The sequence below is a fragment of the Oncorhynchus masou genome, chromosome 11 (genome assembly GCF_036934945.1).
Source record: "Oncorhynchus masou masou isolate Uvic2021 chromosome 11, UVic_Omas_1.1, whole genome shotgun sequence".
NCBI lineage: Eukaryota > Metazoa > Chordata > Actinopteri > Salmoniformes > Salmonidae > Oncorhynchus > Oncorhynchus masou.
Window position 1 is genome coordinate 49,371,341 of NC_088222.1, and position 72,089 is coordinate 49,443,429.

The following is a 72,089-nucleotide window of genomic DNA, read 5'->3' on the forward strand; positions in this document are numbered from 1 at the left end:
TTGAGAGCATCCTGTCGGGCTGTATCACCACCTGGTATGGCAAATGCACCACCTGCATCCGCAGGACTCTCCAGAGGGTGGTGCAGTCTGCCCAAAGCATTACCGTTGGCACACTACCTTTCCTCTAGGACACCTACAGCTCCCGATGTCACAGGAAGGCCAAAAAGATCATCAAGGAAATCAACCACCTGAGCCAAGGGCCGTTCATCCCGCTATCATCCAGAAGGCGAGGTCAGTACAGGTCATGGTACTGGGACCGAGAGACTGAAAAACAGCTTTTATCTCAAGGCCATCAGACTCTTAATTAGCCATCACTATCCAGCCTCCACCCAGTACCCTGCCCTGAATTTAGTCACTGTCACTAGCCGGCTACCACCTGGTTACTCATCCATGCACCTTAGAGGCTGCTGCCCTATGTACATAGACATGGAATCACTGGTCACTTTAATAATGTTTACATACTGTTTAACTAATTGCACATGAATATACTGTATTCTACTGTATTATAGTCAATGCCACTCCGACATTGCTCGTCCTAATATTGATGCATTTCTTCATTTTATTATTTTACCTTGATTTGTGTGTATTGTTGTGACTTGTTAGATACTACTGCATTGTTGTAGCTAGAAACACAATCATTTCGCTAGACCTGCATTAACATCAGCTTAATATGTGTACGTGACTAATACAATTTGATTTGAAGTAGGTGTAGATATTGACATAGGCTACTTTGGGCCATTTGGTAGGGTTGTCTGCACAGCTGGTCTCAGGCAAGTTGAAAGGACATATAGGCAAGTGAACAAGAATCAACTTTTCTAAATACCTCGACCGTTCAAGCTTAGGCAAAGACTGGAAGTAGTTATGCGGCATATCTAAAACTAGCGAATTAGATCGAGATTAATTTATCTCGCTAGCCAGCAAGCTAACTAGAAAAAAACCTTAGGGTTAACAAACAGCGACATAAGTATGATGTCGCAGCTTTCCTAGCTTTATGGCACATTCATAACTACTCGGAACTGGGAAATCTCCGACTTCCTTTCTTTCAAAACTGGGAACTCGGGAATAAAACAAGCTCCAAATGGAAAAAATAGTTTTGAACGGTCATCCAACTCGGAATTCAAACTGAGGACTCTTTCTAGAGCTCCGACTGGAAGATCACTTACAGTACCAGTCAAAAGTTTGGACACACCTACTCAAGCAAGGGTTTTTCTTTATTTTGACTATTTTCTACATTGTAGAATAATAGTGAAGACATCAAAACTATGAAATAACACATATGGAATCATGTACAGTAGTAACAGAAAAGTAACTAAACAAATCAGAATATACTTTTATATTTGAGTTTATTAAAAGTAGCCACCCTTTTCCTTGACAGCTTTGCACACTCTTGGCATTCTCTCAACCAGCTTCATGAGGTAGTCACCTGGAATGCATTTCAAATTTGAGATTTTTGGTTCCAACCGCCATGTCTTTGTGAGATGCAGAGTAGGTGAACGGATCATCTCCACATCTTGAAGTGAACTCCTTCAAGACTATTGGAAAAGCCTTCCAGGTGAAGCTGGTTGAGAGAATGCCAAGAGTGTACAAAACAGTCATCAGGGCAAAGGGTGGCTACTTTTAATAATCTCAAATATAAAAATATATTCTGATTTGTTTAATTACTTTTCTGTTACTACATGATTCCATATGTGTTATTTCATAGTGTTGATGTCGTCACTATTATTCTACAATCTCGAAAATAGTAAAAATAAAGAAAAACTCGAATGAGTAGGTGTGTCCAAATTTTTGACTGGTACTGTACGTCATGATCTTGATCTATTTTCTGAATTCCCAGTTGTTTTGAACACAGCATTACTGTCAGTGTTAGCAGGTCGGGTAAATATGTATCATGTAAATAATTTGTTGTTGTGAGAGCCAAGTATGTTAATAAAGACACGCGAGGCTGCTGAAAACGTTTGTTGAAACGACAGTGTCAGTAGTTGGCTTAGGATGACGCCAAAGATAGGCTAATTACATGGGAGTACCCTACCTAAAACACTGGCCAAAAGAACAATTTTAATAGGATATCTGTGTCTAGTTGACTAACGTTATGTGTGATCACTCAAATAAGCACCTTTTCATATATAGGCTATGCACTATATTATGCTATATGTATGCTATATATTAATTATTAGATGTGTCCATTAGTTATTTTGTCTGATTCATAGTGAATGAACACGGTCAACGTTTTCTAAAACAACGCGCTTCAAGTATTGCGCGCTTTTTGGATTAGTGGTTTTGCCGTACAACAACAACAGAAATGGCGTCTTCCCAGGATGTCCACGTCCGTATTTGTGGACAAGAAATAATCAAATATGATCTCGAAATTAAAGCTCTCATTCAGGTACATCCATCTTAACAACTTTTAACTTATTTTATTTATTAGGTTTACCTTGTGTCATTTCAATATGCGGTTGTGAGCCAAGATAGTGTACATTTGCCCAGCTGTCTAATCTAGCCGAGTTAATTTTGGCTGGCTAGTTTACTAGCTAATTGCGGAGAGCAAGCGATGCAATATAGCCAGTTTCACGAATGTGTATTATATTGAATGGGCAGTTACATAAAATTATATTCTCTTGATTAGGACATTAGAGAATGTCCGGGACCACAAAGTGTGCTGATGGATTTCAACTCCAAAGTAAAAGAGAAATTAAATCAACTGCGACTGAGAATCCAGGTAGTTATGTAAATCAATGCTAATTTATTTTAGATCGCATTTATGTGATTAGAGAGCTAGGAAAAACTCATCTGAACTATACATTACATTCACAGAATATGGAACAAATGGCTAAGGAACAAGACAGAGAGACAGACAAACAAGCCATCCTGAGTGAGACAGAGAGTCATCGCAGACAGAATCTGAGGTGAGAGATTGGGATCCAGATTCCTATTTAACATGCCATTGACCTCACACCTTTTGGAATTCCCTGACTGAATATTTTAATATTATTTCCATCTACAGTAACCAGACAGCTTGGAGGAAGGCAAACTTGGCATGTAAACTGTCCATTGACAACCTTGAGAAAGATCAACTTCTGAATGGTGGAGACTCTACTGTGAGACAGCGGTGAGTAGTGCTCTTCTCATCGGGCACAGCTGTTAGCTATTTTATTAATGCTCTATGTCCAGTTTCTTATTCCTACAATCATTATTCTTCACAGCCTGAAAAATCCTATTTTCAACACACCCTAATGTACAGGCTAAAAGATACCCCCTCTAACAGGGTGACAGGGACAGAAAGTTGAGATTGCATTGAATTTAGTTCTAGTGTGTCATCCCCTCTCTGTGTGCGTGTGTGTTCTCAGGAAAGCAACTAAGGAGAGTCTGGTCCAGACGTCTGGTGACATCACAGAGAGCCTGATGAGCATCAGTCGTATGATGGCCCAGTCGGTGTCTCAGAGTGAGGAGACCATCGGCACTCTGGGTAAGAGACTACTCATTCAGGAAGGGAGAACAGTCACAAAATGGGTGCCAGTGGTTAGTGCTTGAAGACAAATATAAGATACGATAACTTTGTCCATTCACATTTAAAAAAAAGTTAGCATACAAAATACACAATCAATACACTATAATACAAATAATGCAATACAAAAATGGCTGGAAAGTGAGAACATATTCACATAGCCTAGTCCCTTTGGCATACTGTCCTCAGTGTCCCTGGGTGGTTACAGACTTCGTCCATTAGGCTAGAACACTTTGCATTTCCAGCACCTATTCTAATTCATGCAAGCCACTCCCTTATTAAGCTATGATAAATTACTGTAAAACTTTAATTAAATGCTGAGTCTCAAATAGTCGCCTGTGCCTTTTAATTAACCAGGCAACGGCACACATTTCAGCTAATAAATGCCGGTTTCAAATAAATGAATTCTAAATTACATGTTTACGAGGTACTTATGAATTAACAATAATTGTTTCCGAGGTGTAATCTTTGATTTTTTTACATTGCCATAATTTGAGTCACTACTGAATGATTTAATCTGTTTTTATCGACAGTAAGAAACTGCTAGCTCTGGCAAGCACAAAAACAGAACTTCAGGGGAATAGACCCCCAGAAATCGTCAGATCGCCCGCTAGCGGCGGAAGTAAGAATTGCCGAAAATGCAGTTGAGGAGAATAATTATGTCCAGGAAAATATATTTTTTCCATAGAGGCCTTTTTGCCTTCATAGAGATTACAACTTTTCATTTCCGACTAATTGAAAATTAAACTTTGTTTAAAGTATCACCCTTTCTTAAACAAGCCGTACAAAGCTGGTTACAATTTCATCCTCCAGAAAAGATAGAACAAATATTATGGTTAAACTTTTTAAATTATATGAACAAAAAATATTCAATTTTATTTGTAATGGCAAGCCAGACAAAATTAAAAGGGCCAATTTATATCACAAATATGAATTTTTGGGGCAGAAATTATTAAAGCATTAGACCACTCACTAAAAGGTATCAGTCATACAAAAGTAATATTTAAATCCGTAATGGTTCTCTAGTAAATTGGTGGGAATGTCTCACCCCATGTTCAAGAATTGCCCTTTTCCCTTTATTCAGATTACAACTGCTCACTTTCGGTTGTTTGAAAATGGAATCATCTCCAAAATATAGTTCTTTTTTAAACAAGCCTTAAAGGTTGGTTGCAATTTTTGTTTAATCCACCTGAAAAAAACTGAACAAATATTACAACAAATATTGTGGTTAAACTCAAACATACTAATTGATAAAAAATAACTTATTTTGATAAATTAAATAAATATTTTGTTGTAAATTATATCATAAATAGGACTGGTGGAGTTAGGTCACATGCAGCTAACACAGACATATGGAAATGTCTGCTCTACCCAAAAAGTAAGGAACTTGTCTGTCGGCCCTGCATTAAAGACCATAAATGGTTAAAAAAATTGTGATAAATAAAAACCATATACCAATTTCATTTAAGGACCAAAAACATTGACAGCTGTGCCATATAAATTGCAAAATAGTTGGGAAGAGTTTTTCGATGTACCTATTTCATGGCACATGGTTTATGAATTGACACGCAAAACAACGGCAGATTCAAAACTTCACATTTTTCAATTTAAATGATTATACAACATTTTTAAAATTAATAGAATGTTATATCATTTATTATTCATTTATCATTTAAATATATCATTTATTTATTTTATTTATTTTGGTACCGTCCAATGTTAGCTTGTTTTTGGTCACAGGTCTAAGAATGGCTGAAGAATTGCAACATTTGCCTAGAACTAATGCTGCAGATAGCAATACTGTGTGATTTGAAAAGTCAGTCAGTCAATAATATAATTATTATTTCAGCAAAAAATGAGAAGCTATGAGAATAGAAAGGTTTAGTACTTCTGTGAAGCATCATAGCACAGTTGAAACATACAGTGGGTTAAAAAAGTATTTAGTCAGCCACCAATTGTGCAGGTTCTCCCACTTAAAAAGATGAGAGGCCTGTAATTTATCATAGGTACACTTCAACTATGACAGACAAAATGAGAAAAAAAATCCAGAAAATCACATTGTAGGATTTTTAATGAATTTATTTGCAAATTATGGTGGAAAATAAGTATTTGGTCACCTACAAACAAGCAAAATTTCTGTCTCTCACAGACCTGTTCCTTAAGAGGCTCCTCTGTCCTCCACTCGTTACCTGTATTAATGGCACCTGTTTGAACTTATCAGTATAAAAGACACCTGTCCACAACCTCAAACAGTCACACTACAAACTCCACTATGGCCAAGACCAAAGAGCTGTCAAAGGACACCAGAAACAAAATTGTAGACCTGCACCAGGCTGGGAAGACTGAATCTGCAATAGGTAAGCAGCTTGGTTTGAAGAAATCAACGGTGGGAGCAATTATTAGGAAATGGAAGACATACAAGACCACTGATAATCTCCCTCGATCTGGGGCTCCACGCAAGATCTCACCCCGTGGGGTCAAAATGATCACAAGAACGGTGAGCAAAAATCCCAGAACCACACGGGGGGACCTGCAGAGAGCCTGGGACCAAAGTAACAAAGCCTACCATCAGTAACACACTACGCCGCCAGGGACTCAAATCCTGCAGTGCCAGACGTGTCCTCCTGCTTAAGCCAGTACATGTCCAGGCCCGTCTGAAGTTTGCTAGAGAGCATTTGGATGATCCAGAAGAAGATTGGGAGAATGTTAGATGAAACCAAAATATAACTATTTGGTAAAAACTCAACTCGTCGTGTTTGGAGGACAAAGAATGCTGAGTAGCATCCAAAGAACATCATACCTACTGTGAAGCATGGGGGGTGGAAACATCATGCTTTGGGGCTGTTTTTCTGCAAAGGGACCAGGACGACTGATCCGTGTAAAGGAAAGAATGAATAGGGCCATGTATCGAGATTTTGAGTGAAAACCTCCTTCCATCAGCAAGGGCATTGAATATGAAATGTGGCTGGGCCTTTCAGCATGACAATGATCCCAAACACACCGCCCGGGCAACGAAAGAGTGGCTCCGTAAGAAGCATTTCAAGGTTCTGGAGTGGCCTAGCCAGTCTCCAGATCTCAACCCCATAGAAAATCTTTGGAGGGAGTTGAAAGTCCGTGTTGCCCAGCAACAGCCCCAAAACATCACTGCTCTAGAGGAGCCAAAATACCAGCAAACAGTGTGTGAAGACTTACAGAAAATGTTTGACCTCTGTCATTGCCAACAAAGGGTAAATAACAAAGTATTGAGATAAACTTTTGTTATTGACCAAATACTTATTTTCCACCATAATTTGCAAATAAATTCATTTAAAAATCCTACAATGTGATATTCTGGATTTTTCTCATTTTGTCTGTCATAGTTGAAGTGTACCTATGATGAAAATTACAGGCCTCATCTTTTTAAGTGGGAGAACTTTCACAATTGTTGGCTGACTAAATACTTTTTTGCTCCACTGTATATGGCAAATATAAATTCAAAATGGATGGTGTTGAATGGAGCTGAAGGGTGGGACTAATAACAAGATAACCAATGTAAAACATACGGGGTCTTCAAAATGTATATAGGTTCAGAAATGTTGTTAAGTAGCACAGTTACGAATAGAACTGGATGGACATCAGAAATAGGGGAAGGACTAAAAACAAACAAAATATAACTATTGTAAAATGTGTGTAAACTGAAGGTAGAAGCCTAAGTGTTATTGTTTATTAGTTTACTCCAATTGGGGGAGGGGTGGTAGGGTTTGCAAGGAATAATGAAGGTATATTCTTAAAAAAAGTATATGTATGTATGAATGTTTACGTATGTACAGTTGAAGTCAGAAGTTTACATACACTTACTTAGGTTGGAGTCATTAAAACTAGTTTTTCAACCACTACACAAATTTCTTGTTAACAAACTGTAGTTCTGGCAAATTGGTGAGGACATCTACTTTGTGCATGATACAATACATTTTTCCAACAATTGTTTACAGATTAATTCACTTATAATTCACTGTATCAGTGGGTCAGAAGTTTACATACACTAAGTTGACTATGCCTTTAAACAGCTTGGGGGGGGGGGGTCATGGCTTTAGAAGCTTCTGATAGGCGAATTGACATAATTTGATTCAATTGGAGGTGTACTTGTGGATGTATTTCAAGGCCTACCTTCAAACTCAGTGCCTCTTTGCTTGACATCGTGGGAAAATAAAAAACCAGGCTAGACCCCAGAAAAAAAATTGTAGACCTCCACAAGTCTGGTTCATCCTTGGGAGCAATTTCCAAACGCCTGAAGGTACCACGTTCATCTGTACAAACAATAGTACGCAAGTCTAAACACCATGGGACCACGCAGCCGTCATACCGTTCAGGAAGGAGACGTGTTGTGTCTCCTAGAGATGAACGTACTTTGGTACGAAAAGTGCAAATCAATCCCAAAACAACAGCAAATGATGTTGTGAAGATGCTGGAGGAAACAGCTACAAAAGTATCTATATCCACAGTATAACGAGTCCTATATCGACATAACCTGAAAGGCCGCTCTGCAAGGAAGAAGCCACTGTTCCCGAACCGCCATAAAAAAAAGCCAGACTACGGTTTGCAACTGCGCATGGGGACAAAGATTGTACTTTTTGGAGAAATGTCCTCTGGTCTGATGAAACAAAAATAGAACTGTTTGGAGGAAAAAGGGGGAGGCTTGCAAGCCGAAGATCAGCATCCCAACCGTGAAGCATGGGGGTGACAGCATCATGTTTTGGGGGTGCTTTGCTGCAGGAGGGACTGGTGCACTTCACATTACATTTACATTTACATTTAAGTCATTTAGCAGACGCTCTTATCCAGAGCGACTTACAAATTGGTGAATTCACCTTCTGACATCCAGTGGAACAGCCACTTTACAATAGTGCATCTAAATCATTAAGGGGGGGGTGGTGAGAAGGATTACTTATCCTATCTTAGGTATTCCTTGAAGAGGTGGGGTTTCAGGTGTCTCCGGAAGGTGGTGATTGACATGTCCTGGCGTCGTGAGGGAGTTTGTTCCACCATTGGGGGGCCAAGCAGCGAACAGTTTTGACTGGGCTGAAACTGTACTTCCTCAATGGTAGGGAGGCGAGCAGGCCAGAGGTGGATGAACGCAGTGCCCTTGCTTGGGTGTAGGGCCTGATCAGAGCCTGGAGGTACTGCGGTGCCGTTCCCCTCACAGCTCCGTAGGCAAGCACCATGGTCTTGTAGCGGATGCGAGCTTCAACTGGAAGCCAGTGGAGAGAGCGGAGGAGCGGGGTGACGTGAGAGAACTTGGGAAGGTTGAACACCAGACGGGCTGCGGCGTTCTGGATGAGTTGTAGGGGTTTAATGGCACAGGCAAGCCCAGCCAACAGCGAGTTGCAGTAATCCAGACGGGAGATGACAAGTGCCTGGATTAGGACCTGCGCCGCTTCCTGTGTGAGGCAGGGTCGTACTCTGCGGATGTTGTAAGCATGAACCTACAGGAACCCACCGCCATGATGTTGGTTGAGAACACAGGGTGTTGTCCAGGATCACGCCAAGGTTCTTAGCGCTCTGGGAGGACACAATGGAGTTGTCAACCGTGATGGCGAGATCATGGAACGGGCAGTCCTTCCCCGGGAGGAAGAGCAGCTCCGTCTTGCCGAGGTTCAGCTTGAGGTGGTGATCCGTCATCCACACTGATATGTCTGCCAGACATGCAGAGATGCGATTCGCCACCTGCATAGCAATGATAGGAGAGACCATGTGAGGTTATGAGAGAGCCAAGTGACTTGGTGTATAGCGAGAATAGGAGAGGGCCTAGAACAGAGCCCTGGGGGACACCAGTGGTGAGAGCGCGTGGCAGGAGACAGATTCTCGCCAACCTGGTAGGAGCGACCTGTCAGGTGGGACGCAATCAAGCGTGGGCCGCGCCGGAGATGCCCAACAGAGGGTGGAGAGGAGGATCTGATGGTTCACAGTATCGAAGGCAGCCGATAGGTCTAGAAGGATGAGAGCAGAGGAGAGAGAGTTAGCTTTAGCAGTGCGGAGCGCCTCCGTGATGCAGAGAAGAGCAGTCTCAGTTGAATGACTAGTCTTGTAACCTGACTGATTTGGATCAAGAAGGTCATTCTGAGAGAGATAGCGGGAGAGCTGGCCAAGGACGGCACGTTCAAGAGTTTTGGAGAGAAAAGAAAGAAGGGATACTGGTCTGTAGTTGTTGACATCGGAGGGATCAAAGAAGGGGTGCAACTCTCGCTCTCTTGAAGACGGAAGGGACGTGGCGGTCAATGAGCGAGAAGAAGAGAGGAGGGGATAGGGTCATTGTTGGGCGGCCGGCCGTCACAAGACGAGATTTCATCTGGAGAGAGGGGGAGAAAGAGGTCAGAGCACAGGGTAGGGCAGTGTGAGCAGAACCAGCGGTGTCGTTTGACTTAAACCTTCTTTTCAAAATGGTTGACAAAAGTCATCTGCAGAGAGGGGGAGGGGGAGGAGGATTCAGGAGGGAGGAGAAGGTGGCAAAGAGCTTCCAGGGTTAGAGGCAGATGCTTGGAATTTAGAGTGGTAGAAAGTGGCTTTAGCAGCAGAGACAGAGGAGGAATTGTAGAGAGGAGGGAGTGAAAGGATGCCAGGTCCGCAGGGACCTCCATTTCCGCTCGGCTGCCCGGAGCTCTGTTCTGTGAGCTCGCAATGAGTCATCGAGCCACGGAGCGGGAATAGGGGACATAGAGAGTCAAAGGATGCAGAAAGGGAAGAGAGGAGGGTTGAGGAGGCAGAATCAGGAGAAAGGTTGGAGAAGGTATGAGCAGAGGGAAGAGATGATAGGATGGAAGAGGAGAGAGTAGCGGGGGAGAGAGAGCGAAGGTTGGGACGGCGCGATACCATCCGAGTAAGGGCAGTGTGGGAAGTGTTGGATGAGAGCAAAAAAGGATACAAGGTAGTGGTCGGAGACTTGGAGGGGAGTTGCAATGAGGTTAAAGAACAGCATCTAGTAAAGATGAGGTCGAGCGTATTGCCTGCCTTGTGAGTAGGGGGAAGGTGAGATGAGGTCAAAAGAGGAGAGGAGTGGAAAGAAGGAGGCAGAGAGGAATGAGTCAAAGGTAGACGTCCCAGGACTGTGAAGGTGAGCCGTCCTCAGGAAAGGAGCTTATCAAAATCAAGCTCATTGATGAACTCTCCGAAACCTGGAGGGCGATAAATGATAAGGATGTTAAGCTTGAAAGGGCTGGTAACTGTGACAGCATGGAATTCAAAGGAGGCGATAGATAGATAGGGAAATTCCCTGCCACCACCCCGCTGGAGAAGCTCTCGGGGTGTGCGAGAACACGTGGGCGGAAGGAGTAGCAGTGTTATCTGTGGTGATCCATGTTTCAGTGCCAGGAAGTCGAACTGGAGGGAGGCATGGCTGAGATGAACTCTGCCTTGTTGGCCGCAGATCAGTTCCAGAGGCTGTGGACCGGAGACCAGGAACTCCACGTGGGTCGTGCGCGCTGGGACCACCAGATTAGGGTGGCCGCGGCCACGCGGTGTGGAGCGTTTGTATGGTCTGTGCAGAGAGGAGAGAACAGGGATAGATAGACACATAGTTGACAGGGTACAGAAGAGGCTACGCTAATGCAAAGGAGATTGGAATGACAAGTGGACTACACGTCTCGAATGTTCAGAAAGTTAAGCTTACGTAGCAAGAATCTTATTGACTAAAATGATTGAAATGATACAGTACTGCTGGAGTAGGCTAGCTGGTAGTGGCTGCGATGTTGACACTACACTAATCAAGTCGTTCCGTCGAGTGTAATAGTTTCTACAGTGCTGCTATTCGGGGCTAGCTGGCTAGCTAGCAGGTTGATTGCGTTAAACCTAGAAAATCGCTCTAGGCTACACAATTGTCTTAGATACAAAGAGAAGCTGCATGAAAACAAAACAAACCGGTACTGTAATAGTTACTACAATTGTGCTGGCTATACGTTAAAAGAAGACAATAGCAAAAAAAGAGAATGCATGAAGGAGGAAAATTGTGGCTATATTGAAAAACATCAGTCAAGAAGTTAAAGCTTGGTCGCAAATGGGTCTTCCAAATGGACAAGACCCCAAGCATACTTCCAAAGTTGTGGCAAAATGGCTTAAGGACAACAATTTCAAGGTATTGGAGTGTCCATCACAAAGCCCTGACCTCAATCCTATAGAACATTTGTGGACAGAACTGAGAATGCGTGTGCGAGCAAGGAGGCCAACAAACTAGGCTCAGTTACTCCAGCTCTGTCAGGAGGAATGGGCCAAAATTCACCCAACTTATTGTGGGAAGTAGAAAGGTTCAAAATTCATGTAGAACATTACAGCACAATTTGAAAATATATGGCACAGGGAAACCAAACGAGGGTGGTCTATGTTGATGGGCGGAGACTGCCTAAGCGGTGGGATTAAAGAGTTTATGTATTATGTGATTGCTTTATATAAAAGTACAATGTATATAAAATGTATGTCGCAGAAAAGCTGTAAAAATAAAGATGTCCTCAGAAGAGGTGGATGAATGAATAAAAAATAAATAAACAACACATTACTGCAGGAAATGTATTGATATGCTGGAATTAACTATGCAAATTAGCAAAAGCTGTGTCCGTTAAGGAAATAGACGCCTGGCTCAGAAGCGTCAGTGATTTTAGCAAATAAACGCCCAAGCTATTTTTGAAATTTTACAGTAGTCATGTTTTGTAGAAATGCACATTCACTCATACAGTACTTGTCCTCTATATAGCTACATCTTCAAGAACAGTCCTGGAAACGGATGAAGAGTTCAAATCCATGACAGGAACCATACATTTGGGAAGGAAACTGATCTCGAAGTATAATCGACGAGAATTGACTGACAAACTACTAATCTTTCTAGCAGTAGCTTTGTTTTTAGCCACTGTCTTGTACATTTTGAAAAAAAGGCTGTTCCCATTCATTTAGAGGAAATTGTAAGCAATGGCCAGTTTTGTCCTTTGATATTACTCCCCAAAGCTACATCTGTAATGTCACTGCAGCCGTGCTGCGTTTCTAACCTTTCAATGTCTTTCTTGCCCTACTACAGCCTTGTGTGCATGGCCATTTTGCATCTTCGAAACTGTCTGACATGCATTATCTATACCACAGAGGAATGACCTTTAATGGTAAACTCACCGCAGATGTTGAGATGAGCGTGATGAAAGGACTGCTCACAGAGTATCTTGAGCATGTGCAGAGGTGCGCTTCACGCTGCTATGGAAGCTACAGGACCAAAACAGAGAAGTTTAGCCTTGCGGAAATGGATCCACTTTGTGTTTACTTCGTGCATGCAACATCTCGTTGAGTATCTTTACTGGCAGGAATGATTTTTTATTCCATTACCTTATTCTTACTGTATAGTATACCTCAAATATACACCCTGGTGTTAGTACATGAGGAAATGAATGGTTACTGTACATCTGAAACAGTATAATAAAGTTTGGACGTAATGTCTGCCAATGGTTTTTGGATAGAGAACATTACATATGGCCTAAACGCACCAAAGGAGACTGTGCGTGTGTGTAATTTGAGAATACATTTTTGAATTATGACTCAATTGAAGCCGAGCGTGCGGGTTTTCCACTTTGACTCCTCGCTCAATTAAGTCTATTGTAAAGTTTTAATCGCTGGTGCTGTTAGTCACAAAATGTGGTCAATTATTTCACTTTTGTTGGAAGAGGTAGCTAAGGGTTGAGGCTTTTACCATACATGGTAAATTAGACCAATTCATCCACTTATGGAAACAATCCTGCTCTGCCTGTCCCGTCATTTCCACCCGTCTCGCTCTGCTTGCTCCACCTTGTTCTGGTAAGTTCTTTGCATTAGTGTAGGAAATTGAGTGTGAAGTTGAAAAAACAAATATTTCGTGTCTTTTATTGCTAGGTAGCGGAAAGATCTCTCCAATACGACTTCGAGTCTGTCCATTTTGGATTCCTCCAATACATGTTCTACATTACCAGTAGATGGCAGTAAGCAACCAATGTATTATGGCCAGTTCATTGTCTTAAGTTTTTGCATCCGAAATTACATCCTTGCTACAGACAGTAAGATTAGAGTATGCATTTTCTTGGTATCATTTGAAAACACTCAAGTTTGAGGAAATGTGAGGAACGTAGGAGAATAACATTTTACCAAAACAATGTAAGACAGTTTTGTACCATCTTTGAAATGCAAGGTAAATGCCATAATGTATTATTCCAGCCCTGGTGGCCACTAGATGGCAGTGTACGTGAAGTTTTAGGCAATGAACCATTGCGTTTGTTCATAATTTTGTACGAAGACTGCCCAAATGTGCCCAATTTGTTCAAAACTGCACATAATAGCATGGTATTCTTTCACTGTAATAGACGGTACAGTTAGATTAAATTCTTAAGCTTTCTGACAAGTTCAGATGTCTGTCCTGGGAAATTCTCGTTACCTCATTTGTACCTCAGGGTATCCACCGATCCTGAAGACGTTCCAGTTGAAGTGGATTTAAATAAAATCAATTGTATGGAGGTCAATGGGAGTATGTCAAAAATAAATCTCTATAATTCGCTGTGAGGCTTAATGACTAAATTTTGCAATGTTTTAGGTTGGCTAGAATGTCCCGCCTTTGTGGTAATATATTTATTGTTAAGGCATTGATTGAATCCTGTCGTTATTATCGAGATCTTTGGAAATGGATTGTCTAATTTCACAATCGCATTAACGCTTTATTTTCACGCTGACATTTGAGCGGAGTCTGCCTTCCTCTGGGATTACGATGTAATTGACACTACAATTTTTGCGCTGTCGTAAATTGACTTCGCCACTTCAAATTGTACACTTGAGTTATTTAAAGCAACGAGTCTCAATTAGACAATTTACACTCATACGCAGAATACAATGCTACTAGTTCAACATTTCAATAAATGGTCAAAATAGCAAAAGTATGTGAAAATGTTTAATGTCCAAAAGTACAGAACAAAAGAGATGTATAAAATGCTTTGCTTGCATCAAGGCCTAATGGTATGCATAGCTTAAGAAAAAAAATACATTGAATCAGAGTACAAACAAACTTCATAAGAAAAGAGTTGTCTTTAAGTACAGACCTTCATTTTCTATAGGTAAAAGTGAATAAAGTAATTCATTTGATTACAATTAGGTGATACCGACACAGAAGTTGTCAGTACTATCATATAAACCAACCTGTACAAAATGCATGTAAAAATGTGTGAGATAGCGGAGTTGTATTCATACCAGTTCAATGTCCTCAATGTGTCCATTATGAAACATCTCTAGAGCTGGCATGGTGTGAGGTAGGTTCATTGGAGTACTAATGATGAAGTTAGAACAAGCATTTGATGTACAGTAGCTAGCCATTTGCATCAAAAGCTAGTAAAATGTTGAACCGTCAGTGGCAAAATGTTCTGATAAGTCACTGTAGTCATCCTGTGACAAACACTTTGTAGTTGAAAAATACATTGCAGTAGACCCTGTTTGATACATACGTATTATCAAAGACCTGTGAGAATAGTCCAAGGCCCATAATATTTTAACCAGGAAATTATGAGTTTCGTTTTGTTACGAGACCTGAGGTTTGTCTTTGAGTGAATATACATAACCATGTTGCAGAGTTGTTACGAACTTTCCTTATTGTGGTAGGACACTTGTTCCTTGTAATTAGTGATCATATACCAGAGAGACTTCCCGTGGAGTTGATGTGCAATTACTGAGTTGAAAGGGAACGTAAACCTGTCTTAGACATACAAATGAAAATAATCCTTGTGCGGTTCACCTTTGTGCTGCAAATAAAAAGTAGAAAAATGTTCACAAAAACATTGAACTTGCAAAAGCACTAATCTCTACAAATGTTTTTCAGTAGTGACAGTATAAATGGGGTCGAGCTAACGCAGTATTACCTATTTTATAGAATGTAGAGCGTAGTATCAAAGGGACAGATTACTTAAATTATATTTACCTCATCTTCTGGATACCTTGAAATCTATGACCTTGAGTCAGACATCCAAAATGTGAGTGTTTAAGTATATTAGGAAATGTACTTTTAAGAGACATAGTATCTCAAAAGCAATAGCTCATGGTCTCAATACATTGTGTGTACCAAGTTAGTGTCCAGCTAAAACTACATTACAGCCACAATTAAGAAATGGAAAACATCAAACCTTCTGCAAGAGTCCTTGCTATGGACAAGCACTTGTACATCTTCACTGAACCTATATAAAATGTTCATACTGTAAATTGTATATACAGTGGGGCAAAAAAGTATTTAGTCAGCCACCAATTGTGCAAATTCTCCCACTTAAAGATGAGGCCTGTAATTATCATAAGTACACTTCAACTATGACAGACAAAATGAGAAATCCAGAAAATCATATAGTAGGATTTTTAATGAATTTATTTGCAAATTATGGTGGAAAATAAGTATTTGGTCACCTACAAACAAGCAAGATTTCTGGCTCTCAGACCTGTTCTTTAAGAGGCTCCTCTGTCCTCCACTCGTTACCTGTATTAATGGCACCTGTTTGAACTTGTTATCAGTATAAAAGACACCTGTCCACAACCTCAAACAGTCACACTCCAAACTCCACTATGGCCAAGACCAAAGAGCTGTCAAAGGACACCAGAAACAAAATCGTAGACCTGCACCAGGCTGGGAAGACTGAATCTGCAATAGGTAAGCAGCTTGGTTTGAAGAAATCAACGGTGGGAGCAATTATTAGGAAATGTAAGACATACAAGAACACTGATAATCTCTCGATCTGGGGGTCCACACAAGATCTCAACCCTGTGGGGTCAAAATGATCACAAGAACAGTGAGCAAACATCCCAGAACCACACGGGGGGACCTGCAGAGAGCCTGGGACCAAAGTAACAAAGCCTACCATCAGTAACACACTACGCCGCCAGGGACTCAAAGCCTGCAGTGCCAGACGTGTCCTCCTGCTTAAGCCAGTACATGTCCAGGCCCGTCTGAAGTTTGCTAGAGAGCATTTGGATGATCCAGAAGAAGATTGGGAGAATGTCATATGAATATAACTTTTTGGTAAAAACTCAACTCATCGTGTTTGGAGGACAAAGAATGCCGAGTTGCATCCAAAGAACACCATACCTACTGTGAAGCATGGGGGTGGAAACATCATGCTTTGGGGCTGTTTTTCTGCAAAGGGACCAGGACGACTGATCCGTGTAAAGGAAAGAATTGGGCCATGTATCGTGAGATTGAGTGAAAACCTCCTTCCGTCAGCAAGGGCATTGAAGATGAAACGTGGCTTGGTCTTTCAGCATGACAATGATCCCAAACACACCGTCCGGGCAACGAAGGAGTGGCTTCCTAAGAAGCATTAAGGTCCTGGAGTGGCCTAGCCAGTCTCCAGATCTCAACCCCATAGAAAATCTTTGGGAGTTGAAAGTGTGTTGCCCAGCAACAGCCCCAAAACATCACTGCTCTAAAGGAGATCTGCATGGAGGAATGGGCCAAAATACCAGCAACAGTGTGTGAAAACCTTGTGAAGACCAACAGAAAACATTTGACCTCGGTCATTGCCAACAAAGGGTATATAAAAGTATTGAGAAACTTTTGTTATTGACCAAATACTTATTTTCCACCATAATTTGCAAATAAATTAATTAAAAATCCTACAATGTGATTTTCTGGATTCTTTTTCTCATTTTGTCTGTCAATAGTTGAAGTGTACGTACCCATGATGAAAATTACATCTTTTTGCCTCATCTTTTTAAGTGGGAGAACTTGCAGAATTGGTGGCTGACAATACTTTTTTGCCCCACTGTACCCATTTACTTCTAAAAGGAATCAAATGAAAGCTATTTTACAATACAATGTTTTACATTGCACCTGTAATTAAAACAAAAGGAACTACTACCACTGAAAAACAAGTGCATGGCCTCAAATCTACATTTGACCAAACATACCCTGTCACCTTTACAATTTAGGAGAGTATGAATGGAGGAGCATGGTACAGGACCATTACCTGTCCTTTGTCATTGTTTGTAACCACTGAGGTTATCAGTAGTAGGGCTGTTTGAGGGGGAAAAGGACTTAGGGGCAGCTATGTTGTGTGTCAACAAGCTGAAGACATTGCACTCAGCGTTTCACCCCTGGATGGCGGTATTGGGTGGTTGACTGGCCACAGCGAGCCCAAGGTCTGTGGCGTTGTCCAGGGGCTCCTGACTGAGACTCACAGAGGGGTGGAGGTAGCCCCTGTCTAGCTGGCCCGTCTTAGGTTTCTCCTGTTCAATGTCTGGGAGGAAGAGCTGTCCAGCAGGATGCAGAGAGGCGGGAGGGACGGTGATGTGTTGGGGGTCATCTGAACGACCGAGGGAACACGGGCTCAGGCTGTCACACAGGGCCCCCCAGTTCTGCTCACACTGCATCCTCACTCTCTGTGCTATGGCTGTCCTCACCTCCTCACCACAACCCAGCAGGATGTTCACCAGCTCCACATGAGTCCTGAGGTAGGAGGAAAAATTATATTTCTGAATGCAGACTACTACAGTATTTGAATATCAGATCATGTGGAGTCTGGAAACACCCTACACAGAGTTTAGTATGAAGTGGAAAAAGGCCTAATGCTCACCCTTTGGGGAAGAGGTCCTGGAAGTGGATCATCTCCACCATGACATTGATGTTCTCCTGGATGGCGGAACAAAGGTTGTGTTTGACGTAGCACTCTCTCTGCAGGTGGATCATCATCTCCTTCACTGCCAGGCACTTCCTGCTCACACAGCTGAAGCGGTGCCTCAGGCTGTGGGCCATGCACTTCAGGGCATCCTTGATGAAGGACTTCCCCTACAGAGTTCAACATAACAGCTGACACGTCATCTCAGGGCTGGCACAATAATTGTATCATGTAACCTACAATTATGGACAAAAAAAGTCACTACATTTTAGGAGGGAGGTGTTCAACTTTATTTTCAAGTAGATATAGTTTACCCAATAGCAGTTTAAGTTTTACATGAAGATCGTAAAGTTGGTAATCATTTTACCATCAGAACGGTAGGGAGGAGAATCTTAATTTACGAAAGTTCCAAGCAGTCAAAACTGAGAGAACAGAACTTTGGCAACACCCCTACTAATTAGATAGTTTAAGTCGAAAGTTCACACACTTATGTTGGCGTCATTAAAACATTTTTTCAACCACTCCACAAATTTGTTAACAAAACTATAGTTTTGACAAGTCAGGACATCTACTTTGTGCATAAGTCATTTTTCCAACAAATTGTTTAGACAGGTTATTTCACTGTATCACAATTCCAGTGGGTCAGAAGTTTACATACACCAAGTTGACTGTGCCTTTAAACAGCTTGGAAAAACCAGAAAAATGTCATGGCTTCAGAACCGTCTGATAGGATAATTGACATCATTTGAGTCAATAGGAGGTGTACCTGTGGATGCATTTCAAGGCCAACCTTCAAACTCTGTGCCTCTTTGGAAGAAATCAGCCAAGACCTCAAAAAATAAAATTGTAGACCTCCACAAGTCTGGTTCATCCTTGGGAGCAATTTCCAAACGCCTGAAGGTACCACATTCATCAGTACTAACAATAGTACAGAAGTATAAACACCATGGGACCACGCAACAGTCATACCTCTCTCTCGTAGAGATGGTGCGAAAAGTGCAAAATCAATCCCAGAACAGCAAAGGCCCTTGGGAAGATGCTGGAGGAAACGGGTACAAAAGTATCTGCATCCACAGTAAAACAAGTCCTATATTGAAATAACCTGAAAGGCCGCTCAGCAAGGAAGAAGCCACTGCTCCAAAACCACCATAAAAAAAGCCAGACTACAGTTTGCAATTGCACATGGGGACAAAGATTGTACTATTTGAAGAAATGTCCTCTGGTCTGATGAAACCAAAATAAAACTATTTAGCCATAATGACCATCGTTATGTTTGGAGGAGAAAGGGGGATGCTTGCAAGCCGAACACCATCCCAACCGTGAAGCACAGGGCTTTGCTGCAGGAGGGACTGGTGCACAAAAGAGATGGGATAATGAAGGAAAATGTGGCTATGTTGAAGCAACATCTCAAGACATCAGTCAGGAAGTTAACGCTTGGTCGCAAATGGGTCTTCCAAATGGACAATGACCCCAAGCATACTTCCAAAGTTGTAGCAAAATGGCTTAAGGACAACAAAGTCACGGTATTGGAGTGGCGTCACAAAGCCCCGACCTCAATCCCATGGAACATTTGTGGGCAGAACTGAAAAAGTGTGTGCGAGCAAGGAGGCCTACAAACCTGACTCAGTTACACCAGCTCTGTCAGGAGGAATGGGCCACATTTCACCCAACTTATTATGGGAAGCTTGTGGAAGGCTACCCAAAACATTTGACGCAAGTTAAACAATTTAAAGGCAATGCTACCAAATACTAATTGAGTGTATGTAAAATTCTGACCCACTGGAAATGTGATGAAAGAAATAAAAGCCAAAATAGATCATTCTCTCCACTATTATTTTGACACATTCTTAAAATCAAGTGGCGATCCAATTTTTTTGTACTAGGATTAAATGTCAAGAATTGTGAAAATGACTTCAACTGCATGTTGTAGCTAATTTGCAAAGATGCATTATGATAAGCTAAAAATATATTTTTTACAAAGATGTCAATTGTTACACCAAATTCCAGAATAGTCACATCATAGGTATCATTTTCCAAGTTGTTCTATAACATACTAAACATGTTCATAGTTACATAAAGGATGTACTGGCTGTAGTACACTTAGCACCTTTTTTCTATCTAGAACCAAGAGGTTCTTCAGCTGTCCCCATAAGAGAAACCTTTTTATAGCGGGTTCAACAAGGACCCCTAATTTTATTTATTTTTTCCTACGGGGACAGATGAAAAAAACCTTTTGGACCCCTTTTTCTAAGAGTGGAGAGCATTTGTGGAAAACCCTCTATGACAGCAGCACAGAGGTTTAGGAGAAGTGGAATACCTTGGAGTCAAACTTGCCGGCATTGTGCAGAAATGTCACGCAGATCTCATGTAGGCCTCGTATTTCACAGGAGTTGTTGTTGAAGCATTCGAACATGCCACAGCCCACATCCCCAGCATTCACCAGACAGTGCTGGATCTCCGCTGATGGAGGAACATGTTACTAAACAGGAGGGTGGCAAGCATGTTTGTGGTCTCTTCAGAAGAGAACAGTAGCTTGTTAATAATAATGCAACAGTCAATCTTGTGTCAATGTGCTGGTTCCTAGGGAATCATTGAAAAGTCCTCCAAATATGACTGCTGCTTTTTCAGTAAAGAATAATCCTCTTACAAATTATACAACCAACTGTGGAGATGTAATATTGTAAAAGTATTTAAAATGTTTCAGGGTTAGACTAGTGCTGTCAGGGCTCGTCCTGGTCGTTCTGCCGCCCTAGAGACAAAGAAAAATGGGTCCCTCCTATACAGTGGCGATCCGTCATTCAGGGCAGGCACATTTTTTGCAAAATAAAAAAAATAAAGGGTTGCTTGCCTGTTTTGCATGTAATTTTGGCATTAATACATTTATTTAACCAGGTTGGCCAGAACAATCTCATTTACAACTGTGACCTGGCCAAGATAGCGCAACAAGCAAGAGTTACACATGGGATAACCAAATGTACAGTCAATAACAAAAGAAAAATCTATATAGACTGTGCAAGTGTAGTAAGATCAGGGAGGTAAGGCAATAAATAGGCCAGTGGTGAAATAATTACAATTTAGCAATTAAACACTGGAGTGATAGATGTGCAAGTAGAGATACTGGGGTGCAAAACACCAAGATAAATAATATGGGGATGAGGTAGTTGGGTGTACTATTTACAGATGGGCTGTGTACAGGTACAGTGATCGGCAAGCTGTTCTGACAGCTGATGCTTAAAGTTAGACTCCAGCAACTTTTGCAATTCATTCCAGTCATTGGCAGAAGAAAACTAAGGAAAGGCAGCCAAAGGAGGAGATGGCTTTGGGGGTGACCAGTGAAATATACCTGCTGGAGCATGTGTTACAGGTGGGTGTTGCTATGGTGACCAGTGAGCTGAGATAAGGTGGAGCTTCACCTAGCAAAAGACTTAAATGACCTGGTGCCAGTGTGTTTGACGACGATTATGTAGCGAGGGCCAGCCAGCGAGAGCCAGCCAACGAGAGCATACAGGCTGAAGTGGTGGGTAGTATATGGGGCTTTGGTGACAAAGCAGATGGCACCGTGATAGACTAACATCCAATTTGCAGAGTAGTGTTGGAGGCTATTTTGTAAATGACGTAGCCAAAGATCAGTAGGATAGTCAGTTTTACAAGGGTATGTTTGACAGCATGAGTGAAGGATGCTTTGTTTTGCGAAATAGGAAGCCAATTCTAGATTTAATTTGGGATTGGTGATGCTTAATGCGAGTCTGGAAGGAGAGTTTAGTCTAACCAGACACAGGTATTTGTCCACATAATCAAAGTCAGAACCGTCCACAGTAGTGATGCTAGTCGGGCAGGCAGCAATTGGTTGAAGAGCATACATTTAGTTTTACTAGCATTTAAAAGCAGTTGGAGGCCATGGAAGGAGTGTTTGGCATTGAAGCGCTTTGGAGGTTGGTAAACAGTGTCCAAAAGGCCAGATGTATACAGAATGGTGTCGTCTGCATAGAGGTGGATCAGAGAAACCCCAGCAGCAAGAGCGACATCACTGATGTATACAGAGAAGAGAGTCGGCCCGAGAATTGAACCCTGTGGCACCCCCATAGAGACTGCCAGAGGTCCAGACAACAGGCCCTCTGATTGGACACCCTGAACTCTATCAGAGAAGTAGTTGGTGAACCAGGCGGGGCAGTCATTTGAGAAACCAATGCTATTGAGTCTGCCGATAAGAATGAGGTGATTGACAGTGTCGAAAGGATTGGCCAGGTCGATGAAGACTGCTGCACAGTACTCTTATCGATGGCGGTTTTGATATCCTTTAGGATCTTGAGCGTGGCTGAGGTGCACCCATGACCAGATTGCATAGTGGAGAAGGTACGGTGGGATTTGAAATGGTCGGTGATCTGTTAATTTGGCTTTCGAAGATTTTAGAAAGGTAGGGCAGATATAGGTCTAACAGAGCCTAGAGTGTCTTCCCCTTTGAAGAGGGGGATGACCGTGGCAGCTTTCTAATCTATGGGATCTCAGACGATATGAAAGAGGTCAAGTTGCTGCATATCGTAGAGTTATCGGTGGTGACAGTGCCTCAGTGCAGTGGGCAGCTGGGAGGAGGTGCTCTTATTCTCCATGGACTTTAGTGTCCCAAAACTTTTTGGAATTAGTGCTACAGGATGCAAATTTGTTTGAAAAACACTAGCCTTAGCTTTCATAACTGACATTGTATATTGGTCCCTGACTTGCCTGAAAAGTTACATATCACGGGGGCTATTCGATGCTAATGCAGAACGCCACAGGATGTTTTTGTGCTGGTCAAGGGCAGTCAAGTCTTGAGGTGAACCAAGGGCCATATCTCTTAGTGCTACATTTTTTGAAAGCACGTCACATCAGTTTGTAAACAATGTAAAAATATATAGTTGAGTTAATAAAGCTGCTTACAAAACAGTCAGCTCCAAAATGCAGGTGTTTCAGCCTAGCTCAAACTGCGCCTATACCCTGCAAAAACTAAATAAACACTGCTGAAGACTAGGCACGTGGAAACATGATTCGCGAGTTTTGCACGTTCCCGCGTCATTACATTGATGGATTACATAAACCCAGGGTATTAAAAAAAGTCGTCGTCAACATATTCACGGTGGTGTGTGGCTGCGCCGGGGGTAAGAACAGCTTGCTGTCAGAGCTTGTGTTGGCATTTCAACGGGAATGTGCTTGGATAAGAGTTGGTCACTCGGCGCATTGAATTACAGTGAAGTGACAGAACTAGAGATCACTGCGTACCTGCGTAGGACGACACTATAAAACCAAATTCTACTACAGGTCATTTCGGGGGACATCATTTTGTAAAAACTTTCATTCACAGTGAAATAGTTTCATGTGGCCTAAAAAGAATACGACCGGAGTCACAAGGGCATTGTGCACACCATTTTATGAAAACGTGTGAAACTTTAGACTATCCGGTGAATGTATAATCCGCATTTCACACATACAAGTACGAGGCAGTAGCTATAGCCTACAAGCAACATTTAGCCAACATACCGGTGTTTTGCAGTGAGAGTCGTCTTTTCTGATGGTTCAATTGTTTCTCTTGAGGGGTTTCGTGAAGTTCGTTTGGGTCGGTCGCCTTTACTTGCTGAAAGGCTATACAAAGAAAGACCGCCAAAGAAAATTTAAGTAGCATCTCCATTCGCACTAATACACTCCAAAAAGAAAATAGCATTGTGAATATATATATATTTTTTTAAATGTATTAAATTCAACTAAATTGATAACTTTCCAGTAGAGACGTGAATCAAAACGAGCATTGCGGGGGAATGGATGCTGCCTATATTTCCCTCAACTCTTATGTCAGTTTTAATGAAGGCGCTAAACAGGTGCTGTCGTTTGTGGCTGCCGACCAATCACATGTCAGGCATCCACGGCCAAAGTTTAAATGGCCTGCGTTCAATAACATTTCGCCATACTGTACTAAAGAATTGGAGGACGTATTGAAGTCAAAGGCTGTAATATATTTCATATTACAACGCAGTGATGCATTTATGGTTTTGAATTATGTGATGTGAAACTACAAAGTAAGGGTGGAGTTGGGTTTTTCAGATGCTGAATTGTTTGTTATAACAATGGAGGCTAGTAGTTACTGCTGTTGAGGTTTGCACTTGAAAAAGACCGAATAAAATGTTGAAATGTAGTTTCTTGAAGAGTGTGCATGCACATAGACATGGATAACAAAGGCTTGTGGACTACTAGGACACATGATATTGCCATTGCCTGAATGTATACAGTGGCACAGGAAAGCAATGTCCCTTACCCCCAAAGAACCTAAGCACATTGTAAATCAGTTACACTGATGGGATTATCACTTCTAGCCTCAATTAATCTGGCAGCTAACGGGGGTGAGAGAATGTCAGCGTGCCGTGACAGCCAGTGTGGCGGTAGGCAACTGCAAAGTAGTAGCCTTCATGAGGGACATGCTCGAGGGATCAGTTTTGCAATACTCCAGGAAAATGTCACTTAGTTTTGAGTCTTTAACGGAGAGATAGTCAATGGGGGGGGGGGGGGTACTATTCAAAATAGTTGAGTGGAAGTCAGGAGCCTTAGTTCCCATAGGCTGGGCAGTGATTTGTGGGAAATATCTTGCTGTCTTGCCTAAAGGTTACAACTGCATGAGAGGCATAGTACATACCATGGAAAACAGAATGTGACAAAGTGGCCTATAGTGCCAAAGGAACATAAGGTGAGAGAGAATCCGATGCCATTACCAGGGCTCAGTGCCAAGCCAAACATATCCCCTGTCATCCTTATATTGGCACTGTGTGTCAGAGGCACACTTCAGGAGGCCATCAGAAAGTATTCACACACCTTTGTTGCGTTACAAAGTGGGATTAAAATGGGTTTACAACCCCAAAAAATACTCTGTCAGTGGCAGACAAATTCTAACACTTGTAGTTATTGTCCTGCTGAAAGGTGAATTCATCTCCCATTATCTGGTGGAAAGCAGACTGAACCAGGTTTTCGCTCTAGGATTTGACCTGTGCTTAGCTGCATTCTGTTTCTTTTTATCCTGATAAATGCCCCAGTCATTAACAATTACAAACATACCCATAACATGATGCAGCCACCACTATGCTTGAAAATATGGAGAGTGGTTCTCGGTAATGTGTTGTATTGGATTTGTCCCAAACATAACACTTTGTATTCAGGACAAAAATGGAATTGCTTTGCAATTTCTTTTGCAGTATTACTCTAGTGCCTTGTTGCACAGGCTTCCTTCATTTCAGGCTGTCAATTAGGTTAGTATTGTGGAGTAACTACAATGTTGTGGATCCATCCTCAGTTTTCTCTTATCACAGCCGTTAAACTCTGTAACTGTTTTAAAGTCACCATTGGCCTCATTGTGAAATCCCTGAGCAGTTTCCTTATTTTCTGGCAACTGAGTATCTGTATCTTTGTAGTGACTGGGTGTATCGATAAACCATCCAAAAAGTAATTAATAACTTCACCATGCTCAAGGGGATATTCAATATCTGCTTTTTTTACCCATCTACCAATAGGTGCCCTTCTTTCCAGCACTGGAAGACCTCACTGGTCTCTGTGGTTGAATCTGTGTTTGAAATGCACTCTTCGACTGAGGGACCTTACAGATAATTGTATGTGTGGGTGTACAGAGATTAGGTAGTCATTCAAAATGAATGTTAAACACTATTATTGTACACATTGAGCCCCTACAACTTATGATGTGAGTTGTTAAGCACATGTTTACTCCTGAACATATTTAGGCTTGCCATAACAAAGGGGTTGAATATTTATTGACTCAAGACATTTCAGCTTTTTATTTTTGGTATTAATTAGGAACATTTTTGAAAAACATAATTCCACTTTGAATTAGGAATTATAGAGTATTGTGGGTAGGCCAGTGACAAAAGACAAACAAATATCAATCTAAGTCAAGGGGTGTGGATACTTTCTGAAACCACTGTACCTTAAAGCGGACTCTTTAAGTCACTTGAGTGACAATTCAATCTCTTCCGGTACAGTTTAGAAATGTGTATTAACAGTATATACAGAATAAAAATATGAAGGCAACAGGTAAGTGTTAGTCCCATGTTTCATGAGCTAAAATAAAAAGAAATTGTCCATAAGCACAACAAAAACGTATTTCTCACAAATTTTGTACACAAATTTGGTTACATCCCTGTTCGTGAGCATTTCTCCTTTGCCAAGATAATCCATCCACCTGACAAGTGTGACATATCAAGAAGCTGATTAAACAGGATGATCATTACACAGGTGCACCTTGTGGTGGGAATAATTAAAGGCCACTTTAAAATGTGCAGTTTTGACACACAACACAATGCCACAGATGTCTCAAGTTTTGAGGGAGTGTGCAATTGGAATGCTGACCGCAGGAATATTCACCAGAGCTGTTGCTAGATAATTGAATGTTAATTTCTTTACCATAAGCCACCTCCAAAGTTGTTTTAGAGAATTTGGCAGTACGTCCAACTGGCCTCTCAACCGTAGACAACTTGTAATCAAGGCAGCCCAGGACCTACACATCTGGCTTCTTCTCCTGCGGGATGGTCTGAGACCAGCCAGCCGGACAGCTGGTGAAACCTTGGGCTTGCACAACCAAAGAATTTCTGCACAAACTGTCAGAAACCGTCTCAGGGAAGCTCATCTGTGTGCTTGTCGTCCTCACCAGGGTCTTGACCTGACTGCAGTTTGGTGTCGTAACTGACTTCAGTGGGAAAATGCTCACCTTCGATGGCCACTGGTAGACTGGAGAAGCGTGCTCTTCACAGATTTATCCCGGTTTCAACTGTACTGGGCAGATTGCAGACAGTGTGTATGGTGTTGTGTGGGTGAGCGGTTTGCTGATGTCAACATTGTGAACAGAGTGCCCCATGGTGGCAGTGGGGTTATGATATGGGCAGGCATAAGCAATGCACAATGAACACAATTGAATTTTATCGGTGGCAATTTGAATGTACAGAGATATCGTGATGAGATCCTGAGGCCCATTGTCGTGCTATTCATCCGCTACCATCACCTCATGTTTCAGCATGATAATGCACGGCCCAATGTTGCACAGATCTGTACACAATTCCTGAAAGCTGAAAATTCCCCAGTTCTTTCATGGCCTGCATACTCATCCGACATGTCACCCATTGAGCATGTTTGGGATGCTCTGAATCGACGTGTTCAACAGCGTGTTCCAGTTCCTGTCCATATCCAGCAACCTTGCACGGCCATTGAAGAGGAGTAGGACAACATTCCACAGGCCACAATCAACAGCCTGATCAACTCTATGCGAAGGAGATGTCATGCTGCATGAGACAAATGGTGGTCAGACCAGATAGGGACTGTTTTTCTGATCCACGCCCCTAGTTTTTTTTTATAGGTATCTGTGACCAACACTAGATGCATATCTGTATTCCGAGTTGTGAAATCCATAGATTAGGGCCTAATTAATTGTTTTCAATTGGCTGCTTGCCATAAATGAACTGTAACTCAGTAAAATCTTTAAAATGGTTGCTTTTATATTTTCACATTCAGCAGACGCTTTCATCCAAAGTGACGTAGTCATTCATGCATACATTTGATGTATGGGTGGTCCTGGAAATCAAACCCACTATCTTGGCGCCTCCAACTGAGGTACAGGGGACCACAGAAATGCCCACAACCAGCATCTTCAACTCAGATGTCATAGACACTTTTCAAAACAATTTGTCTTTGCTTTCAGCAGTAAGGTGCTTAATTTGAGACGTCCAATGTGTTTGTTTGGAAAAGTCCAATTGGCTTAGTTAATATCATTAGCATTACTCCCAGCTGCCTGGTAAGGAGAGGGGGGTGGGGGGGGTGTCTGAGGTTTCCAAAGCATCTATCATTCACGGCTGTGTACTGAGGTCGGGGAATAATGGCATACTTCCCTCAGTAGTAGCAGGGCCCTAGGGATGGCCCCAGTGTTTATGTAACGGATGTGAAATGGCTAGCTTAGTTAGCGGTGGTACGCGCTAAATAGCGTTTCAATCGGTGACGTCACTTACTCTGAGACCTTGAAGTAGTAGTTACACTTTGCAAGGGCCGCAGCTTTTGTGGAGCGATGGGTAACGATGCTTTGTGGGTGACTGTTGTTGATGTGTGCAGAGGGTCCCTGGTTCGCGCCCGGGTATGGGCGAGGGGACTTTCTAAAGTTATACTGTTACATTTAGTTAGGCTAATATTAATGTTACGGAATGGGTGAGATCCAGTAATGGGACAGGGTGAGAAGCTGTCTGTCTCCCAGCAGAAGGCAAGTTCAGCAATGGCTTTCACCCTCTCTCCAAAGATGTATGTTCCTCCATGGCCAAATATGGTCAAATGTTGGCCCTCTGAAATGGCTGTAAATGGTTTAGAGTTGAAAGAATTTCGCAAGCTGATTACACAACTCCAGTTAAGCCGAGTTTAATTCATTCCCTCAATAGCGTGGGTGCTGAATGTTTCGGCTGTTGAATATACCGATATTTACTTTATTAACAACAGCTCAAGTGTTTACATAGCATAGACATATCACTCTCTAAACATCCTTAGTGAAAGTGTTCAGTGCCACAATGGCGCCAGGAGCATAAGTGACACTGAAGAACAGTCAAATAGGGACATACAGTACATTCGGAAAGTATTCAGACCCAAGTGCTTTTTCCACATTTAGTTAAATTTCAGCCTTATTCTAAAATGGATTAAATAAAAAAACACAATCATCACTCTACATACAATACCCCATAATGACAAAGCGAAAACAGGTTTTGCAAATGTATATAAAAAATTTATTTTATTTTATTTACATAAGTATTCAGACCCTTTGCTATGAGACTCAAAATTGAGCTCAAGTGCATCCTGTTTCCATTGATCATCTTTGAGATGTTTCTACAATTTTATTGGAGTTGTAGTAAATTCAATTGATTGGACATGATTTGGAAAGGTACGTTTATATGTTTATATAATGTCAGAGCAAAAACCAAGCCATGAGGTCGATGGAATTGTCTGTAGAGCTCTGAGACAGGATTGTGTCCAGGCACAAATCTGGGGAGGGTACCAAAACCTGGCACCATCCCTACGGTGAGGCATGGTGGTGGCAGCATCATGCTGTGGGTATGTTTTTCAGCGGCAGGGACTAGGAGACTAGTCAGGATTGAGGGAAAGATGAACGGAGCAAAGTACAAAAAGATCCTTGATCAAAACCTGCTCCAGAGTGCTCAGGACCTCAGACTGGGGCGAAGGTTCACCTTCCAACAGGACAACAATTCTAAGCACACAGCCAAGACAAAGCAGGAGTGGCTTAGTAACAAGTCCTTGAGTGGCACAGCCAGAGCCCAGACTTGAACCCGATCGAACATCTCTGGAGAGACCTTAAAATTGTTGTGCAGCGACACTGCCCATCCTACCTGACAGAACATGAGAGGATCTGCAGAGAAGAATGGGAGAAACTCCCCAAATACAAGTGTGCCAAACTTGTTGCGTCCTACCCAAGAAGATTTGAGGCTGTAATCGCTGCCAAAGGTGTTTTAACAAAGTAATGAGTAAAGGGTCTGAATACTTATGTAAATGTGACATTTCAGGGTTTTTTTAGGTTGTTTTTTTAACATTTGCAAGCATTTCTGGTTTTGTTTTGTCATTATCGGGTATTATGTGTAGATTGATGAGAAAAACAAACAATTTAATCGTAACAAAATGTGGAAAAAGTCAAGGGGTCTGAATACTTTCCGGATGCACTCTATATACTGCATGTCAGGCAGGGGTGATGACAATCAACCATGAAGTGGACTACAAGGACCACATAATCATAGCTATGCGTTTTCATGGAATGTGGTTGGTTGTTCCTTACTTTGAGACAATAGAACCCTACAATGGATGAGTTATGAGCAGGGAGTTGGAAGAATACAATGTTTGGTTTATCAACAAGTAAAAGTTGTAACATTCTAAAGCAATTGACCATGTTTTTGGCTAATTACTACCCGAGTGTTCTGTTTTTCTAAGACCTCTGTGCCAGGATTTGGCCAGGGTTGTTCCGGGTTTTGGTCACTAGATGCCCCCATTGTGCTTTTTGACCTTATGTTTTTTCCCTTGTTCCCCATTATTATTTGCACCTGTGCCTCGTTTCCCCTGATTGTATTTAAACCCTTAGTTTCCTTCAGTTCTGTGCTCTGTGTTTGTATGTTAGCACCCAGCCCTAGTGTTCTGTGTATTCTTGTCGTTTCCGGTGGATGCTCTTGTGGAATTCTGTTTTTGTTTTTGAGTATCTCTTAAGGCTTTTTTGTGCTATTCCTACCACCTTTTGGATTTACCATTTTTGTATTGAAGGACTTCTCCTTTTTACTTTATTAAATACACCGTCTTAAGTACTGCTGTGTCTGCCTCATCTTCTGGGTTCTGCTGACTATTCGTGGCTCAGTTGGTTAAGTGACTGTTTCTCACTCCGGAGACCCAGGTTCGTAACCGGGTCCTGACAGAAACACAGAGCCATAAATGAACCCAGAGGCAGCCAGTTCCCAGGACCTTTTGCCATGCTGTCCCACCACCAGGAGACTGTCCAACGCCACGAAGCCGCCCTGGTTCAGCAAGAGGCCTTAATGGCTAGACATTCTCATCTTCTGTCGGAGATGCTGACTTCCATTAAGCAAATATCTGATCGTCTTACCCCGGCAACAGTTCCCGTCCCAGTACCTCAGATTCACGTACCCATGGCAGTTAACCCCCTGGCTGAACCTCGTCTTCCACCTCCCCAACGGTTCTCAGGTGATCCAAGTGCTTGTAAAGGGTTTCTCACCCACTGTTCTCTCTCCTTTGAGCTACAACCCTCGTCGTTTCCCACCGACCGGTCTAAGATCGCTTATATCATCACCCTGCTGTCGGAAAAAGCCCTGGCCTGGGCTACTGCTGTGTGGGATGCCCATAGTTCCTGCTGTGCCAGCTACTCTGCCTTTGCTGAGGAATTCAAACGAGTGTTTCAAGGCCCAAGCAGTGATTCTGACTCAGCCAAACAGCTCCTGACTCTCCACCAAGGTTGGCGCAGCGTGACGGACTATGCCATCCAGTTCCGCACGGTGGCAGCAGCAAGTGGCTGGAACAACGAGGCGCTCACGGTGTGCTTTCTGAAAGGCCTTTCCGACACTATCCAAGATGAACTGGCCACTCGGGAACCACCGGACAATCTCGAGTCCCTGATCAAGTTGGCCTCACGCATTGACCAGCGTCTGAGAGAGAGAGAACTCAACCGTAGACCTCTAGCCCCTATCAGTCCCAGCTCCGAGTCCCCACCTTTATCCTCGGAACCCATGCAGATTGGACGCATCTCCCAGGCTGAGAGAGACCGCCGGATGAGGGAGCGACGCTGTCTATATTGCGGCAAACCGGGCCATTTCCGTTCCACGTGTCCCGGGCTCCAGGGAAACGCTCTGTCCCGTACAGACCGGGGGGAACTGTAACGGGAAACATAACCTCCTCCCATCCGTCCAACTCCCGTCTGCTCATTCCAGTCACCCTCTCCTGGGACAACCACAAGCTTCACCTTCAAGCCTTGGTAGACTCTGGAGCCGCAGGTAACTTCATGGATGGTGTCTGGGCGAAGGAGAATGGCGTTCCCTCTGAACCTCTAAGTGAACCCATGAGGGTCACTACATTTGATGGAAGCCCTTTGGGATCTGGACTTGTCACTCATGTCACTACCTCCTTGCGACTTTCAGTTTCACAACACCAGGAATTGATGAACTTTCATTTGATCTCCTGTTCCGAATTCCCTCTCGTCCTTGGATACCCCTGGCTTCACAGCCATAACCCTCACATCGACTGGTCTGTGGGCACTATCAAGCAGTGGGGTCCTACGTGCCAAGCTACTTGTATTTTCCAGAATTCCCGAGTTCTACTCCCGAGTCTTTAGAATCCATCGACCTGACCCGAGTTCCCGAGTGTTACCATGACCTCAAACTGGTGTTTAGCAAACAGAGGGCCACCATGCTACCACCCCATAGACCTTACGATTGCCCCATCGACCTGTTTCCGGGCACTTGCCCTCCCAGGGGTCGGATCTTTTCCCTATCTCCACCCGAACGAGCTGCTATGGATACCTACATCAAGGACGCTCTGGAAGCAGGCCTCATGCGTCCATCCATCTCCCCGGCGGGAGCAGGGTTTTTCTTTGTGGCCAAGAAAGACGGTGGATTACGTCCTTGCATCGACTACCGGGGACTCAATGCCATAACCGTCCGTAACCGTTACCCGCTACCCCTTATGGCCACAGCCTTCGAGCTGCTCCAGGAAGCAGTTGTTTTCACCAAGCTTGACCTGCGGAACAGACCTGGTGACGAGTGGAAGACTGCTTTCAACACGCCTACTGGTCACTATGAATACTTGGTGATGCCCTTCGGCCTGACCAACGCCCCAGCGGTGTTCCAAGCGCTCATAAACGATGTGCTTAGGGATATGCTTAACATATTTGTGTTCGTTTACTTGGATGACATCCTCATCTTTTCGAGCTCCCTTCAAGAACACACTAAGCATGTCAGACAAGTACTCAAACGCCTCCTGGACAGCCATCTGTACGTTAAGCCGGAAAAATGTGAATTCCATTCATCCCGAGTACAATTCCTGGGATTTGTAGTGGAACCCGGTCGAGTCCAAATGGACCCCAGGAAGGTAGGGGCGGTAGCGGATTGGCCCACCCCCAAATCCGTTAAGGAAGTTCAGCGTTTCCTGGGCTTCACAAACTTTTACCGCAAGTTCATCAAGAACTTCAGCTTGGTGGCAGCCCCTCTCTCAGCTTTAACCAAGGGTGGCAATGCAAGGTTTTTGTGGGGAAGAGAAGCTGAGACGGCCTTCCAAGGACTCAAGCAGCGCGTTCTCTGCTCCCATCCTGATACTACCGACTACGGATGAACCATTTGTGGTGGAGGTAGACGCATCAGAGGTTGGTGTTGGAGCTGTCCTGTCTCAGAGGGGTGAAGACAAGAAGCTTCATCCGTGCGCTTTCTTCTCACACCGGCTTACCCCGACTGAGAGGAACTACGATGTGGGGATCGTGAACTCCTAGCGGTTAAGATGGCATTGAAGGAATGGAGACACTGGCTCGAGGGGGCTTCTCACCCGTTTCAAGTGCTTACGGACCACAAAAATCTGGAGTATATCCAGCAGGCGAAGCGGTTGAACTCTAGACAAGCTAGATGGTCTCTTTTCTTCAATCGATTCCAGTTTATCCTCACCTATCGGCCCGGGTCGAAGAATCTCAAACCGGATGCCCTGTCCCGAGTCTACGCTCCTGCCATTCGAGATGACACGGACATGCCTGTCCTTCCTGCTGCTAAGATTGTGGCTCCGATCTCGTGGCAAGTTGAGGATACCGTGAGACGTGCTCAAGCTAGCGAACCGGACCCGAAAGGAGGTCCTGCCAATCGGTTGTTTGTCCCCAAGGCAGTGAGGACTCAGGTCCTTCTGTGGGGGCACTCCTCTCGCCTCACCTGTCATCCGGGCGTAGGTCGCACCTTGGAATTCATCCAGCGTAAGTTCTGGTGGCCTACCATAAGAGAAGACGTTGCCACTTTCGTCAATGCCTGTCCTGTGTGCTGCCAGGGCAAATCTTCTCACCTCCGCCCTCAAGGACTCCTTCACCCTTTACCTGTTCCCCACAGACCCTGGTCCCATATCTCATTGGACTTTATTACTGGACTTCCTCCATCCCATGGCAATACTACTATCCTAGTCATAATCGACAGGTTTTCAAAGGCGGCCAGGTTCGTCCCTCTGACTAAGTTACCTTCTGCCAAGGAAACGGCTGAGTTGGTAATTAATCATGTGTTCCGAGTCTTCGGCATTCCTCAAGATATGGTTTCTGACAGAGGTCCCCAGTTCGCCTCAAGGTTTTGGAAGGCCTTCTGCCAACTCATGGGGGCTTCTGCCAGTCTATCTTCAGGGTACCATCCGGAGTCCAACGGCCAAACAGAGAGGATGAATCAAGAGCTGGAAACCACCCTCCGATGTATGACTCGTGACAACCCGTCCACATGGTCATCCTTTATTGTTTGGGCCGAATACGCGCACAACACCTTGCGCTCCTCCTCCACTGGTATGTCCCCGCACGAGTGTCAGTTTGGCTATGCTCCTCCATTGTTCCCGGACCAGGAGGCAGAAGTCAGAGTGCCTTCAGCCTTGAAGTTCGTCAGACGCTGTCGGCTTATGTGGAGGAAGACCCGTCTTAATCTTATGCGTTCCTCACAGAGGTACCAACAACAAGCCAACAGACGTCGCCGTCCCGGGCCTACCCTGCGCCCCGGCCAGAGAGTCTGGCTCTCCACAAGAGACTTACCTCTACGGGTGGAGTCTCGCAAGCTGTCCCAAAAATACATCGGTCCCTTCAAGGTTGCCAGGAGAGTTAACCCAGTTTCTTATCGCCTACACTTACCCAGATCCCTTAAGATTAATCCCACATTTCACATTTCATTGTTAAAACCTGTTGTTTTTTCCCCTTGTCCCGGCAGACAGACCTCCCCCTCCGCCTCGTGTCATTGGAGGCCAGCCGGCTTATACCGTCCATCGGATACTGGATTCCCGCCGGGTGCAGCGGTCCTGGCAGTATCTGGTGGACTGGGAAGGTTACGGTCCCGAGGAGCGCTCCTGGGTTCCTGCCAAAGACATCCTGGACCCTGACCTCATTCGTCAGTTCAGGGCCCTCCACCCTGAGAGAGCTGGTAGGAACGTCAGGAGCCGTTCCTAGGGGGATTCTGTCAGGATTTGGCCAGGGTTGTTCCGGGTTTTGGTCACTAGATGCCCCCATTGTGCTTTTTGACCTTATGTTTTTTCCCTTGTTCCCCATTATTATTTGCACCTGTGCCTCGTTTCCCCTGATTGTATTTAAACCCTTAGTTTCCCTCAGTTCTGTGCTCTGTGTTTGTATGTTAGCACCCAGCCCTAGTGTTCTGTGTATTCTTGTCGATTCCGGTGGATGCTCTTGTGGAATTCTGTTTTTGTTTTTGAGTATCTCTTAAGGCTTTTTTGTGCTATTCCTACCACCTTTTGGATTTACCATTTTTGTATTGAAGGACTTCTCCTTTTTACTTTATTAAATACACCGTCTTAAGTACTGCGGTGTCTGCCTCATCTTCTGGGTTCTGCTGACTATTCGTGGCTCAGTTGGTTAAGTGACTGTTTCTCACTCCGGAGACCCAGGTTCGTAACCGGGTCCTGACACTCTGCTTGAAATCAGGGGATTTTTATCTGAAGTGTTGGAAGAGAGAATATCTGAAACCTCTGGTTTTGCTCAGCCACAGTTTTTCCCACAATAATATTTATCTGTGTGCAAATCATGATTGTGAAATAGTCCAATTCCATTTTCCCCATATGCAGGTAACCGATACAGGGATACTGGCCGTACTCTGTTGTTCGGTAGTAAATGTATGCTGTTCACCCTTCTGACTCTCACCCAACACATCCAAAGAATGTGGTCCTCAAAACAGTCAACATCATATGTCTCTTGTGTAATACCGATACCACCACGTCACATGTAAAACCTGTGTCAGCACTCTGGAGTCAGATTAAACAAAATTACTTCATGAAAACAGTTGTCATCAATAAAATTGGCTATTGCTGACTAGTGGAAGGTATTGAATAGCCTGCTTTTCCAGACCTACATGCATAAGCCCTCATTAGCTGTGGCAACACAATCACATAGGATTAACCACACTGTTGACGGTGTGGTTAAGGGGTGGTGTTCTCTGGGTGTGCTGTGGGTGTGCTGCTCTCAGGCAGTGTGCCTAATGGAGCCGATCTCGGGTCTCTGGTGGCAGCAGATGCTGACTCTGCAGAGTGAATCTGAACTGTCAGAGGAAAGCAACGATGGTCTCAGCCTCTTACGTCAGGGCACATTTAACAGACCCCGCATGCTGCCAAGAAAAGGAGCAGGCTTCTCAGAAGGGTAGTAACTTTGGGTTTAGGAGGGTTGCTGCTGCTGTTCAAATAAACTCACTTTACCAGGCTGAGAAAAGAGTACAGGCTGCAGGGCCAGGCAGGCCTTCCCCAGGGTCCAACGCAGGGCAGGACTACCGCATTTGGGCCCCTGGAAAACGTTTAATTTCTTCTTTTTTTTACACATTTGTACACACCTTCTGTGCAGTTTTCTAAAGCTATTCTTCAAATTTCCTCACGAGTCTATGAGAAAATGTTGCCGTTTTAAAGCAAGTTTCCTGCTATTCTACAGGGGTCTGTGCAGGCCAGTCAAGTTCTTCCACACCGATCTCGACAAACCATTTCTGTATGGACCTCGCTTTGTGCACAGGGTATTGTCATGTTGGAACAGGAAAGGGCCTACTCCAAACTGTTGCCACAAAGTTGGAAGCACAAAGTCGTCTAGAATGCCATTGTAAGCTGTAGCGTTAAGATTTCCCTTCACTGGAACTAAGCCTGAACCATGAAAAACAGCCCCAGACCATTATTCCTCCTCCACCAAACTTTACAGTTGTCAGTATACATTGGGGCAGGTAGCGTTCTCTTGGCATCCACCAAACCCAGATTCGTCCGTCAGACTGCCAGATGGTGAAGCGTGATTCATCACTCCAGAGAACGCGTTTCCACTGCTCCAGAGTCCAATGGCAGCGAGCTTTACACCACTCCAGCCAACGCTTGGCATTGAGCATGGTGATCTTAGGCTTGTGTGCGGCTGCTCGGCCATGGAAACCCATTTCATAAAGCTCCCGACGAACAGTTCTTGTGCTGACATTGCTTCCAGAGGCAGTTTGGAACTTGGTAGTGAGTGTTGCAACTGAGAACAGACAATGTTTACACGCTATGCGCTTCAGCACACGCCAGTCCCATTCTGTGAGCTTGTGTTTCCTACCACTTTGCGGCTGAGCCGTTGTTGCACCTAGACATTTCCATTTCACAATAACAGCACTTACAGTTGACTGGGGCAGTGTTTGCCAGTGTTTGTCTATGGAGATTGCATGGCAGTGTGCTCGATTTTATACACCTGTCAGCCACTAGTGTGGCTGAAATAGCCGAATCCACTAATTTGAACGGGTGTCCAAATACCTTTATGTATATATAGTGTATTTGCAGGGTCACAAAACCAAGCTTTGGCACACACATCCATGATCTCACATGACCTCTCTGAGTTGGGACTAACAATGAACTTGGAAAAGAGCTCTCTGGTCCATACTCAGTGTGTGCACTTCCTGGCCTTGACACTGTAAGCTCAAATCATGCGAGCAACAGTCTCCAGAAAGAGTGGTATCTTTGACAGATTGTCTTTTGACATTCAAACTGAAAAAAACAAACAGGTGTCAGCACTATAGAGTCAGAGGCTCCTAGGCCTCCAAGCTGCTGCAGTCCATGTTGTACCATTGGGCTTGCTCCACATGTGGCCAATACAATGCTGGTACAACAGACATAATCTATGTCCCAAAAGGAACAAACACAAAAATCTGACAATTTCAATGAGTTACTGGAGAGCAATACAATGGTGATGCCTAGCACATCAAACTCCCAGTGGAGTTCTCCTATGCCCAGTTCACAACCGGGTCTTTGAACACAGAGCCTCCCTACAGGGATGGGGAGTAGTCTGGGGTCCATGGTGTATGGTCAGCACCATGGACAATGGCTCACATCAATGTACTGGAGCTCAAGGTGGTTCACCTTGCACTCTGGCACTTCCTCCCAGTATTGAGAAGACAACATTCACTGATATGGACAGACAACACAACCGTGGTTGCACACATCAACCACCCGGGAAGGATTGAGGTCAATGACACTGCACTAGCAAAGGAGCTACTGCTTTGGGCAAACAGACACCTGAGAGCAATACACCTGCCAGGGCTGGAGAATCAGGCACCAGAACGTCTTCTCCAGAGGAGGCCTTCTTCCTCTGTAGTGGAGATGATCAGGGTGCGATTCAGAATGGACGTCACCGATCTGTTTGCATCGCAAGATTCAACCCATTGTCCTATGCAGTTCTCCAAGGGTCCTGGAGGCCCACTTGGGGCGATGCCATATCACACAGATGGCCAAGGGGGCTGCTGTATGCGTTTCCACCAATGTCCTTGCTCCCTCGGGTCTCGAAGAAGATCAGTCTTGAGAGTGTGTAAGTTATGCTTGTTGCTTCACATAGGCCACAGCATCAATCGTTTTCAGACCTTGTACAGCTGACAACCTCCCAACCATGGGAACCTCCGCTTCGAGCGGACCTCATGTCACAAGCGGACGGCAAGCGTTGGCACCCCAAACCAGCATACTGAAGTTGTGGATGTGGCCCCTGAAAGTAACTGCCTTGTAGCTGCAGGGTTGCTCTCTTTGGTAATGGATACAATTTAGGCAGCCAAGGCATCCTCTACGCAAACCCTGTATTCCTACAAGGGAAATGTGTTCAGGAAGTGGTGGGTCGACCATGCGAAATTGTTAACTTCCTGCCCAATTTCTGTCATTTTGACTTTCCTCCAGGAGCTTATGGCTGCAGGGAAGTCTCCATCTACAATCAAATCAAATCAAATGTTTATTTGTCACATACACATGGTTAGCAGATGTTAATGCGAGTGTAGCGAAATGCTTGTGCTTCTAGTTCCGACAATGCAGTAATAACCAACAAGTAATCTAACTAACAATTCCAAAACTACTGTCTTATCCACACAAGTGTAGGGGGATAAAGAATATGTACATAAAGATATATGAATGAGTGATGGTACAGAGCGGCATAGGCAAGATACAGTAGATGGTATCGAGTACAGTATATACATATGAGATGAGTATGTAAACAAAGTCGGCATAGTTAAAGTGCATACATGTATTACATAAAGATGCAGTTAAAGAATAATGTGGCTAAAGTCAAATGGACGGAGGGATACATGTTCATTGAAAAATTTTTAAATACAACCTAAAGATGCAGTATTCCAATATGATCAGATAAATATGATATAATTTTCAACAGACACAAAAGACAAATTTCCTTTATACATATAACATTAAATGAAAGATGAATAATGTAGCCTATATTTTCTATTTTAGTAAATTTACTTCAAAGTAAACATTACTCAACTGAAATATTTTTAAAATATAATTGGTTGAAATACAATAAAATAAAGTGCAAAAATTGTTTCAAAAACAACACTTTGTTTAAGGAGAAGTAACATGCAGTGAAAACAAATATTAAACTTTAACTTTTAAACTTGAACTGAGTAAAAACTCTATTGTGATTGCCATCACTTGTTTGAGGTCTTGGTGGTGTCCATCTATTAAATGTGGCTCTGGCTGAGGAAATCCTCAGAATTGAGTGGAAAGTGTCGTACTTCTGTGTGATGTTTTGTTCAGCCATCTCTATGGATCATGACCAGATTGCAGATGCATTACTACAGGCACACCCTCTGCCGTATCGCAGTGCATTCATTGAAATCAACTCCATTTGGGTGCTTCAGGCTACGGCCACCCAAATGGCTCCTTCAGTACCCTCGTGGGAGTTAGATGTTGTCCTATGGTCTATCATTTATGACTCCACCATTTGAGCCCACTGTCTTCACTTGATCCCGCTATGCAAGGAGCTCAGATCAGTCAAGACTTTCACACAGCATTTCGTCTCGGTTCTATTGGCTATGGTTTCAGCCATGCGTGTTAACTCCGAGAAATGCCTTACAGTACATGCGCTTTGTGCTGATGATCCCAACCTTCATTACTCACTTTAGCAGAAGATGGATCTAAGGCAGTGCTTTGGCCAAATCCAGCATTCTTACCTAAGGTCCTTTCATCATCACATGTTAACCAGCCCTTAATCATAGCGACATTTCACCTGCCTCCCTACTCCTCACAGGAGAGTCGTGAGTTGCATACACTTTGCCCGTTTAGGGCATTGAGTGCCTATCTTGCTGCGAGAAGAATTGTTCGTCGAACAGAACAGCTTCTTGTGTGTTATGGGGAAAAATCCAAAGGGCGTGCTGTCTTGAAGCAGAGACTGGCACATTGGATGAAAGTCCCAGGGTGCATAACCTGTTTTTGTGAACGATCCCCCTGGACTTTGTGACAGTTTAGTAAAGCCCAAGGGCAGCATGATCATGTGCAGCACACCATGATGACATCACAGGGTCCCAGTGGAGTAACGCCACACAGATATGGTGATCTCCGTTCTCCTCCCCCTGGCCCTGGGCGATTGAAGATGGGAGGGAGAGCTGTTGTTTTGTTTTGGGAAGGGGGCGAAGAGGTCTCGTGTGTGTGTGTGTGCGTGTGTGTGTGCGTGCGTGTGCATGTGTGTGTGTGTGTGTGGGTGGTTTTACACATAGTGGGCCCCATGTTCAGACTGGTGACTGTCCAGCTCTTTCATCCTCGCAGAGAGCTTTCAAAACAACCAAAGAGAACAGTTCCAACTTCAGGCAACCTTTGTGTTGATCCCCCACTGAACGACCCCTGCTCTAGAAACATATGCCTACACATTGTCTCAAACACACAACGTTCATGTGCATTCTTGTACCCCCTGTCTCTCACATGATGATGTTGTGAAAAATGCAAAACGTAAAACTGGTTTTATGAGTTGTAAAATGCAAGTCTTGTGCGTGCATGTTGTATGAACACAATTTGAGTAGCTTTTAAATGATGATGGATTAAATACAAAAGAAAAGATCATGCAGGTGTAGTATAAGCATTCCAGAGACTGTATTTTGATATTGGGGTCATTCTTGAATTATGGTGGCATTTGGGAATGGCATTTTGGAAATAATTGACTTAAATGTAAATGAATCTGGGTACGTTTTCCTCATTCTAAATCAACTAATATGGTGGCAAAATTAATGGAGTGAAGAGATGGAAGATGTGGGTTGAGAATGATCTCTGTGAGACACTCAAATAAAACGTTCTGATAGTGTTGAAGGCACCTGGTTTGTGTTCCACTGTGATACAGTAGGTCATGACAATGCATACAGAGAGAGTATTTGTCCTGTCCCCCACTAGCGGCCCCTAAGCACGTGGGAAAAGACAACAGGGCCCACTACACACAACGTCTCCTCAAATCTGCACATTGCCTGACATTAAACATGTGAGTTGCATACACTTTGCCCTGTTAGGGCATTGTGCTTCAGACTCATGCCAAAAACAAGTGGATAAATCAATGAAATTACATCAGCGCTGACATCTGCAGATGAATAGAATAGCCAAGCTGTGCTCATGTTACGAGCTTACTTTCTTCTTTCTCACTCTGAAAAACAGCAGAATGTGCTTGTAATGGCAGAATTCATAATATTTTTAAAATAAAATATACAATGAATACAATTGCCTAATATGTATATAGGCCTGCTAATAATTCTCTCTGTGTAATGAATTGATCCTCAGTTGTTTTTTTTTATATAAACTGTAGCCAGCCGCTATCCTCTGTCCTTATTGAGTCCTTATTCCGCAACTAATTACTTCAAAATATAACTTTCCAAAAATGATATAAATCATAAATTTGCTAACATATTCACCATGCATACAGTCAGGTCCAAAATGATTGGCAACGTTAATGAAGATGTGCAAAAAAGACTGTAGGCCTGTAAAATAAATCATACAAATAATGTTATATTGTATGCAAAACATTTTTTGGAAAATGATAAAATGATATTATTTTCTGCTAATACATTTGCTCAGAGAAAGAGGTTTGGTTTAACAAGCAATAAAAACAAATCTAAAGAAGATGGGGGTCAAAATGATTGGCACCGCTGAATTCAGTACTAGAGCACTCTCTAGGGATAACGATACTGAGCCTTTTTCTAAAATGTCTAAAACACACACCAGGGGTGGGTTTGGTGTCGAAAGACAGAAGCATATGCAGAAAAGTATCTCATACCTACTGTAAAATATGATGGTGGATGTTTGATGTTCTGGGGCTATTTTGCTTCTACTGGTCCTGGGGCCCTTAAGGTCAACGGCATCATCAACTTTTAGTCAAAAACCTGATAATTGGCTGCAAGTGGATCTTCCAGCAAGACAATAACCTCAAGCACATCAAAATCAATAAAGAAATGGTTAATTGACCACTAAATCTAAATTTTGCAATGGCAATCTCAGAAACCTGTGGTTTGAATTGAAGAGAGCAGTCCATAAACGCAGACGATGGATTTCAAGGATTTGGAAAGATTCTGTATGGAGCAATGGTCTAAGATCCCTCCCAATGTGTTCTCCAACTCATAAAACAATTTAGAAAAAGGCTTTTTATTTATCCTCGCAAGGGGAGAGTGTTTGAGTACTGAAAACAGGGGTGCCAATAGTTTTGTATATAACCTGTTTAACAAAATCTCTTTCTCTGAGCAATTGTATTAGTATAAAAAAATGCCATTTCAACAAAATAAATGTGAACGCAATATACGGGTAACTGACAAAATACAGGAAACACCAATATAAAGTTTCTTAATTAATTGGGTGTTGGGCCACCACAAGCCAGAGCAGCTTCAATGTACCTTGGCATATATTCTGCAAGTGTCTGGAACTCTATTAGAGGAATGCAACACCATTCTTCCATGAGAAATTCCATGATTTGGTGTTTTGTTGATGGTGGTGGAAAGCGCTGTCTCAGGCACCACTCTAGTGTTCAGTTGGGTTGAGATCTGGTAACTGAGACAGCCTTGGCATATGGTTTACATTGTTTTCATGCTCATCAAACCATTCAGTGACCACTTGTGCCCTGTGGATGGGGACAATGTCATCCTATGGGGGCATGGCCATGGTAGCCAAAATAATTGCCTGCCCAGCATTTTTAAACATGACCCTAACCATGATGGGATGTTAATTAACTCATGGACCTCACCTGTGTGGAAGCACCTGCTTTCAATATACTTTGTATCCCTCATTTACTCAATAGTTTCCTTTATTTTGTCAGGTAACTATAGCTAAGTATTTGGTATTATTTATTTTCTACAGTTTTTTTGCTCATCTTTATCAAAGGTGCCAATCATTTTGGACCTGACCGTATGTCCTCCATCAAACTTTTAAAAGAGGATTACACCTATAGGCCTCCCTAATCACTACACCACAGATTTGAATACACATTATGTCTGCATATTCCCTGGCTGAAGTGGAGAGAAGAGACTGAGGAACTTGTGACCTTGCCTGGATCGGGCAACCTCAGTGTGCCACTTTATGTAATGAATCCCCCCACTGATGTGTGATAAAAATCTGAAGGGCAATAAAATGAACAGATGCACTAAGGCTTTGCAGAGGAACGGGGATTTAATTGTTGTGGCTTGGGCCTCTGAGAGCCAACTCTGGGACCAACGTGCAACGTGCAGCTGTGCTCTAATGGGGGTAAGGGGAGGGGCGTGGAGGGTGACTTTATCCCCCCTCTGTCCTCTTTCAATAATAACTCTGTTGATTTATAATGTCCAGAAGACAAATGCAACGACAACTGAGACTTCCCAACCCAAGATGTGCAGTGAACACACAAGTTCACATTACCTGTGCCCCCCAAGGACCCCAAATTGAATTGCTGCAGATCTAAGGCCAAATGTGTTGTGTCACTTGGTTCCTTACACAATGCACTGTTCAACCATGTGTGTCATTTGCATTTGACATTTTAGTCATTTAGCAGACGCTCTTATTTGTATTTGTACTGGTGTCCTCTCTCATCAGTGAGTGATTAGGTACATCTGTGGATTTTAGTTTTTTACACTTGATGATAAATTATTTACTTGCTATGTCCTACAAATATGATTAAAAACCTTTGAATTCATCATTATCAAAAATTCCAATTAGGGAGTCATGATTGCATGTCATGATTTGTTGCCCGAGTATAGACAAACTAGTGGGAGTAGCCAGTGCCAGAGCCGAGGCACAAAAATGAACCCCACAGATGACCAGCTATTTCCCAATTAATACCCCTTCCTGTTGTATTGGTTGCATACATTGTTCTTCGCCAGAAATGATACATACATACATACTTTGTCAGCTATGTCAAGTCAGACTCAAGAGACACGGCAAGAGGATGATGTCCCTTAGCTAGTTTGGATCACTATGCCCCCTTTGTGGGTTTTGTCTTACATTTGAGATACTGCCAAAGCATCTGCTTCAGCACGGCCTTGTGTTGCACTGTACACTGCACAGTACTCCTCCATTGTGTGGGAGGAAGATGCAGTTGTTGTGAGAGCTCTGAAACACAACTTGGTCACCACTTGACCTTTAATATTCAGGATAAAAAACGAGTGTGTTCAGACCATCTGGTCGTAAGTTGCCATGGCTTTTAACTGAGTTACTGGTATTATGCGTGTGTAATAAGTGGCTTTACTTGACTTAATACAAAGAGTGTTAGTCGATAATCCCAACCACATACTATGACCTGCATAACAGGTACGGACTAGAGGGAGTGAGGACGAGAGACTTCCAGCTAGAGTGCAACGGAGCCAGGTCGTTCAATTCCTCGCCCTGCTTTCTGATTACTCACGCCAGACAGCTGACAATTGTGGTGTTAAAATCAGGACAAGATCGGCTTTCACTAGGTGTCACTTATCTTAGCAACCAACAAATTAGCTATGTTCAATGTCCAATATGTCACTAGTATCCACTTTCCACTTGCCCTTATCGATCTACTACACTCCCACATGTGTTTTTTCGGACAGTGAAGCTAAAGCTTTTCACTTGGCGCTATACTCCAGCATTTTGGATTTGCGATCAAATGTTTCATATGAGGGGACAGTACAGAATGTCACCTTGTATTTTGATGTTATTTTCATACATATCTGTTTTACCGTTTAGAAATTAAAGCACTTTATTTATCTAGTCCCCCCATTTGAAGGTGTCATACGTATTTGGGCAAATCCCCTTATATGTGTGTATATAAGTGGTCAAAAGTGTAGTATTTGGTCCCATAGCCCTAGCACGAAATTACTACATCAAGCTTGTGACTCTACAAACTTGGATGTGTTTGCAGTTTGTTTTGGTTGTGTTTCAGATTATGTTGTGCCTAATATAAATAAATGGTAAATCATTTTGGAGTCACTTTTATGGTAAATAAGAATAGAATATGTTTCTGAACACTTCCACATTAATGTGGATGCTCCCATGATTACGGATAATCATGAATGAAACGTGAATAATGTTGAGTGAGAAAGTTAGAGGTATAAATATCATACCCCCCCCCCCCCAAAAAAAGGCTAACCTCCACTGTTATTGGTAAAATTGAGTGGTTAGCATGTCTCGGGGGTATGATCTTTGTGCCCATGTATCTACATATGCAAATTTGTAAAAAATAAAATGTATGCCAGACACCTTCAAATGGGGGGACTAGATACATAACGTGCTATCATTTCTAAACGGTAAAACATATGTATGAAAATACCCTCAAATAAAAGGTAACATTCCGTAGTCATGAAACATTTGATCTCAAATCCAAAATACTGGATTATAGAGCCAAGATAAATGTTTTAGCTTCACTGTCCAAATAAATACAGAGTGCATATATAATTTCCTTCTGACTTTTCTCCTACTACTTGTACAAAGACCAGGAAAGCGAAGAAAACTCATTCTGTTGTGTCGAAGTATCTGATATATTTTTTAAAGACAACAGAAAGACCTGCTTGCCAGTTCTCAGTGATGCAGCATAGAGGGCCTGCTAGTCTGCACGTCCTCAAAGGCGAGGTGGTGAAAGACAGAAGCAGCTCTATCAATTTAACCTTTGTCCCAGCCAGGTGGGAACACTCTGCACAGCTCATCCAGAGCCCCTCGTCCCCTTCCTGGGGGCTGCATCTTAGGGCCATTGAGCTAAGCCTCTCCTACATGGCCGAGGGTAGCAAGAGAAATATAGCATGGCTGTGGAGACAGCAACATGCCGTACCAATCACCTTGCACCCTGTCTGCCCAGAGAAATGCCAACAAACCTGTCAGAGGCAGCCTGTTGGATCCCCCCTGGGAGCTAGTTTCATATCCCGGGTTGTACTCCAGATGTCAAGTCTCAAATTGGCAAAGACTGTAGCACCCTTTTATGGCTAAGGTTTTGCCCAGGACTGTGTACTCTATAAGGAACACATTGCACCTCCCTCCCCTCAAGGGATTTCACTGATTTTGCTCTGGATGGCTCCAAATTGGATAATAATGCTGAGATCATTCTAATCTAATAAGACTATAGTCAGATGTAGCAGAGGTATGGATCATTTAATCTAGGCTAACTCAGCAATGAAGTCTTACCATGGCCAGTACAGCACATTTTCTATTGACCCAGTTTAAAAATGAAAGGACAGTGTAAACATTTCTACCAAATCATTTATTGTTGAAAACATTTATTTACAAAATTCACAAAAAAAAAGTGGCAAAACATTGGGGGATAAAATCAGTTAGCAAACATTACGAACAATGACTACTTCTGGCTTTTAAGAAATAAAAGTGACCATTCTATTGTTAATTCAATAACCACAAATGCAATTTAAATCAGAGCAATTCATACAACTTTATCTGGAAGTAAAAGATGGTATATTTAGCCAATTGTGCTAGCTACACAATAAAGTGTCATTTTGCACGATTCCTCCTTTGACTTGGTAGTTGGTACGCATGTCCAGCATTGACAGCTGAAATCCATGGCTTGGTTTCTCCACATGAAGAATGACTAAGAGTTGTGGAAACCTCTTGCAAAGCCCTTGCGCCATGATTCCTGCACACTAGTTTTTAAAGTTGGAGTTCCTTGTCCAGTCTGATGGAGCTCTAGAAAACTCCACCTTTAGCAGAAGACGTTTCTCTGCACCTGAAATAAAGATAAATGACAAACTGAGAACCTGAAACATTCTGAGGAGATTATAGTTCAATACCTATAGTTTTTCCCAATGATTTGTATGTTTATGTTGATTTCAGCAATCTTGACCACAGGTGTGACACACTGACCTCATGGTGTTTTGGGTCCAGTGTGGCTTGGAGCATCTTGCTGTTCTGTCTCTGATGGAGTGTTGGATGGACCCTCCTCCTTCTTCTCAGCAGACAGGAAGTCGTGAATGGCTTCCTCAATGTGGGGCCTGAAGGTGTGGTTAAGCTTGGGATCCACCACCTGGGTGATGATTCTGTCCACTCCGGACTCCAGCATGCCTGACCTGACACACCACAGAGACAATACATATGACTGTCACATATACCCTAAATCTGTAAACATGGGCACCCTCATAGATATTATCCTGACCAACTTGCATTCCAAATGCACCTCTGCTGTTTTCAACCAGGATCTCAGCCCCATTGCCTGCATCTGCTATCGGTCCACGGTCAAACGACCACCCCTCATCACTGTCAAACGCTCCCTAAAACACTTCTGCGAGCAGGCCTTTCTAATCGACCTGGCCCGGGTATCCTGAAAGGATATTGACCTCATCCCGTCAGTTGAGGATGCCTGGTCGTTCTTTAAAAGTAATTTCCTCACCATCTTAAATAAGCATGCCCCTTTCAAAAAATGTAGAACTAAGAACAGATATAGCCCTTGGTTCACTCCAGACCTGACTGCCCTTGACTAGCACAAAAACATCCTGTGGCGGACTGCAATAGCATCGAATAGTCCCCGTGATATGCAACTGTTCAGGGAAGTCAGGAACCAATACACGCAGTCAGTCAGGAAAGCAAAGGCTATCTTTTTCAAACAGGAATTTGCATCCTGTAGCTCTAACTCCAAAAAGTTTTGGGACACTGTAAAGTCCATGGAGAACAAGAGCACCTCCTCCTAGCTGTCCACTGTACAGAGGCTAGGTAACACGGTCACCACCGATAAATCCACGATCGAAAATGTCAATAAGCATTTCTCTACGGCTGGCCATGCTTTCCTCCTAGCTACCCCAACCCCGGTCAACAGCTCCGCCCCCGCAGCTACTTGCCCGAGCCTCCCCAGCTTCTCCTTCACCTGAAAGAGCTGCAAAACCTGAAACTGTACAAATCAGCTGGGCTAGACAATCTGGACCCTCTCTTTCTAAAATGATCCACCGCCATTGTTGCAACCTCTATTACCAGTCTGTACAACCTCTCTTTCATATCGTCAGAGATCCCTAATGATTGGAAAGCTGCCGCGGTTATCCCCCTCTTCAAAGGGGGTGACACTCTAGACCCAAACTGTTATAGACCTATATCCATCCTGCCCTGCCACTCTAAAGTCTTCGAAAGCCAAGTTAATAAGCAGACCATATCAAATCCCACCGTACCTTCCGAGCTGGTCACAGGTGCACCTCAGCCACGCTCAAGGTACTAAACAATATCATAACCGCCATCGATAAAAGACAGTACTGTGCAGCCATCTTCAACTCCATCGACTCTGTCAATCACTGCATTCTTATCGTCAGACTCAATAGCCTTGGTTTCTCAAATGACTGCCTCGCCTGGTTCACCAACTACTTCGCTGACAGAGTCCAGGGTCAAATTGGAGGGCCTGTTGTCCGAACCTCTGGCAGTCTATGGGGGTACCACAGGGTTCAATTCTCAGGCTGACTCTTTTCTCTGTATATATATCAATGATATATCTACCTCTACGCAGATGACACTATTCTGTATAAATCTGGCCCGTCTTTGGACACTGTGTTAACTAACCTCCAAACAAGCTTCGTGCCATCCAATTTGTAAGTCGCTCTGGATAAGAGCGTCTGCCAAATGACTCAAATGTAATGTAAATAAAATACTCCTTCTGTGGCCTCCAAATACTCTTAAATGCTAGTAAAACCAAATGCATGCTTTACAACCTTTCGCTGCCCGCACACGCCCGCCTGACTAGCATCACTACCCTGGACGGTTCTGACCTAGAATATGTGGACAACTACAAATACCTAGGTGTCTGGCTAGAATGTAAACTCTCCTTCCAGACTCATATTAAATATCTCCAAACCAAAATCAAATCTAGAATCGGCTTTCTATTTCGCAATAAAGCCTCCTTCACTCACATCGCCAAACTTACCCTAGTAAAACTGACTATCCTACCGATCCTCGACTTTGGCGAGGTCATCTACAAAATAGCTTCCAATACTCTACTCAGCAAACTGGATGTAGTCTTTCACAGTGCCATTCCTTTTCTTACCAAAACCCCTTATACCACCCACCACTGCGACCTGTATGCTCTAGTCGGCTAGCCCTCGCTACATATTCGTCGCCAGACCCACTGGCTCCAGGTCATCTATAAAGCTATACTAGGTAAAGCTCCGCCTTATCTCAGCTCACTGGTCACGATAACAACACCCACCCGTAGCACACGCTCCAGCAGGTATAGCTCACTGGTCATCCCCAAAGCCAATACCTCCTTTGGCCACCTTTCCTTCCAGTTCTCTGCTGCCAGTGACTGGAACAAATTGCAAAAATCGCTGAAGCTGGAGACTTATATTTCCCTCACTAACTTTAATCATCAGCTATCTGAGCAGCTAACCAATCGGCTGCAGCTGTACATAGCCCATCTGTAAATAGCCCACCTAATCACCATATTGTTTTTATTTACTTTCTGCTCTTTTGCACACCAGTATCTCTGCTTGCACATCATCATCTTCTCATTTATCACTCCAGTGTTAATCTGCTAAATTGTAATTACTTCGCTACTATGGCCTATTTATTGCCTACCTCCTCACGCCATTTGCACACACTGTATATAGACTTTTTTTCCTGTATGACTGTATGCTTGTTTATTCCATGTGTAACTCTGTGTTGCTGTTTGTGTCGCACTGCTTTGCTTTATCTTGGCCAGGTTGTAGTTGTAAATGAGAACTTGTTCTCAACTAGCTTACCTGGTTAAATAAAGGTTAAATAAAAAAAATACTGGCATTAGCAGGAACACCTGATTGCAATCCAGACTGGGTACATGACCTTAATCATTCATGTGCAGATGGCACTGTTTTTGGCTTGAGAAAGTAATTTAATTGTTATGTACTGTCAACAATTACAATGCATTAGACATTTACAAGCAGAATTATAATCATATATAGTAGCTACTCACTGCACGACGCTTTGTCTTAGCACATTTCGCACTTGATTTTTGTTGATTGATGGGTTCCAGTCTTGAGTGTTCAAATGAGTAGAGACGAAGTTGTCAACTTTCTGTCGTAGATTCTGGTAGGCAGGCTGATGACAACAATGACAGAAGCACGTCATTTACGTTACCCATTGATCAATAGCCGCAACATTTCAAACAGCTGGCTAGCTAGTTAGCTAAGCTAAAAACAACAAGGTAGGACAAATAAAGCGGAAACTATTTGCTAGCTAACGTTAGTTAGCAGGCTTAAAGGAACGTTGATAGCTAGTCAGAAAAAGTTGAAAGCTAGATTAGCTACCTTTGTATCCACATCTGCCAGGCAGTCTCTTCGGAACTCGTCGAACAGGCCTCGGTTCTTGAGATGTTCCACGATGAGCCCGATGAGCTGCGGATCTCCGGGGGGAAGATTCACTGCGTTACCGACACCCTCCGCCATACCGATGTTTGTTGAATTTCAGCACGTCAATTAGTTTTGTACATATAGAAGTGTAGCAGTATCGATATAATTTCAAGAAATGACACAAAATAACTGCTGGTGGCTCTAAAACCCTTCTATATTATTTAGCAGTGTACACAAGTACCAACATGCTATGCAATCGGAAGTCTCTTACGTTGGGTGCGTTCGTAAATGAATCAGTTATTCTGCTCGCTGCAGACTCAGACGGGAGTGATCGGAGCAGATAGCCAGAGCGAATCTACGAACGTGCCCATTGCGTCTTCTTCTTTAACATTCTATGTTACCGGCATGATAGGGGCGGCAAGGTAGCCTAGTGGTTAGAGCGTTGGACTAGTAACCGGAAGGTTGCAATTTCAAACCCCCGAGTTGACAAGGTACAAATCTGTCGTTCTGCCCCTGAACAGGCAGTTTACCCACTGTTCCTTGGCCGTCATTGAAAATAAGAATTTGTTCTTAACTGACTTGCCTGGTTAAATAAAGGTAAAATAAATAGTAGACAACGCATATTGGTGTATTTCCGCCACCTACTGTACGGGTTATTATTACATTGCGGGAAGAGGCACATTTTATATTGGGATATGTAGTATTTACTCTGGTTTTACATTTAGTTTTGGTTTACAGAGGGAATGAACTGTATTATCTTTTCATGGTTACACACAGTTCTGCCTAAAAACGCCCAAATATGCTGATGACAGTGAGTATGACCAGATAATTTGCATGATCATTTTTGATGAAACAGGTGATATAGAGTACCACAGTATGAGTCATAATACCCATAACACCTAGCAGTCAAACAGGGAAATTGTTCCAATCGTTTTTCCACCATTAATTTTTCCCATATGAGATTTTAGAAACACTTTTGTGTAGGTTACCCTGGTGTGACGTTTTGATAACCGTGTAAATCTCTCTAGGACAAGGTGATGTTTATCAATATTGGGTTCTTCAGAGGGTGGTGGGGTCTGCCTAACGCATCACTGGGGGCACACTACCTGGCCTCCAGGACATCTACAGCACCCGGTGTCACAGGAAGGCCAAGAAGATCATCAAGGACCTCAGCCACCCAAACCACAGCCTATTCACCCCTCTACCGCCCAGAAGGCGGGTGGTGTCGCTCTTGCTGCTGGTGATTTTCTGATCCACCTCGACACAGACATCAACGTTCTGTATACATCTGGCCCTTCTTTGGACACTGTGTTAACTAACCTCCAGACAAGCTTCAATGCCAAGTAAAACTTGCTTTAAATGCAAGTAAAACTAAATGCATGCTCTTCAACCGATCGCTGCCCACACCTGCCCACCCGTCCAGCATCACTACTCTGGACGGTTCTGACTTAGAATATGTGGACAACTACAAATACCTAGGTGTCTGGTTAGACTGTAAACTCTCCTTCCAGACTCACATCAAGCATCTCCAATCCAAAAATTAAATCTAGAATCGGCTTCCTATTTCGCAACAAAGCATCCTTCACTCATGCGGCCAAATATACCCTCGTAAAACTGACTGTCCTACCGATCCTTGACTTCGGCGATGTCATTTACAAAATAGCCTCCAACACTCTACTCAGCAAATTGGATGCAGTCTATCACAGTGCCATCCGTTTTGTCACCAAAGCCCCATATACTACCCACCACTGCGACCTGTATGCTCTCGTTGGTTGGCCTTCGCTTCATATTCGTCGCCAGACCCACTGGCTCCAGGTCATCTATAAGTCTTTGCTAGGTAAAGCCCCGCCTCATCTCAGCTCACTGGTCACCATAATAGCAGCACCCACCCATAGCACACACTCCAGCAGGTATATTTCACTGGTCACCCCCAAAGCCAATTCCTCCTTTGGCTGCCTTTCCTTACAGTTCTCTGCTACCATTGACTGGAACGAACTGCAAAAATCACTGAAGCTGGAGACTCATATCTCCCTTACTAACTTTAAGCACCAGCTGTCAGAGCAGCTCACAGATCACTGCACCTGTACATAGCCCATCCAACTACCTCATCCCCATACTGTTATTAATTGTATTTATTTAGCTCCTTTGCACCCCAGTATCTCTACTTGCACACTCATCTTCTGCACATCTATCACTCCAGTGTTTAATTGCTATATTGTACTGATTTCACCACCATGGCTTATTTATTGCCTTATCTTCCTTATCCTACCTCATTTGCACACACTGTATATAGACGTTTTCTATTGTATTATTGACTGTATGTTTGCTTATTCCATGTGTAACTCTGTGTTGTTGTTTGTGTCTCACTACTTTGCTTTATTTTGGACAGGTCACAGTTGTAAATGAGAACTTGTTCTCAACTTGCCTACCTGGTTAAATAAAGGTTAAATAAAAAAATATATATACAAAAAAAGGTGAGGTCCATGCACCTTAGAGGCTTCTGCCCTATGTACATATTCATGGAATACTGGTCACTTTAACTTTCACTTTAATGTTTACATACTGTTTTACCCACGTTATATGTGTATACTGTATTCTAGTCAAGGCCTATCCTTTTTAACTGTTGCTGCACATGTTCTATTATTCAGGTATACTACATATTGTATTCATATAGTGTCCATATTGTATATACATCCCATCACATATACAGTGCCAGTCAAAAGTTTGGACACACCTAATCATTCAAGGGTTTTTCTTTATTTTGACTATTTTCTACATTGCACTTTGCACACTCAATTTGCACATTCTCAATTATGTCTGACTCATATTGTCAGACAGCATCTTCTGTTTATTTGAATATTAATTCCAAATGCCTCTTTTAAAAACCATTGAGGCAATTGTTGTTTGGAAAACTATTGGCCAAGTTGATGATTTATAAAGAACTTGAACGTGAATGTGTTTGCAAGGCCTAGTTGTAAAATAAACTACGGAGACATGATTTGGCCTTGCAATTATTTTCTCTAATAAATGTAGTTATTGTAAAGTGTGGGCGTGGTCTTTATGAAGAATTATGAAGTCAACTGTAGTCTCAATTTCCAGGAGGAGCTGGTTGCCAGGCAACTAGGGAGAGGAACCATGGTGACCCTGAGGGAAGGGGGGGGGGACAAGAGGACCTGATGAGGAGGGCCGTGACAAGTATATCAAATGTATTGTAGCATTGGGTCTATTTAAGTACACAATGTCCTTGTAGGCCTTGCCCCAACTCATGCTTTCTGTCATCTGGGGCGACGAGGCAAATGGCCCAGGTACACAAGGATAATACCAGCCAGTCAGCCCTTCCCCCGTCAAGAGGTCAAAATGCCCCTCTCTCTCACTCACAGTTCCCAGAGGACTGACTGCTAAAATGCATGTGTGTTAGAGTAATATTATGGCATCCATGTTTGGTATCTATCGGAATTGTTTTCCCTGCGGAGAACGTTGATGCCATCTATATGGATGTATGATCTCTGTGGTAACTTGTATCCATTCAGAGTGAACTCTAAACTACTGTAAGCAAGAGAGTTGATTGTCTTTTCAGGAATTCTACCTTATATGTGTTTCTCTCTCCAACCCTCCAATCGTGACACCTCTGGGGACCAGATTCTGCTGGTCCTGTAGGTCAGAGGCTGAGTTACACTAATGCTATTGGTCAAAAACTCAGATTTTGAATCCAAACAGTCAGCGCAGATGATGCTGAGTACCATTTTGCACAATGATGCTGTCGGTGTGATCAAGGTGTTAGGATATGTATGCCTAGAATAATGCCTGGTTAATTCCAGTAATGCCTTGTAACATATAATTTTGCCTTGTATTATGGAACTCGTTCATCTTACAATGTTAATTAAAATACTTGCTTTGATATTCGTTCTCATTACTATTTCTTGATCTTAGTCAGGTACTCATAATACTTTTGCACATTGTTTTACCATAATATTAAAAGTATCAAGTCAGATGTATGTTTTAAGTATTATTTAGCCCTATAGCCTTCTATGTATTGTGGCTGGAGCCTGAAGGTCTGGTTAATTTGACTCTCATTGGAAGATGAAAAATGCAAATAGGCCAAATGTGAATTGACAACCCTTCTGCAATTGTCAATGTGTTTGGAGAGGTAGATGCCAACCAGATGATCTCAAACGTCTTTTTCAGACACTTCTGTACGGCATTGTCTTTTTCCCTTGCAGTTATGCATATTAATCCATTGAATTAATTTCATAACGTACCCTCGGGATGGTTCAAGCAAAGTCATTTCATCTCAATAAAGGTTCAATTTAATATGAAAAAGTAATTTCATCTTCCAGATTTAGGCCACAAGGTGGGGACATAACATCAATGTGTCAGAGTTAAAGCAGTTTAAGCAGAGGTTTAATTATGCAATACCCTCTCATTTATTCTCCAGTTGTAGTTGACAGTTTTCAACATGTGCAGCAGCATATGTATATTTGATCTTTAGAATAAGATATTCTGTAATGGCCACCAAATAACAAAAACAAAGCACTCCGGCAGAAACACACACTCACGCCCACACACAATTCTTAATGGAACTAGTCCAATGCATAACTCTGCCAATTTATCAGAATCAGGCAGGCCTGGTGTAATGTAATCAGGGGTGCACTGGGACAAGAACTCGGCCCTGGTATTTTATCCACACCAGCCTACATCACTGTGCACGGTGTCAACTCAACCCACACATACATCTCAGACCCTACACCCTAGTTAGACACAGGCAGTAGTGCTGACACATAACATTGGCAGTACAGTACAGTACAGTGTTTCTCAACCATTTCTTTACCAGTGACTGGTGAGACATGGTCCTCCTCCTCTTTTTTAAGCAGCGCATGTTTAAAACAAATGCAATATGTAAAAACACCACTGGCAATACAACTCATAAATAACAGTTGTAGGATCTTAATTTAAGACAGTTTGGTAGAGCAGGAACATTTTATTTTATTTAATCTTTAACTAGGCATGTCAGTTAAGAACAAATTCTTATTTATGACGGCCTACCCCGGCAAACCCTAATGACACTGGGCCAATTGTACGCCACCCTATGGGCCTCCCAATCACGGCAGGTTATGATACAGCCTGGAATCGAACCAGTCACAACAGGAAATGTGAATTGTTATGTGGATTATAATTAATTGACATTTTTGTAGGGGTTGATACATTTTTCACAAGTGAAAATCAAGTCTGAAATTTCAAAGTGGAAATTACAAACTTCTGAAGCCTTTTTAAACCTCAAATTCTCAAAGTTATTTTATTAATTGAACAGAAAATCCAAGTTGCACATGCTCAATACCCCTGCCTGCCCTGATTGTTATTATGGACGATGCGATGGGTGCAGATTGGGTCGTCAGCGGTGGTCCCTTGGAGTCCAGACCCAAAGTGGTGGTAGTGTTGGTCTGTGATCGAATCAAATCAAATTTATTTATATAGCCCTTCGTACATCAGCTGATATCTCAAAGTGCTGTACAGAAACCCAGCCTAAAACCCCAAACAGCAAGCAATGCAGGTGTAGAAGCACGGTGGTTAGGAAAAACTCCCTAGAAAGGCCAACACCTAGGAAGAAACCTAGAGAGGAACCAGGCTATGTGGGGTGGCCAGTCCTCTTCTGGCTGTGCCGGGTAGAGATTATAACAGAACATGGCCAAGCCAAGATGTTCAAATGTTCATAACACTCAAAACTATCAATACATAAATTGTGAATCAAAATGATGATATTGCAAGAAAATATTGCAATTCCACATAACCATAACACAAGGTAGAGCTACTTTAGCTGCTTCATCATGACGAAAGAACTATAGCAAATGAAACTAAAGTTAGACAGATAGCCAGCCAAGTTGCTAACATAAACTCACCCCATTCCGTACAAATGTGCATAACCACGACATTCAAATGAGGCTTCAAAGAAAACTGTGGCGACTGTGTTGACTTCAAAATCGGGGGTGTGAACTATGTTTCTATTCAAGCGTTGATCGACATGGTAATAGCTATATAGTATTGGAGAAAAGTTTAAATAAAACGGACCCTCCGTTACATCGTGACGTGTCATGTTGTAACATACAGCACGCATAAAGCTACTATTTCTGTCTTACAATCGATCTCCATCAGTTGTAGCACTTCTCTCATCGCTTAAAAACAAGAAATGGACAGTGACGGGGGTAAGGGGGTTTACCTAGTCATTTTTTTCGTCATCATTGCATGCGATCATCATTCTTAAAGCCCCTGTTTTACATCTAAGATCACTCTAGCACCGCCCCAAAAACCCGATTCAAATTCGACACAAACCTTCAAATAAGTATGTAATGACACATTATATAAACTCTTTATAGTGTTTTATTTTCATTTTAGAGGCGATAAGGTGATGGACAAATCTAGTGAAAAAAAAACAATTTTCCCACATGACAACTGTCCTTCTCACTATCACGCATTAGTTTCGCTTCCCCACCCACCATTTTTAAAAAGACCAGAGGGCTCATTGCCTGCTTGAATTATGCAGAAACGGGCAGCGTTTAGGTCATGTAATTTATTTTGTTGGAGAGAGGAGAAATTGTGCTTTACAATGGTATTGACATTACAGTTGATCTGGAAGTATTACGTTTTTGGGGCGCTAAAATAAGGGCAATTGTACGGACCAAGGCGATGTACGAGTTTACGTTAGTTAGTCAGCAAGCTTACTAGTTAGCTTATATTAACTAGTAATATAAAATACGCCCAAACGTTTTAAAACATTAGCTGTCACCTTGGTGCTTGATAGGGGGGTAAGAAAATATTTCCACTGAAGGGAAGGCAATTCCGTTATTTGTTAGCTAGGCTACCAGTTAGCTTTTACCTCCCTATCAAGACTCGCTAGCTAGCCCTACTGCTACTGGACAAATTAGTTAACGTTATTGATTCAAGTTACTAAGATAATTAAAACAGATCTCAAATTAGCTTACTAATTTGAGCATTTACTCAATTGAGATATTTTCTGAACAGCTTCTTACTTTGTTTCTCAAGTTGTCAGTTCAATCACACCGTGTATGCACTCATTTGCGGCAGAAAATACGTAATTCTTGTTGCTAGGCTACAAGTTAATGCTTTTTTTTAGCTTGCGGTTTGCGTGTGCCTTTATCCAGAAGTAAAATACAAAAATATAGGCCTAGTGCCTGAAAGAATGATATGGATTTAATATTTTCAAATTATTGAGCATGTCCTCAAAACTCAAATAAGCATCAGAAAGTGTTCCTATTTAGCATATCAAAATGCATATCAAGGTCCTGATATGGATCTCAGCCAAGAGAATATGCATATTATGTGCTGATAAAATATACAATGTTGGCCTAATGTCAGTATTTGTCAACATATAAAGCAAATAAGATGTCCACATAGACCTATCTCATGATATCTAATGAGTCCATATCCGGCCATACCATGTATGATATCCGGAGGGAATCCAAAAAGTATATGTGCATGAAAGAAAAATATGGATTTCATATTTGTGAAATTATTGAGCATATGCTGAAAACTCCGAAATGCATTAGAAATCATCCTTATTTTTAGCATATCAAAAAGCATATCAATATCTGTGATATGGACCTCAGCCAAGGGATGCAAATGTTTATATATTTTTTATTTGATTTAACCTTTATTTAACTATGCAAGCCAGAACACGTTCTTTTTTTACAATGACGACCTATATCTGGACTCAATGTAGCTTCCTATCTTGAATGTGCTGAGAAAACGCATATGCTATGTATACAGTCAGTATTTGTCAACATGAAGAGAGAACATAGGATTTCACTTATCCCAGGATATCTAATGAGTCCATATCCGTCCATGTCCATGTGTGATATTCTGAGTAATCACAATATCAAATTGGTCTTAAAGACACGTCTAGATTCAGAACTTGTCAATGATATAGTGGATATCCACAAAACTCCAAATATGCATTGGAAATGGTCTGTATTCTCTAGATAATCAAAAACGTGTCATGTAAAGATATCCCCTGACATGGACCCTTTTCGCCCAGTGCAAAGATATGCGACTTTGTCATACTGCAAACCGAAGTCAACGTAGTAGGGAGACAACCTACCTCCAGTTACCAAACTGTCATCAATGTTTACCAAATGCTTGCTTATTATTCAGTGCTTTGACTAGGTAGGATGAATCAAGTGCAACTGCTTGGGATGTGGCTGGCTGGCAAAAGCAGCAGGATGTCCAGTGCTACTATAGGTAGCAAATTCAGCGCACACAACATGCTATAATAGAATTGTGTTATTTGACCCGTCAAATGAAAAACTTAAAAGAGTGTAATATGACTCGTCAAAGTGTTATTTGACGTGCATCTTTTTTTGACACACGAAGAACAAAAATGCGCGAGCGCGCCGCTCCATGTGAAAGCAATATCAAATATCTTGGTAGTTGCTATTGAGCTGAATATTGAAAGTTGAGAAATAAAATACCTACAAAAAGTTGAGACCCTTTCTATTCGACAGGGACAAGTGGACAAAGCTTTCAAAGCTGCGTTTTTCGTTTTGAAATGTTAATAAATGATGAACGCATTTTTCTTTAGAGCAAGTCATGGAATGAGAGTTGCTCGGTCATCACAGCAACAGGCCACAGAGAGGCACAGCTGCAATGCAGACACGTTTATTACATTAATCATGAGCATATTGTACTTTACTTTTTGACCATATCATGGTTTTAGCCCCCACATAAAATAGGACGTTTTGAGTGGGGTAAAAATGTGCTCTTTCTCTTGTTTATGATCAATGATCTTGGCTGTTTAACTGATGAGGAGTTGGAGCAGGTCTCTTTGCTGATGCTGTGTTTGACCTTGAATGTGAGTTTGCCGACCTCAGAAAACCAGGCCGGCCCATCTTGGTAGGGGGCCAGCCATTAATCAACGATCAACCAAAAGCTCATTATACAGTAAGGGGGGAAAAGTATTTGATCCCTGTCCATCGTCCCTTTGATGCAATGAAGTTGTCCTGTCCCCTTAGCAGAAAAACACCCCCAAAGCATAATGTTTCCACCTCCATGTTTAACGGTGGGGATGGTGTTCTTGGGGTCATAGGCAGCATTCCTCCTCCTCCAAACATGGCGAGTTGAGTTGATGCCAAAGAATTCCATTTTGGTCTCATCTGATTTTCCAGATTTGTATTCCATTCATATTCCATTCAATTTACAAATGCATTGTATTCCCTTATGGGGACAGTATACGCTCAGATAGAGGTGTCAAAGGCACAACACAAGTAAGGCTGAGTTGTGACAGTATAATGTGGATTCTCATGGGCCATGTATTTACCTATGTAATTTGATCACCCTGTAGCAGGAGAACTTTCCTGCAATGCAGGACATTTCTAACTTGTAGTGTATTTGTCACACCCTGATCTGTTTCACCTGTCTTTGTGCTTGTCTCCACCCCCCTCCAGGTGAAAGTTTTTGATGCTCTATTGTCCTGGAGAGAGGCTGCCCTGAAGTTACTCCAGCTTTGACAAGACTCCCGCACTGTGGCAGACTATGCAGTGAATTTCCACATGTTGGCAGCGGAGAGTGTCTGGAATCCGGAAGCGCTGTTCGACATGTTCCTGCACAGGGTATCGGAGGAAAAAAGGGTTAGCTTTCAGCCTGGGAACTACTGACGGATCTCGACTCGCTCATTGCCTTGACCATTTGGATCGTTGGGCGACTAAGGGAATGAAGGAAGGAGACGAGATTCAATTTCACACATCCACCCAAGGATTCCACCTTGCCTCTAAGGCATCCCAGAAGTCCCCGAGGCATCCCGGAAGTCTCCGTTGCCGAGAGAACCCGAGGCTACCCGAGTTCCCCTGATAGTCTTCGAAGTCTGCCGATTCACCTATTCCCGAGTCAATGCAACGAGGCAGAGCTAGACTGTCTCCAGCCGAACGGCTATCCAGGCTTCACACTAAGAGTTGCATGGATTGTGGGACTACTGGTCATTTCGTCTCCACCTGTCCACTAATAGACCAGGGTCACTGGTAGGAGCGAGTATTCTGGTGGGCCATACGATAACTTTTCCTCTCCCCTTGCTTGCACCCCTTTTCGTGCCATTTTGTTGTGGGGAAACCAGTCTAAATCTCTATGGTTACTCATTGACTCTGGGGCCGATGAGTGCTCTATCGACGCTATCCTGGCGTTGGACGGGCACTCTATATGCCGGGTCACCCACAATACCACCCTCATCAACCTACGTGTGTCAGGGAACCACAGCGAGACAATACAATTCCTGCTCATTAAGTCTCTTCAGGTTCCCGTGGTATTGGGATTCTTTTCGCTCCAGAGACACAATCCCCTTATTGACTAGTCTGCTGGTGCCATCATGGGCTGGTGTCCATTCTGTCATGCTCATTGCCTAAAGTCAGCACAGTCTGCCCCGGGACATCTTCCCTGGGGCTTTGAAGTTGCTCTGGACCTCTCCACCATTCCCGTGGAGTACCAGGACCTCTGGGAGGTGTTCAGTAAGGCCCGGGCCACATCGCTTCCACCGCACCGACCCTATGACTGCGGGATTGACCTTCTCCCTGGCACCACTCCACCCCAGGGACGACTGAACTCTCTGTAGGGTCTGGAGACCTAGGCTATGGAGACCTACATAGAGGACACTCTAGCTGCAGGGTTCATTCATCCTTCTGCCTCCCCCACCGGTGCAGGGTTCTTCTTTGTGGAGAAGAAGGACAAAACCCTGCTCCCGTGCAGCAACTACCAGGTCCTCAACGACATCATGGTGAAGAACCGCTACCCGTTACCTGCTACCATCATCTCCTCTGCCTTCAAGCCGCTTCAGGGGGCCACCGTGTTCTCCAAGCTGGACCTACAGAACTCCTACCACCTGGTGCTGATACGGGAAGGGGAGGATTGGAAGATTGCCTTCAACAAGGCCAGCGGTCACTACGAGTATTGACATGTTGATCTTCGTCTATCTCGACGTGATCCTCATCTTCTCCCGCTTCGCCCAAGAACACGTGCTCCACATCCGACATTCTCCAATGCCTCCTGGAGAACCTTTTTGTGAAAGCAGAGAAGTGCGAATTCCTTCGCTCCACCATACTCTACCTGGGTTACATCATCGCTGCAGGGAGTGTACAGATAGATCCCGGGAAGGTGAGAGCGGATTCACCAACTTTTATCGCCACTTTATCCGGGGTTACAGCAGCCTGGCTTCCCCCCTGCCTACACTCACCTCTCCCAAGGTTCCGTTCACGTGGTCCCCAGCTGCTGACCGGGCGTTCTGGGATCACAAACACCGTTTCACCACAGCTCCCATCTTGCTTCATCTTGACCTGTCCCGCCAGTTTGTGGTGGAGGCCGATGCTTCGGATGTCGGAGTGGGGGCTGTCCTGTTCCAGCGTTCTGCCCTGGACCTCAAGTTACATCCCTGCACATTCTTCTCCCATCGCCTCAACGCCACTGAGAGGAACTACAATGTGGAGAATCGTGAGTTTCTCTCAGTGAAGATGGCGTTGGTTGAGTGGAGGCACTGGCTGGAGGGGATGGAACATCTGTTCATTGTGTGGATCGATCACAAGAACCTGGAGTATCTCCTCACTGCCAAGCGTCTCAATTCCAGTCAAGCTAGATGGGCCCTGCGTTTCACCCGGTTCAACTTCTCCCTCTCATACCGACCGGGATCCAAGAATGTCAAGCCGGATGCACTGTCATGCCGCAAAAGCCCCACAGCTACAACCCCTGAATCCGAACAATCCTTCCCACCTCGTGCCGGGCGACGGTACTCAGCTGGTGAATAGGGAGAAACGTTTGTGAGGCACAGAGTTCCCAGCAGAACCCAGGGAGGGCCCAGATAGCTGGATGTTGTTCCTGATGCTGTTCACTTCTCGGTCCTGAAGTGGGCCCACTCCTCCAGACTTGCCTGCCACCCGGGCTCCCGTTCCACCCTGGCCTTTGTGTAACAATGCTTTTGATGGCCTACCATGGTTCCTGACGTCTCCGCGTTAGTCACCGAATGCACAATCTATGCGCAGAACAAGACTCCTCTGCAAGCTCCAGCTACCTGTCCCTCACCATCCCTGGACTCACATATCCCTGGACTTTGTAACGTGTCTCCCCCCCGTCAGATGGCAACACCGCCAGCCACTTCCTCTCCCCAAGCTACCCCCGGCCAAAGTCACAGCCCATGTCATGGTATAGCACGTCTTCTGTATCCATGGACTCCCATTGGACATGGTCTCCGACCAGGGTCCTCAGTTCTCTTCCCGGTTCTGGAAGTCACACTCATTGGGACATCAGCCAGCCTGTCCTCCGGGTTCCACCCCCAGTCCAACAGCTAACCAAGACCTGGAGATGACTCTTTGCTGCCTGGTCTCCACCAACCCCACCACCTGGAGCCAGAAACTAGCGTGGGTCGAATACGCCCGCAACACCCTTCCTTGCTCTCCCACGGGTCTCTCGCCCTTTGAGTGTTCCCTGGGTTATCAGCCCCCGCTCTTTCCCAAGCAAGAGGAAGAGGTCGGCATACCTTCGTCCCAGATGTTTATCCGCCACTTTCGTCGTTCCTGAAAGAGAGCCCGGTCAGCCCTTCTCAAGACCACCTCCAGGTATCGACGACAAGCAGACCGCCACTGGACCCCGGCTCCCCGGTATCGTCTCGTGCAGAAGGTATGGCTGTCCACCCGGGATCTGCCCCTCCGGGTGGAGTCCTGCAAACTTTCCCCCCGGTTTATCGGCCCTTTCCCCATCTCTAAGGCAATTAGCCCCTCTGCTGTTCGTGTTCTGTTGCCCCGTACCCGCCGTATACATCCCAATTTTTATGTGTCTAGAATCAAACCCATGTTTCACAGCCCTTGGTCTCCTGTTTCCAGGCCCACCCCTCTCCTCCGTCTGATTGACGGCCAACCAGCGTACACGGTGAGGCGTCTCCTGAAGGTTCGACCTCCGGCAGTGGATTCTAGTGCTTGGTTGACTGGGAGGGTTATGGCCCGGAGGAGAGGTGCTGGGTCCCTGCTAGGGCTATCCTGGACCCAGGCATCATCTCTGATTTTTAACGGCGGCACCCCGGTCAACCAGGTATGCACCCAGGTAGGACGCCAGGTGCCGTCCCTAGAGGAGGGGATACAGTCACACTGTGATCTGTTTCACCTTTCTCTGTGCTTGTCTCCACCCCCCTCCAGGTGTCGCCCATCTTCCCCATTATCCCCAGTGCATTTACACCTGTGTTCTCTGTTTGTCTGTTGCCAGTTCGTTTTTGTACGTCAAGTCTACCAGTGTTTTCCCCCTTGCTCCTGTCTGTTTCTATTTCCTGTTTTCCCGGTTTTGACCATTCTGCCTACCCTGACCCTGAGCCTGTCTGCCGTTCTGTACCTTGTCACTCCACACTGGATTGTTGACCCCTGCCTGCCCTGACGCTGAGACTGCATGCCATTCTGTACCTTTTCGACTCTGATCTGGATTACTGACCTCTTCCTGCCCTTGACCTGTCGTTTTGCCTGCCCCCTGTTACTTCGACACTGTCTGCACCTGGGTCTTTCCTAAAACGTCATAGTATTTGAGGTTTAAAAAGGCTTCTAAAGTTTATAATTTCCACTTTGAGATTTCAACCCCTACAAAAATGTCCATTAATTATAATCCCCATAATAATTCACATTATTTATTGCTGCACGATTATTTTCCTGCTGTAGCAAACTGTCTCAAATTAAAATTTTATGATCTAACATCTGTATGTTTATTGTAGACACTTACCACCACCGGGAATAGTTAATGTAATATAATGCACACAAATTAAACCAGTTGACCACAGAGACCCATTTTCTCCATTGTCTGATCATACAAGTCTCCGTTGCCAAGGCAACTTCTCCAGATTTAACATTTTCAACTGAAGAGACATTTTACGGATGTAGGATCTTAATTTGATTACCATGTTGCAGGAAAACTTTCCTGCAATGCAGGAAATGTAAAACATGTAGTGTATTTGAGGTTTACAATGGCTTCTGAAGTTTGTAATGTCCTATTGCTGGAGGATTCTTTTCCTGTTGTAGCAAACTGGCTCAAATTAAGATCCCACATCTGTATGCACTAACGGCTTCATTTATCTTTATCTTATGTCTTTAGGATTATGACATCAATTATCATATCATGTCTTTGTCTGTGCTGCAGTAGTTCAGATAATATTCATGAATGGATATTCCTATGGGCTTTTACTGGGGTAAAATAGGGAGGAACTGCATGGAGAAGAGTTCCACCACCATGGTGTAGTGAGAACAATGGAATGGAATAGAGTTATGTTACAGTAAAAAATAGTGAAAGAAAAGCCATGACAGTTGACATATTGACATATTGACAGTTCAACCCCAATAAAATACCAAATTGACCCCTGAATGTTAGTGATCTATCCTGCCTAGCAATACCTCTAACCTAAAAAAACTATTCTGTCCAGAATAAGTCATTTAAAAATATGTTTAAAGCTGTTATTTTTTGCTGTACAATCTAGGCTAATGTATGCAGTGTATTGCTAGCAGAAGCAAGTGCATGGTAGAGCTAGCCAAGCAAGAGAGTTAGCATCGTCATGGACGGCAGAAAATTAGTAGAGATGGACGTTGGAAAGGGAAAACAACTCAGATCACAGTTAATCCTGTGTTGTCTGCTGAGCAGTATTCGCTACCACACATCTACAACATTTTTGAGTGTTTAGCTGGGGGTTAAAAGTTCAGCAGATGCATGTGGATGAAAAGTCAAAGGATCTGCTTACCGTCGTGACACACGAGGGGCTCTTCAGGTACTGTCGTCTGCCGTATGGCATCACAAATATGCACCAGCGTTGTTCCAGAGGCACCAGATCTTGAGTGGATTGCCAGGAGTACAATGGATGACTTGAAGAGGACCGTCTCCAGAACTTGAATGTGACCTTACAAAGATTGATGGACTACGGACTGCAAGTTCATAAGGACGAATGTGTATTCTTCTAATCATTGGTTGAATACCTTGGACACGGTCAAGGCTATCTTGGACGCCCCAGCTCCTCAGAATGTGAGCCAACTACCTTCTTTCCTGGGGTTACTGAATTACTAAGGAGGCTTTATCCCGAACTTAGCAACGAAGCTGAAGCCACTGCATCAGTTGATTTGTTAGGACAAAACATGGAAATGGACTGAACAATGCAAGGAAGCATTCATGAAATGCAAGGAAGCATTCATGTTTTTGAGTCATGCAAAAATGTGTCGGAGGAAACACCGTTCAACTGGTGACCGGGGTCAGCCTGCAGGCACTTGGCCCACCACAAGGAGTCGCTAGAGCGTAAAGCCACCCTGGGCAAATCCATCCCTTAAACCGGACGATGCTGGGCCAATTGTGCGTTGTCCTATAAGACACCCTCTCACGGCCGGTTGTGGCATAGCCCGGGAATGATTCCTTGTCTGTAGTAACGCCTATAGCACCACAATGCACACTGCACACACACTCGGGGGCACCTGACGAGCATCTTTGGATCACATACTGGGATTCTGTCATTTGCTATAAGAAGAATGCAAAGGCGGGCTATGTTTTCAGCACACACCTACGACATCAAGAACCACAAGTCAGAACTGCCAAGTAGATGGACTTCCCAGAGAAAGGAATACTGAATATTCACATACAGGTTACAATGGATAGAGCAGAGTAGTGAATGAACATGAATAAGCTACAACAGTGTAGTAGCATGATAAAAAACAACAATAGCACAATAGGAAAGGACTGTATCTAGTAACCATGTATTACATACTAACACAAGAGAAACGACTAGCATGTTTTCTAACAAGATGTAATAAACAACAGCAGTGTAAGAAAGGACTGTATGGAAAGTATGGAATTAGCTACATATGCTATCTGAAGATAACACAGCAGGGTTATTCGCAGCAGAGCTACAGAGGTACAAAATCAGGCTAATAATGTCTTCCACTGTGCTTCAAATATCAGAAGTTCACTTTTCTGAATGCTGAGGTCGGATATCTTTGGAACAGTCAAGAGTAGGGGAGAACCAGGACGAAAGTAACACTTTTTGTTTTATTCCTAATTACTCAGAACAATAGAGCTAAAGACACCACATTCTATGACAAACAACGTATATATATCATCTACCATTAGCAACTGTAATTTCATTTCTAGAGTAAATTTGTTTAAATGAAATAGACCGAGAACAGAACTACTGCAACGTTACCTTTGTACCTGCCTGAAGGGCCGGGAGTAACAAAGCCTTGGGATGGAAGTAACAGCTGGCGAGAAGTACACAATATTCATCTTATCTCCATGTTTTTGGTTTGTAATGCTAGTTACTTTTAACAAATGCACTATAAGCCATCATTTAATGTTAGTGTCGATTTGAATAATAAATGATATAGGTTTGAAATATATGAAAATGAACCATGCGTCAACATCGCAACATTGCTATATTAACCATAATTTACTCATCTCACTTCTCACTTCAATGGGAATGCAGTAAGATGTTTTTCACCATTTTCCTTGACTAATGCTTAGCCCCACCAATCAGGTGCTCTGTGGCTGTCCTTGTCATGCGAGCTCCTCGTGTCTTGAAAGAATAGATGTTTTCATTCTTTTCACAAATGGCAAACTCATCATGCTTATCACATTCCCATGGCTTGCCACAAGGTAATTGACCCCCAGAATCATAAAGATATATATTTTTAACCACTAACCTGTCGATAAAAGCTTATGCAAGAAGCTGATCCATCCATTCAATTGATTAAGGCTAACGATGTCTTATATCATTTTCAAACATTCAGACACTTGTTGAGATTTTGCTAACATTATAAAATCAATATGAACTAGAGGAGACAACGCCTGTGCTTAAATGTTTATTTTGATTTATTCCAGGTCATCAGTTAACATTGTGTTACTTTCGGCCCAAATGTCTCTCCTGTAACTCCCAGGCTAACACCCAAGACTAGCTAGCATGATACTTAAAACCTATGCTGTCATTTAGTCACGAGATGGTTTAAGAAAATGACTAAATTCAACACTACAACTGAAAAACCCTCCGGGTCCATTTTTTACTTACATCTCTCAAAACCACTTTTTTTGTTGATAACTCAGCAAAACTGGGCAGTTTTTTGTTGTTGCAGGGAGCTCGTCCTCCGCATTAGGAATGTGCTGTCTTCACTACATCATTCTAGCTTCTGTGTTATCAGAGAAAATGGGTGTGTTGCTTTTACCCCGTGTTACTTTTGTCCCAGCTCTCCCCTAGCCTATTTCCATGGCAACAATGATTCTAGGGCAATGTGACCAACAAGAGATCCTATTAAATCCATATTCTTATTACTCATTCTATAATTGTGACAAACACCAGCAATATACAGAATATGCAATGTCACATCTATATCAAAGGCCCCTTTTCAGCACACGACACACTGACGTCACGTACAGATGCGCGCAACTCATGGCTGCAGAAAGAAAGCCGTCGCCATCTGCACCCATTCAACATAGTCTAGATTTAAGTTCTTTTTACTTCTAAACAAAACACTTTTTGAAGTTTTCATAGCCTAGAATGTTGTTTTTGCTTGAACATTTGCTAAGATTATATTTGGTTGTGATCTTTGCAAAATTCCTATTTTGGATGCAGCATCAGTTTGCTAGAATGCTAATGCTCATTGACATAGGCTGTAGCAAAAGCTAGCCAAAGAGCCATTTTACTGTTTGAAGTGCACACATTGCCCTCTTAGGATGATACTGTTGGAAATGGTTTGTTTAATGGTCCATTTTCTGTTGGACATTAAGATTTAACCTTCACCCAGAACATTGTCTTTATTCATCACTCTCTCTCTCTCTCTGCCTATACAGGTCACCATACTCTGTCACACCTTAGCATCAGCTCTCAACACCACAAGTCTCATAGACAAAGTGTAATGTTCTGTCTGAGTGACATGAATGGTCCTTGAAACTCATCCCTGTAACACCCATTCAACCACTGGCCATTTACCCTCCCCTGGTGCTCATCCAGCCTCACATGGCCCAGCAAATTATCCTTGTGAGTTTTAGTAGCAACCTCAAAATGGAGGTCCTGTTTCACTGCATGAAGTTTGTGCAGTGTTCGATCTGTCATCTCCCTTATACACAACATTGTCGTAGTTCATCAAGGCAAATGATTATGATAGCGATGTTGATGATGGATACCATGCATGATTTATGTGGGTTTTACAGTGCAAATCAGTATGATCGGAATGGATTGTATGGCCATCTGTGTGGTTGGCTTGGTTACTAGAATGGAACAGTGGAGCAGAGTCCTGGTTCAAAGAGACTGTAGGTGCTGATGAGTTCTGCTCAGAGTGTTGTTGCAGTTTTCTTTTCAGCTTTTTCGTTAGCATTCCACTTAATTCAAGTAGGCCTATATGTAAAGTATGCTATCAAGATTTGAGCTTCCACAGCATATTTGTGTGTGTGTGTGTGTGTGTGTGTGTATGTGTGTGTGTGTGTGTGTGTGTGTGTGTGTGTGTGTGTGTGTGTGTGTGTGTGTGTGTGTGTGTGTGTGTGCATTCGTGCGTCATGAGTGTGTGTCTAATCCCGCCTGAGTAATTATCCACTTTGTAGAACACAACTGATAGGACGTGAGACGGAGTGGGAGGTTAGACCCACAGTACTGTGCTGACAGACTAATGCTCTGGAAGATTGTGTGTGTGTCTGTGTGTTTGTGCACAAATACATGCGTGTATCTATGTGCACGCTATGGGTGCAGGGTATTCATGTCCTCCTCACAGATGATTCATCTTCATAATGTTGGACTTTAATGTGAAGAATCCCCTCCCACCATCCTCAGGTCAAGAGGAGCGAGCACCACCCATGCCACCATGAATAAGTAAAGACTGCTGAGCTGGGAGGGAACATGTGAGTTAGCCTGCATCTAGGTCCCATCTCTATGGAAACAGGTAAAGGGATAAGTACAGTTGAAGTTGGAAGTTTATATACACTTAGGTTGGAGTCATTAAAACTAATTTTTCAACGACTCCACAAATTTCTTGTTAATAAACTGTAGTTTTTGCAAGTTGGTTAGGACATCTACTTTGTGCATGACACAAGTCATTTTTCCAACAATTGTTTACAGACAGATTTTTCCACTTATAATTCACTGTATCACAATTCCAGTGGGTCAGAAGTTTACATACACTAAGTTGACTGTGCCTTTAAACAGCTCGGAAAATTCCAGAAAATTATGTTATGGCTTTAGAAGCTTCTGATAACTGACATCATTTTCGTCAATTGGAGGTGTACCTGTGGATATATTTTAAGGCCTACCTTCAAACCAAGTGCTTCTTTGCTTGACATCATGGGAAAATCAAAATAAATAATCCAAGACCTCCAAAAAAAAAATTGTAGACCTCCACAAGTCTGGTTCATCCTTGGGAGCAATTTCCAAATGCCTGAAGGTACCACGTTCATCTGTACAAACAATAGTACGAAAGTATAAACACCATGGGACCACGCAGCCGTCATACCGTTCTTGAAGGAGACGCGTTCTGTCTCCTAGAGATGAACGTACTTTGGCGCGAAAAGTGAAAATCAATCCCAGAACAACAGCAAAGGACCTTGTGAAGATGCTGGAGGAAATGGGTACAAAGGTATCTATACCCACAGTAAAACGAGTCCTATATCGACATAACCTGAAAGTCCGCTCAGCAAGGAAGAAACCACTGCTCCAAAACCGCCATAACAATAGCCAGACTACAGTTTGCAACTGCACATGGGAACAAAGATCAAACTTTTTGGAGAAATGTCCTCTGTTCTGATGAAACAAAAATGGCCATGATGGCCATAATGACCATCGTTATGTTTTGGAGGAAAAAGGGGGAGGCTTGCAAGCCAAAGAATACCATCCCAACCGTGAAGCATGGGGGTGGCAGCATCATGTTGTGGGGGTGCTTTGCTGCAGGAGGGACTGGTGCACTTCACAAAATAGATGGCATCATGAGGAGGGACATTTTGTGGATATATTGAAGTGTAATGGCTCTCCTCTTCTTCTGATGATGAGGAATAGGAATCATCGGACCAACACTCAACGTGGTAAGTGTTCATAGTAAATTAATTAAATAAACTGAACACTGAATGACAAAAAACAACAAAGTGACACGAAACAGTCCTGTAAGGTGAAAAAACAGGAAACAACTACCCACAAACACAGGTGGGAACAGGCTACCTAAGTATGTTTCTCAATCAGAGACAATGATTGACAGCTGCCTATGATTGGGAACCATACCAGACCAAACACATAGAAATACAACACACAGAACAAAACATAGAATGCCCACCCCAACTCACGCCTTGACCAAACCAAAATAGAGACATAAAAAAGGAACTAAGGTCAGGACTTGACATGAAGCAACATCTCAAGACATCAATCAGGAAGTTAAAGCTTGGTCGCAAATGGGTCTCCCAAATGGACAATGACCCCAAGCATACTTCCAAAGTTGTGGCAAAATGGCTTAGAACAACAAAGTCAAGGTATTGGAGTGGCTTACACAAAGCCCTGATCTCAATCCTATAGAAAATTTGTGGGCAGAACTGAAAAAGTGTGTGCGAGCAAGGAGGCATACAAACCTGACTCAGTTACACCAGCTCTGTCAGGAGGAATGGGCCACAATTCACCCAACTTATTGCGGGAAGGTTGTGGAAGGCTACCCGAAATGTTTGACTCAAGTTAAACAATTTAAAGGCAGTGATACCAAATTCTACAGTGCCTTGCGAAAGTATTCGGCCCCCTTGAACTTTGCGACCTTTTGCCACATTTCAGGCTTCAAACATAAAGATATAAAACTGTATTTTTTTGTGAAGAATCAACAACAAGTGGGACACAATCATGAAGTGGAACGACATTTATTGGATATTTCAAACTTTTTTAACAAATCAAAAACTGAAAAATTGGGCGTGCAAAATTATTCAGCCCCTTTACTTTCAGTGCAGCAAACTCTCTCCAGAAGGTCAGTGAGGATCTCTGAATGATCCAATGTTGACCTAAATGACTAATAATGATAAAGTTTGAAATATCCAATAAATGTTGTTCCACTTCATGATTGTGTCCCACTTGTTGTTGATTCTTCACAAAAAAATACAGTTTTATATCTTTATGTTTGAAGCCTGAAATGTGGCAAAAGCTCGCAAAGTTCAAGGGGGCTGAATACTTTCGCAAGGCACTGTAATTGAGTATATGTAAACTTCTGACCCACTGGGAATGTGATGAATGAAATAAATCATTCTCTCTACTACTATTCTGACATTTCACATTCTTAAAACAAAGTGGTGACCCTAACTGACCTAAAACAGGGAATTTGTACTAGGAATTGTGAAAAACGGAGTTTAAATATATTTGGCTACGGTGAACTTCCAACTTCAACTGTAACTATTTTGCAGTAAAAAAAATAAAAGCGAGAGAAAATAATGTATTTTTCAAAAAGTCTGATGCTCACTCTGCCATCCAGCAGAAGGTCAAGTTAGATTTGATGTGCAGTAAGGTTTGGGTACTACAGGGCTGAGCAGAGAAGACTCCTTTAGTTTATCCTCCAACCAGAGGACCAAGAGACTAGAACCCCATAGAGGCAATGGAATCATTGTTTTATTTGTATTTAAATTGTCATTTTATTCATCAAAATTCATCTGATTAAGCTAGAGATTTCCAGGTTTTTGAATGGGCTGCGTTCCTCTGTTTTGCTCTACGACGACCACAAGCTTTACAGGACTCGTCTGAAGTCGGTCCCTTCGGTCCCTGTCAATTCTATTTTTTTTACT

General features: G+C 43.1%; 2 protein-coding genes across 2 annotated transcripts; one reads left to right on the forward strand and one right to left on the reverse strand.

The window, feature by feature from the left end:
• The first annotated feature begins 2,288 nt into the window (after nucleotides 1–2,288).
• LOC135548792 (vesicle transport protein SEC20-like) lies at nucleotides 2,289–12,939 on the forward strand. The gene is made up of 6 exons (XM_064978712.1): nucleotides 2,289–2,383; nucleotides 2,624–2,716; nucleotides 2,812–2,903; nucleotides 3,002–3,106; nucleotides 3,345–3,463; nucleotides 12,219–12,939. Exons 1-6 carry the CDS (start codon nucleotides 2,300–2,302, stop codon nucleotides 12,413–12,415), a joined length of 690 nt encoding a protein of 229 aa, XP_064834784.1. The 5' UTR covers nucleotides 2,289–2,299; the 3' UTR covers nucleotides 12,416–12,939.
• A 4,447-nt stretch (nucleotides 12,940–17,386) lies between these two features.
• Nucleotides 17,387–50,904, reverse strand: LOC135547883 (stanniocalcin-2-like). Its single transcript, XM_064977096.1, has 6 exons — nucleotides 50,292–50,904; nucleotides 49,958–50,082; nucleotides 46,906–47,105; nucleotides 20,426–20,568; nucleotides 18,067–18,278; nucleotides 17,387–17,939 (listed from the first exon to the last, which is right to left on the reverse strand). Exons 1-6 carry the CDS (start codon nucleotides 50,427–50,429, stop codon nucleotides 17,582–17,584), a joined length of 1,176 nt encoding a protein of 391 aa, XP_064833168.1. The 5' UTR covers nucleotides 50,430–50,904; the 3' UTR covers nucleotides 17,387–17,581.
• Between the last annotated feature and the right edge of the window lie 21,185 nt (nucleotides 50,905–72,089).

Bases quoted from the DNA above. Each gene is read 5' to 3' on its own strand.
- LOC135548792 (XM_064978712.1), top strand. From the start codon at position 2,300: ATGGCGTCTTCCCAGGATGTCCACGTCCGTATTTGTGGACAAGAAATA. The intron at 2,384-2,623 runs GTACATCCATCT...TCTCTTGATTAG, and splicing joins AAATTAAAGCTCTCATTCAG to GACATTAGAGAATGTCCGGG. The intron at 3,107-3,344 runs GTGAGTAGTGCT...GTGTGTTCTCAG, and splicing joins GACTCTACTGTGAGACAGCG to GAAAGCAACTAAGGAGAGTC.
- LOC135547883 (XM_064977096.1), bottom strand. From the start codon at position 50,429: ATGGCGGAGGGTGTCGGTAACGCAGTGAATCTTCCCCCCGGAGATCCG. The intron at 50,083-50,291 runs GTAGCTAATCTA...TGTTGTCATCAG, and splicing joins TGGCAGATGTGGATACAAAG to CCTGCCTACCAGAATCTACG. The intron at 47,106-49,957 runs GTGAGTAGCTAC...GTGGTGTGTCAG, and splicing joins CTAAGACAAAGCGTCGTGCA to GTCAGGCATGCTGGAGTCCG.